Here is a 72,089-nt window from a genome sequence, read left to right as displayed (position 1 = left end):
AAGACCATGAGCGAAGTGCTCGGAGTAAAAAGGGTGTAAGAGAGGGAGGTAGTCTTTCGTCCCTACTATTCAATCTAAACATTGAAGAAACAATGACGGAAATAAAAGAAAGGTTCAAGAGTGAGACTGAAATCCAGGTTGAAAGGATATCAATGATATGATGCGCTGATGATTTGCTGCTCTCAGCGAAAGTGAAAGACAATTACAGGATCTGTTGAGTGGAATTAACAGTCCAATGAGTACAAAGTATGGACTGAGATTACATCGAAGAAAGACAAAAAGAATGAGCGGTAGGAAAAATGACAAACTTGATATCAAAATCAGGAATCTCGAAATAGCCGAAATTAAGGAATTTTGCCACCTAGGAAATAAAATAACCGAGGACGGACGGAGCAAGGAGCACACAAAAAGCAAACTAGCACTGGAGAAAAGGGCATTCCTAGCCAAGAGAAGTCTGCTTCATTTTAAGGAAGGAATTTTTGAGAATGTACATTTGGAGAACAGCACTGTATGGTAGTGAAACATGAATTGAGGGAAAATCGGAACGGAAGTGAACCGAAGTATCTGACATATAGTGCAACAGAAGAATTAGGCGGAGTTAAAAGGTAAGGAGTGGGGAGGTTATCCGCAGAATCGGCGATCATAGGAGTATGTGGACAAAACCGGTAAGAAGAAGGGCCAGCATGATAGGACATCTGTTGAGACATGAGGGAACTGTTTCCACAATGGAAGAGAGAACTATAGTGGATAAAAACTGTTGATGAAGAATAAGATTGGAACACATCCAGCAAATAACTGAGACGTACGGTGCTACTCTGAGACGAAAAGACTAATACAGGAGAGGATTTCGTGGTGTCGCATGAAACATCATACCAATCTGAAAAAAAAAAAAGAGAGAGATTGAACTAAATACATTGATTTTACCACTACGCACGAACTGAAATCACTTAGGAAATGTCATAGGAGAGATGAACCAAAGACTAATTACTTTAGAATATGCAACAGAATTACTAAGAAGACTGCACATACTACGCTTTTTCGTCCTTTTTTGTAGTATTGCTGCACATATATGATCCTTACCGGCTATGAACGGATAACGTGAGAAAAGTTCAAAGAAGGGCAGCTCGTTTTGTATTATCACGAAATAGAGGAGAGTTGTCACGGATATGAAACGCGAGTTGTCTCAATCATTAAAAGCCGGCCAGGGTGGCCGAGCGGTTCTAGGCACTACAGTCTGGAGCCGCGCGACCGTTACGGTCGCAGGTTCCAATCCTGCCTCGGGCTGGATGTGTGTGATGTCCTTAGTTTAGTTAGGTTTAAGTGGTTCTAAGTTCTAGGGTACTAATGACCTCAGAAGTTAAGTCCCATAGTGCTCAGAGCCATTTGAACCATTTGAACCAATCATTAAAAGATAGGCGTTCTTCGAAGTGGACACCGCTTAGAAAGATATCTGCGCTCCCTTAACATTAGGCGTGTTTTTATTTCTGTAGTTTCACTGGATAGATCAGGACGGCGTTCCATTTCTGATGCTTTCTCACACGCAGGAAAAATGTTGGTGGCATCTTTACCCTCTGCCATAGATGTGCAGAGTACAACACAGACACAACGTGAAGGTTCCCATTTCTGACCCAGGAAAACTAAGGATAAAATTGCATGTTTGCTTCCAGAAGTAAATGACTGATTTGTATCCCTTGTTATACGACGAACCAAACTTAGATAAACGACAGATTCCCCCTTGTAAAATTTGCTCAATGTTGTTTCCAATCAATATTGCGTAAAAGCCTTTCAGACGTTTGGTGAAAGAAACGGAGTAAGATATTTTAGCTGAAATTGACAACTTCGAAAATATTATCGAACATCTAAAATTATTTTCTTGGTTGAACTTCAAATAAACGTGAACTTTCCTGATCTGTAATGTTTAGACACTGTCCAGCATTATTTAATTCTTCTGTTCTATCGACTAATACAATTAATATGACCTTTAAATACACGGTAGTTGTGAAAAAAATGGAACCTGTTTATTGATTTGTTCCGCAAAATTCCAAAATTTATAAATTCGGGAGCAGGAAGTTATTTCTAGCACAGTTTCTGACACAAGATTTAGTGCAGTCTTGGTAGTATTGCTTCTGGTTGACGAAGAAATCGCTGTCGCTCACAAACGGAGCACAATAAAATTCATAAGATTTTGTGCCTGAATTTTTAGTACTGGTGGAAACGTTTCTTTGTAAATTGACTGGATAAATACTTTCTTCCGATATCTGCTATATAGTCTGTTATGATTATATTGGGCTCGTTCACATTTGTTATTTAAAAATAATTGCAGGTATTGTAAGGTCTGAGGATTAGACAGAGATAAAGCTGAGATGTGTGTCAGTGCCGTCGGGTTCAAACGAGACTGACTAATTAAGATTTTAGCCTTGCAGTCACCGTGATGAGGTAGAGAAGATAGTGATGCTGTTTACCGGGGTTTCCAGGTCTTTGTGAGATAAAGTGTTGCAATGTCCGTTGGCAGATGTTGAGACAGATTAAGCACTTCTACCGATGTAGGGAACAGATAGGAGGGTGTGCTGAAACTTAATCCCACCGAGTTTTTCATTCTGTTCTAAATATCGATTCACTTGTTACGTGTGATGCCTACTAGGCGGTCGACTTTGACGTCTCACTGACGCAAGTTGTAACCCTCTGCTGTCAGAAGGTTCAGAATTGAAGCGTCTAACACGGCGGGGAGTAACGTAACTATGTCGGTGAGTGTGAAACAGCACAGAAAACTGACGGCACGACTTCGTAGACTTCGTCCAAACTGGAGCTCCCTCTCCTTCAACATGAGAATAACAGATCACACGCGAGCGCAGCTACATCAGCAGAAGTCTGACGCCTTGGGTTCACTGTCACTCACGTTCCTCCATACAATCCCGACTTCAGCCCATCCGATTTTCCTGTTCCCAGAACTTAAAGGACACCATCAAGAGTTTAACTTTCATAGTGTTGAAGCGGTGCTAGCAGAGGTGAGGTTGGACTCCATCAACAAAGTCAAACATTCTGCAGTGACGATATGAACGAACTGGTGTGTCGTAGGGCGAAATGTGTTCGCCGCCAGGCTAACTGTTGAGAAATAAATATGTAGACATGAAGAATAAAAATGTAGAATATTAATTAAATTATTTAATTAAACTGCTTAGAGATTTTATATGAAAAATTAGGAGGCATTACTTTTTAGCATGCCCTCGTGTATTTGGAAACGATGGTATACTAAATTAAACTTGAACCTACTGCGTACGATCACATACAAACGTATATCGATAATCAGTGAGTACTTCGAGATGCGGTTCTCAGAAAGTCGCAGTGATCATTGTAATGACGTTTGTGACGTGCGCCGGCCATTTTTACGTTCCCAGCTGCCGCCTTGTGATATCGAATTGGTTTTAATGGAATTTTCGAGCTTTTTATGTAATTCTGAAGAGACAACTGGACCCAAACATGAAAACACGTTTGAATATTGATAATATGGTGACAGGATAACAACGTCACAAACCGCTGTTAGGACATGAACTTCCGCAAACGTCTACGCCACTATACGAAACGTGACCAAACACGTTTATTATGTTTATTATTGTGACTGCCAAGTGGTAGAAATTTTGGTATTGAGCTCTCATACATGTTCGCTGATGATGCATGTATATTTACGTTTGTGTGTGTGCGCGTGTGTGTGTGTGTGTGTGTGTGCGCGCGCGAGAAGAATGAAATTTTATAGTTTTACAACACGGGTTGCATACTTGGTGATTATCATCATTTACCAATCCACAGACTTTTGTCGCAGATTAGCTTCAGCGACTATAGCACAGATTTGCGTAGACTTTGTTCACGGAAATTCAGAAATCGTACGAAAGACAACCACAGAAGTGTCGTGTGTCATCTTCGAAGTCTTTTTCGTGCAGTATTACTATTGCCTAATGACGGACAGAGCAAGGAGAACATCAAAAGCAGATGAGCTCTGGCAAAAAGGGCAATGATGGCCAAGAGAAGTCTACTAGTATCAAACATAGGCCTAAACTGGAGGAAGAAATTTCTTGGAATGTACGTTTGGAGCACAGCATTGTATTGTAGTGAAAGATGGGCTGTGGGAAAACCGCTACAAAATAGAATGGAAGCATTTGATTTGTGTTGCACAGGAAAATGTTGAAAATTAGGTGGACTGATAAGGTAAAGAATGAGGAGGTTCTGCACAGAATCGGAGAGGAAATCACTGGCAAGGAGAAGGGACAGGATGACAAGACATCTATTAAGTTATCAGGGACTTACTTCCATGGTACTAGAGGGAGCTGTAGAGGGCAAAAATTGTAAAGGAAGACTGCTGTTGGAATACATCCGGCTGATAATTGAGAACGTAGGTTGCAAGCTCTACTCTGTGAGAAATTCGTGCTGGGCCGCATCAAACCAGTCAGAAGACTGATGACTCAAAAAAAAAAAAAAAAAAAATAGTAGTCTAAGGATTTTCTCGGTAATGTAGTGTGGATCGATCGCCATCCATTAACGACTCTCCCATACCACCTCTGATGCGCTTCTCATGCCGCTGACTGCGATGGAGAGAGTAATCCAGAAACATTTTGTACCATGTAGACCAGCGTGAAAAATGTCCTGTTTGAGACTTTGTTCGTAGCAGCTGCATATCGCAGATGCTCTCATAAAAATTGTTCAATATTCCAAATGGTTCAAATGGCTCTGAGCACTATGCGACTTAACTACTTAGGTCGCCTAGAACTTAGAACTAATTAAACCTAACTAACCTAAGGACATCACACACATCCATGCCCGAGGCAGGATTCGAACCTGTGACCGTAGCGGTCGCTCAGCTCCAGACTGTAGCTCCTAGACATTCCAACAAGGCTGCTGATAGTCATCTAGAAGTTCGACTGCCTCATTGAATTGTTGTGCAGTTTTTATGACAGAATTCGACACAATGGCCAATATTTTAAGCAACATGAAAAGTGTCTGCACAAGGATTCACGATGTTGATGTGGACGACCAGTTAATAGTCTCGCTAATGCATAGCGTCTCATCACAAAACACTGAAAAAGTGCAGTTATACCATTCCACGGATCTGTACATCATATACGGATTTGTGACTAATGCTGCTGCCTGGTATTGCGCAGTTGTTTCCACTCAAACTAATCGGATACATACCGACTCTACCTGGCTCAAAGGGGCTCCATGGCAGAATAGCTAATGGTAGCTTATTCATAATTTCAGTAGCAGCTTCCGTTACGCTACAAACAGAAGCCCGCTCAGTATTAAGGTGTGAGAGGATGCCTGATAATGGGCTGCTTGTTCATAGACAAAAATGTGTACAAACGGTTATCGACACACCTAGCTGACAGCGGCCCCAAGTAACAATGATTTATCTACGCAGCAACTTCTGACTGTACATTTCAGCATCCCAGGAATGAAACTGTCACTGCTGGTCGGAACCAGAATGATGAATATTTGAACATCAGTTGAGGAATCGGCACAACCTGTAATACACAGCTGGAAAACACTTGCACAAGCCGGCCGTTGTGGCCGAGCGGTTCTAGGCGCTGCAGTCCGGAACCGCGCTGCTGCCACGGTCGCTGGTTCGAATCCTGCCTCGGGCATGGATGTGTGTCATGTCCTTAGGTTATTTCGGTTTAAGTAGTTCTAAGTCTAGGGGACTGATGACCTCAGATGATAAGTCCCACAGTTCTCAGAACCATTTGACCCATTTTTTTTAACACTTGCACAACATGTTGGATTTTCTAGCCTTCTGCAACGAGATAGCTGAGATTTTGTTACTGGGCTTGTGACAGCTATAATGGCGGTCCATGGTTTTTTATAAATGCAGAAAAATACTGGAAACAACAGTTCCCTCTCTTATAACAGAGGATATCATTATTCTACTTCCGGTGGATTGTATACGATCACGTTCACAAGCGAAAAATTCGGATCACGTTCAATAGCTTCTTACAATTCAGTAAATGCGTTCAGCTTCTGCACGTTTGTCCCTTCTATCAGTACTCAGTGCAACATCTGTGATCAAAGGTGTTGATTGTCCTCCTGTGTCTGAAGATGGTAGTGAGGTAAGGGAAAGCGACTGCTTATGTTCATTACTTCTATTGCTTTTGCTCTCTCCTTGGAGAATTGTGAAGGGACTGGATAAGCATAAGCGAAGCAAAACATTTTTGCCACCTTTGTGCACATTCATGGTTGAAAATAAGCCATGACCAGAGTACCTTTAACCATATTGATCATGTACTTATTGGTGGCAGGCATTCCTCAAACTTTCTAGATGTATGTACTTACAGAGGAGTTCATGTAGATTCAGCTCTCTATCTTGTAATTGCATAAATAAGAGATGGAATATCCAATACAAGAAGAGGGACGCCGAATGTATGTGGTATCGAAGCTAAAAAACGAATACATCTCTGAAAATTGCTCTGAAAAGGTTGCTGAGAATCTTGGATTATACACCCCTAGTGTAAGTGACAATCTGCATCAGGAATTGGACACTTGCAGGGATTCAGTCATTAAGGCAGCTGAGAAACGCAAGAGAATAAGTGAGGAGAAAAATCTGGCATACATGAAAATGCTGGATAAATCATATACTCGTCTAGCGGTAAGAAATTATCAACACAAAAGGAAAGAAAAAAGAAACTGCATCAGAAGAAGAAACGGGAACGGGAAAGCAAGCAGATGGTAGAACTGGAGACAATTGGAAAAACAAACGATGTTAGAAAATTTTATGAGAAAATTTATAGTGAAAGAAGAGCATTTAAGACGGGCACCAACCTGAGTAAAAGTATAAATTGGACACTACTAACCAATGATCAAGAAGTATTGGAGCGTTAGGTAGAGTATTTCAGTGAACTGTTGGATGCTTCAGAGTCCCCTATCGAAGATATCCCAGTCCTTCCAGAAGACGATGACATAGTACCTCCCCCTTCCCAAGGAGAAGTGAACAAAGCAAAATGGGTCAAATGGCTCTGAGCACTATGGGACTTAACATCTATGGTCATCAGTCCCCTAGAACTTAGAACTACTTAAACCTAACTAGCCTAAGGACATCACACAACACCCTGTCATCACGAGGCAACTGTTCGATTGAAGAACAGTAAAGCATCAGGGACTGACAATAGAACATATGAACTATTGAAAGCTGGAAGAGTTGAGCTATATCTTAGAATCTACAAGACTGTGTGCCTCATCTGGGAAAAGGAAGAGTTTCCAGAAGAATGGAATGTAAAGACAGTGCGTCTGTTGCGTAAGAAAGGAGCTCTATTTGAATGCTGCCACTACAGAGGGATAACAGCCTTTATATATTATACGAGTAAAGTGCTATAAAATACCCTGTTTAGTGGATTTTCACCTGTAGCAGAGGACATTATTGAAAACTATCAATGCGGGTTCAGAGCAGAAAAGTCAACTGTAAATTAGATATTGGTTCTCCGACAAATAGTAGAAAAGACACATGAATTCAATGTTGGTGTCCACCATCTTTTCATTGAGGTTAAATCTCGTATGACACAACAAACCGGGCCAAACTTTATGCGGCAATGAGAGAATTTCTAGTGCCTGGAAAATTAGTGCCTTTAATATAGGTCACCCTAAAGTATCCCCAGTGTACCGTGCGAGTGCAGTCCAGGCTATCACCTCAGTTTTCCACTCTAACTGGGCTAAGGGAAGGAGATGGGCTTTGCTGCCAAATTTTCAACCTGGCACTTGAGATAGCAGTACGTGAATCGGGTATTCAGACAAGAGCTGCTATCTACTGCAACTCAGTACAATTACTGGCATATGTAGATGACTTGGATTTAATGAGCAGAACACTTAGAGATCTACAAAATACATTTTCAGCTCTTAAATTAAGTGCAGAGAAGATTGACCTGAGAATTAATGAAGTAAAGACGAACTGTGCATATAATGGCACTAACCAAACCTTACAGCTCACCATAACCCTTGATGGAATGATATTTGAGCGAGTGGAGTGTTTTACCTGGGCTCAAAGATGAAAGCAAATGGGACCACTTTTACTGAGATTATCGCTCGAATAAGTGCTTCTAACCGACGCTACCTTGGAATGTTGCGACATTTTAAATCTATCACGAGGGACTAAGTGCCGACTTTGCAAAACGCTGATACGCCCAGTACTCACTTATGGCTCAGAAAAATGGACAATTACAAAGCAGGGTGAAAAGAAACAGAGATAAAGTGAAACAAGTATACTGAGGAGGATTTTTGGACCTATGTATGAGAATGGGACCTGGAGAATGCGAAGGAATGACGAACTTCATGATTGCTATGATGATGTAAAGTTCATAAAAATGTTTGACTGCGATGGGATTGACATGTAATGCAACTAGATGAGACATATTCCGCAAGGAAGGCCTGCTGCAGTGAACCTGGAGGGAGAAGAGAAAGAGGACGACCTAGGTTGAGACGGAGCGATGAGGTTGATGCTGCCCGAGTCGGTTACCGTAACTGATGGCGGAGTCGAGTGAAGAATGGCAGAAAATTATTGAGGAGGCCAAGTCCTATCCCGGGATGTAGTGCCAGTTGAAGAAGAGGAAGAAAAAGAAGAAAGTTACCGTGTCATAACGTTTAAATGATTTTTCGAGGGATTAGAAGCAAAGTGAGGTGGTATGAGGTGATTGAATAGCAGAATTACTTCTCTGGATCGCCGTGTTATTGGGTTATAGAAAGCAACACCATTCAAACCTTTTTCAGCTATGAGTCGATTTTCATAAAATAAACCATCTCTTTGAGGCTTTCAAATTAGTAAAGTGGAAAAGTGCAGAGTCTGCAATACACTCAATGAACAGAAAGAGGAATGAAACACTGGACAGTCAAACGGAAAGAATCAGGTTAAGATGTGAGTGGAGTGATTGTGAATGTTCGCTGTGGATCACCTAAAACACTTCACCTCGTTACTAATACTCAGTATGTAGTAAAAATTGTAAATTTTGTAAATTTTGCAAGTGTCAGAATGTACGGTATGAGGGAAAGCATGAGTACCATTCTAGGTATGAGATGCATACAGACGTGTATCTCATTAAGGATATGATGAATACAGTTGTCCCCTTACTTAGGCAGTTTGGTCGAGGTGCGTGGCAGTGTGTGAGGCTGAAGGGCAAGATCCGCGAAACATAGAGCATCAGATACTCTTAAGTAAAGCTAAATAAACACAACTTACGAACTTTATCCTATATGTGTAAATGTTTTTAACGTTTCGTTCACGACGCAATGTAAAACGTAATGGAGATAAGAGTGTACAACGTGTTTTATCGATACTGTGGTTGGTGGAAGTGGGTGATTATGTTGGCAGATATCTCAATATAATGCCTGATACGGAACACTTAGTTCTCCTAGAAGAAGCTATATTCTCTTTGACTATTCAACATTACCGCACTAGCGAGTATACTCACTTACACAATCCTCACTCTGTTCCATCCGTATTGACATTAAGCTATGCAGACACATTTAATCTTTTAATCATTTTATATTTAACAGTTTTCTTTGAACCGTATTCACATGATAATGTGTGAACACAGTTTTACGCTTCGGTATCTTATCTGGAAACGGAATTATGAGTGAGTAATATTAAATAATCTGCATTGACTAATAAAAGTATGATAATGCTTATACTAACGAAGATTAATGCAAAAGAAGAATAAGCGAAGTGAATGACGAAAACTTGATAAATTATGAAAAGGATTATACTACCTAAGAATAAGTGAAACGTTTGTCCGAATGCACTGTAGTGTACTGTTCAATTATTCATTTGGTATAGCTCTCAATAAGAGTATTTATTGCTTCATATTTCGCGAAATTTGCTCGCCACGGTCACCCACCGCCTAGCACGGAGACCAAATTCCCTTACTAAGAGCATGAGATCAAGGGTTATGGACCACCACAACCACGTGTGGGTGGAAGTGGGTGGTCATGGAAAAAAGTTTGTCAGTTCGTACACGGACAAGCCTTTTATAGGTAGACATACATGAGTCAAACCACTGAGCATACCTATTGAGCAGCAATGTATCAGCGATGCATGATGGCATGGATTCGACAAGTCTTTGATAGCATTCTGAGGGTTTGTAGCACCAGATGTCTATGCACATGTCACGGAATTTCTGTAAATTTTTGGCTGGTGGGTTATATGCGCGGAGAACATACACAATGGAGTCCCAGACATATTCCATCGGTTCAGCTCTGGCAGATTTGATGGCCAAGGCATCAATGTGAGTTTACTAGCGTGCTGCACGACTGTAACCATTCCAGTACAATACTGGGCTTGCAGCATGGACAATTATCCAACAGGAAGATGGCACTGACGTTGGGGAAGGCATTAAGCATTTAGGGATCCAGCTGGTCCGCAGGAGTTTTAATGTACTCTACGTCTGTCATGGTGCCTTGGAACAACTCTACGTGGAGGACAAGGTAAATGACCGAGTGGGCATCCATTCGTTAGTATAACAGCGTATCCGAACAAGACCAATGACCAGCAGTAACAATAAACAAGATTCATCTGACCAGACGACACGTTTCCTTTGATGTACGGCGCAATTTAGATCCAACGGCCGATCAGCTTATTGTTGCCGAGGAGCCCTTTACCAGGTGTCAGGCGATAACAACAATCTGACACACGTCAGAGAAATGTTAGCTGATTTCCCCATTTGCTACCCGTATCCTCTCTAGAGTGATTCCCTAACACAAAGTCTTAGAGAACATTATTGGCTTATTTTTCCTAATATGTTATGGTGGGCTAAATTCTCAGGTGAACTTCTGTCTTAGAGTTATCCGTCATTTCACTTTACTTACGGCTGCCATTATGGATATCTTACGGTAATCTCCCATTCCTCTCTGCACCGCTTACAGCGTCTCGTGCCTTACATGCCACCAGGCAAACATGCAGTCTCGCGGTGGTCGTCTCGTCATTGTTTACGAAATTAATTTAATACAATGAAATGAAATGAGTAGATCAATGATGGTTAAATTGTTGGAGAATTAGTTACATGAAATGATGTCAGTGCAAACTGAACTTTCAGTGTAATGAATAAGTCGTGACTAATGAAAGTTACAGCCAGACTTACTCTAAGCAACGACTCGCTCAACACATACATCATAGCATTAGTGATGCTCTCGAACAAGTGTCATAGATCAGGTGAGCCGCCAATTTTCTATGTCTTCAGCATTACCTTTCGTTAATAGAGGTATGATTTTTACTTGTTTTAGAAACTCTTTAAAGTTGCATTAGTTGAAGGAATCCTTTGTTACGCATTCTTTGTGTGCATGGACTGGCACTAAGCCTTTGCCTGCTGTTTATTTCACATATTTGTACTGTTTTTCTAACTTCATAGTCTGTGACAGCTAATTCATTGTACTCAATCTATAACTTTTGCAGAAAATACATCTTTTCCCCGCAATAGTAAAAAAATAATCATTCAGTATTTTCCAATATCATTCGAAATGCAGACCATTATATATTAATTAAGCAAGTCGCGTTGTTTGAAGTAGACTGCGTTGGAGTAGTACTCCATCTACGTCACAGTTTGGTGTTCCTTACATTCCACTAGCAACGGCCTTGTCGCAGTGGATACACGTCAGATCACTGAAGTGCTGTTGGGCGTGGCCGCCACTTGGATGGGTGACTGTTCTGGCAGCCATCCGCTGTTGCCATTTTTCGGGGTGCACTCAGCCTCGTGATGCCAATTGAGCAGCTACTCGACCGAATAGTTGCGGCTCCGATCAAAGAAAACCGTCATAACGACCTGGAGGGCGGTATGGCATTTATTGGCAGGGGTATCCCCTTCGGGGTTCGGCCGATGTATTGCAAATCTTTTTAGTTACCGCCACTTCAGCGACTAGCGTGTCAACGATGATGAATATGATTATGAAGGACAGACAACACCCAGTCCCCTCCCGGGAATCGAACCTGGCCCCGCTTGAGTGGTAGGCGGTAACGCTACCGCTGAGCTACGGAGGCGGAGGGTGGTATGCTGACCAAACGCCCCTCCTATCCCCATCCTAAGCTGAGAATGACGCAACGGTAGGATGGTCCCAATGGGCCACTTGAGGTCTGAAGATGGAGTGATTTACATACCACTAGATGGAAACGGAATTGAAGTCCCATGCTTTTTGAGAAAGCGTAAGGGAACAATGTGGGAGACCCACACTACTGTACTAGGCAAGGTCCTAATGGAGGTCGTTTGCAGTTGCCCTCTTCCGACCGTAATGGAGATGAAATACGTGTGATGAAGAGAACGACACAACAACACTCAGTCATCTCGAGGCAGATGTAAATCCCTGACCCCGCCGGGAATCGATCCCGGCAGTCCGTGCTCAGGAAGCGAGAACGCTACTGCGAGACCACGAGCTGCAGACATACCACTAGTTAGGAATTTTAAATATTCAGAGGTTGTTTAACAACAAAAAACTTCTTCCTTCTGACTGATCTAGTATGACACTATAAACATTCCATAAGGAAGACTAATAAATTTTCAAATTAACCAACGCTCTCTCAATCATAAAAATTTTGACCTGACATATGTAAGGAGCAGTCAAGTGAAAACGAGACAGAGGGGGAAAAAAGTAAACTGATTGTTGTTTCTAAAGTAATCGCCGTAACTGTTAATACATTTATCCCACTGTGAGACGAGACGGTCAATTCCTTCATGGAAAATGTTTCCGGTTGCCTACGGAACCACAATTGCTCCCAGACGTGGATCTCTTCGCACGAAGCAAATAGACGGCCACGAATGTCTTCCTTCAAGACACTAAAATTATGGAAATCGCGTGGAGAGAGATCAGGGCTGGTTGGCGGATGTGTAAGAGCTTCACAGAAAAACCCTCTGCAGCATGGTCCAAAGAATTTTATCAACATGTGGGAACGCTCACATTTGTTTCGACTCCGCTGCAGCTGTTGTTCTGTGAAGCCCTCGCATATTCTCCATAAAGTCCTGATGACTCCCCTTGCGATTTCCATAGCTTTTGGAGCCCTGAAGGAAGACACCGCGGCCGTCAATTTCCTTCGTACAGAGACGTGCACACAGGGGAACAATCGTTTCGCACGCAACCGCAAACATTTTTCCTTGAAGGTAATGAGCATCTTATTTCAAAGTAGAATAAATATATATTAACAGTTACGGCGATTACATTTGAAATAATAAACCTGTTACTTACTTTTCTTCATCTGTCTCGTTTTACATTTGGCTGCCCCTCATAAATCATGCTTGAATTCCTTCCGGTTTCGAACTCATCAAGAAAAAAGAATTCATTTTAAAATTTAAAGATTCAGAGAAATGCGACTGGTCAGTCGATAATCGAATACTTCAATTCCTAGTTAAATACAGGCTATCCCCTCAGAGCCCCAAAGGCCTTCTAGAGTCGTATCTTTTGCGTCTGGCGAAGTATCGTCTACTGCCGCCAGTAGTCTACCTGGCTCGTAGATCTCCTTCACGTAATCCGAGATCATCCTTGTTTCCTCCAGCTTGTGTGACCCCATCAGTCGTCGGTTACCCTGAGTCAAGGCGAAGGATTTGCGAGGAGCCTCCACATTCTCTTCTTAATCCGCTCTTCTGTTGGTCTTAAGGTGCGTATTTCTCAAACGCTACCAACTATAAAATACCTAGATCCCCCAACATTATTATTATTTCAGGACTTTTTAAAAAAGATGGGTTACGTAACTCTTTTACGGATGAGTTATATTTGAGGAACACAAATAGCTGAAGGTTTCTGTTAAATATGGAGTTGTAAGGTGTCAGGCAAATCCAACACCTTCCATGAAAACCCTGACATGATAAGCAAATCCAGTAGTATGTCACATAGCTCCGAATAAATCGTGACATTAAATTAACCAAAGTAATACGAGTAACGAGTGAGCAAATGGAATACCACAGACTAACACAAGAATGCCTAAATGCATGTCATACCTTCCCACCGTGAGACAGACGCAGTTCCCAGGGGAGAAACGAGAACAGAAGCCGAGAGCACAACCGTGTTAAGCTGGAAGGCCCTACGATAAGGGACGGACGGACACCCACGTCGCCAGCTAACTGCTAGGACCACACCACCCGCAAGTTTTAGTGTGAGACTTTTTCGCGTCTCTGTTACGTGAAGACCACCCCCCCAGCCCATGTTAAAAGCTAGAGCCCTCCAGAAGAACTGTATAGATCTTACGATAACGCTAAAAGGACCACACCAGCTGCAAGTTTTAGCGTGAGACTTTTTCGCGTCTCTGTTACGTTGCAAACTTTAAAAAACATTGCCCCACCACGAAAAGTATAACATTTCTCATTGGATAGACAGAATTTTTGTAGGCGGAGCTTAATGTTAACATTGAGGGCCTGATTGGTCAGATGAAAACACAGCCAGATAGTTTTTTTAAACCAACTTCGGTAAATTGTAGTAAGGAGAAGTTAGGGGAGAGATGCTTTGGAGACGGCGAGGTGAGCGGAGCTGTGCTGTCCGCCGCCCCCTGACGAACACCGCCAAGGTAATGAACGCATGCGATGCCGCATTTTTGAGTGCATAAGGCTTCACTCAGAACTGCGGAAGTCTCATCTGTTACATCCCCTTTTTGCGTAATACTACTGTCGATCGTCAATTAAAGCTCATGGTGTTCACATTTGCCACTTGAAGTAAAAATCTGAAACGCGATGATTTTTCTGTTATATAGTTATTGAGAAGCCACATCAGCCACTGTAATTTACAACAAGTTAGATAAGTAATTAAAGATAATTGAGGGTCACTGTAGACCATTTTGATAGTTTTCTCTTTTGTGAAACTTAAATTAAACCTAGATTATATATGTGATATTGCATAGGTCATCCTTTGATCCATTTTAGAACTTGGAAACCAATTCAGGGAATATTCGTTCACATTTTTGTTGAACACAGTTGGTTTTCACCCTCCTGTATTAAAACATTTCCTTTTATCAATAGTGCAATTTATAAACAAAGTTCTGTGAGTAGAATAAAATTCCCAATAGTAAACTTAACTGCTTTTTCGACGTTATTTTGCCAGCTAATTAAAAATAGGAGAGCCTTGAACCCCTTCCACTAAATTTAGTTGGTATTAAGATCCTTTTACAGGGAGTGCAGTGGAGCTGACGCTGAAATCATTAAGTATTTGGTTATATAATCGCTAGTCTCTCTGAACTCTTCTGAATTCTACATGTCATGTGTGGTCTGGCGTCTCCTTACCAGTAACAGGTCCCAGGTTCAAACTAGTCAATTCCCTAAAAAACACGCTCAGAGCGTCGTTGCGCGAAAGTGGTAGGGAGACACGATATAGAACAAACAGACACCACGCTGAATGTTCAGAGAGTGTTTGACACTGAAGTTGGCTAGCTTAACAAATAGATTGCATACGTCAGAGCGTGCTCGTTGAACTGTTGATTCTGCGCTAATAATCCGCCATCTTCTCCTGTAATCGATCTGCTGATACTACTGAACTTAATTTCCTGGTTTTTAGCATTTCCACTTATGTGGTTGCCATATTAATTCGCAGTTCCCTGGAAATTTTTATTGCTTATAACGACTCGGTGGTTCATGGTGTGGGTTCCTGTAGTCACGTCCTAGTTCATGAACCACAGGCAACGTATGAGTGGCCAAGTAAGTGGTCCCGACAGTCGGGATACCAGTTACTTTGGAATAAGGCTGGGCATCTCGGACATATTCTGAGTCGTGGTCACCTTTGTACTCATACGGCAAAGACTACCAAATCCACCGGTTAGTCCCTCAGCCGTTAGGGGTAAAACCCAATGGGACTCGGGGCAAGTAAGGCTAGCAACCTGCTTCCCTGGTACTTTAAATATGATGCTGGCAACAATCAGAGCAAAATGCCTCGGACCTTTGGAGGTGATGGAGTCCCACCTCTAACTGACAAACCAGGGACTCCTAAGATACGACTTGGCAAACAAATGGTAATGAGATGGGGAGCTATTAATATCAATGGGGGCTACTCTTGGAAGAAGGTAGAGCTGGCAGAGGCTGCAAGTAAGATGGGGCTGGACGTTTTAGCTGTTAGTGACATTCGGGTAAGGGGTGAGAAAGAAGAAGAAGTGGGAGAATACAAGGTCTACTTGTCAGGAGTCAAAGCAGGAATAGCACAATGGGGTGTAGGGCTTTACATCAGGAAAGAAATGGAACCCAGCGTAGTTGCAATAAGGTATGTAAACGAACGACTGATGTGGATAGATTTGACAGTGTCTAGCAAGAAAATTAGGATTGTGTCAGTATATTCGCATTGTGAAGGGACTGATCAAGATAAGATGGATAGTTTTTATGAGGCACTCAGTGATGTAGTTGTTAGAGTAAAGGACAAGGACAGTGTTCTGCTCATGGGTGATTTTAACGCCAGGATTGGAAATCGAACAGAAGGGTATGAAAAGGTTATGGGTAAATTTGGAGAGGATATGGAGGCCGACAGGAACGGGCAGCAACTCTTGGATTTCTGTGCCAGTATGGGCTTAGTAATCACAAACTCCTTTTTTAAACATAAGAACATTCACCGGTATACTTGGGAAAGCAGGGGAACCAGATCTGTCATTGACTATATAATAACAGATCAGGAATTCAGGAAGGCTGTGAGGGACACACGTGTATTCAGGGGATTCTTTGATGACACTGATCATTATTTAATCTGCAGTGAAATTGGGATTGCGAGGCCGAAAGTGCAGGAGGTCAGGTCCATATGTAGGAGGATAAGAGTGGAGAAACTTCAGGATAAGGAAATCAGGCACAAGTACATAACAGCGATCTCAGAAAGGTACCAGTTAGTTGAATGTAGTCAATTACAGTCATTGGAAAAGGAATGGACAAGGTACAGGGACACAGTACTAGAAGTGGCTAAAGAATGTCTTGGAACAGTAGTGTGTAAAAGTAGGAGGAAGCAAACAGCTTGGTGGAATGACACAGTCAAGGCAGCCTGTAAAAGGAAAAAGAAGGCGTATAAAAAATGGCTACATACTAGAACTCAGGTAGACAGAGAAAGTTATGTTGAAGAAAGAAACAAAGCCAAACAGATAATTGCAGCATCCAAGAAGAAATCTTGGGAAGACTTTGGAAACAGGTTGGAGACATTGGGTCAAGCTGCTGGAAAACCATTCTGGAGTGTAATTAGCAGTCTTCGAAAGGGAGGTAAGAAGGAAATGACAAGTATTTTGGACAGGTCAGGAAAACTGCTGGTGAATCCTGTGGATGCCTTGGGCAGATGGAGGGAATATTTTGAAGAGCTGCTCAATGTAGGTGAAAATACGATCAGTAATGTTTCAGATTTCGAGGTAGAATGGGATAGGAATGATGATGGAAATAATATCACGTTTGAGGAAGTGGAGAAAATGGTCAATAGATTGCAGTGCAATAAAGCAGCTGGGGTGGATGAAATTAAGTCGGAACTCATCAAGTACAGTGGAATGTCAGGTCTTAAATGGCTACACAGGATAATTGAAATGGCCTGGGAGTCGGGACAGGTTCCATCAGACTGGACAAAAGCAGTAATCACACCAATCTTTAAACATGGAAACAGAAAAGATTGTAACAACTACAGAGGTATCTCTTTAATCAGCGTTGTGGGTAAAATCTTCTCAGGTATTGTTGAAAGGAAAGTGCGAGTATTAGTTGAGGAGCAATTGGATGAAAATCAGTGTGGGTTTAGGCCTCTTAGAGGTTGTCAGGACCAGATCTTTAGCTTACGACAAATAATGGAGAAGTGTTATGAGTGGAACAGGGAATTGTATCTATGCTTTATAGATCTAGAAAAGGCATATGACCGGGTTCCTAGGAGGAAGTTATTGTCTGTTCTACGAGATTATGGAATAGGAGGCAAACTTTTGCAAGCAATTAAAGGTCTTTACATGGATAGTCAGGCAGCAGTTAGAGTTGACGGTAAACTGAGTTTATGGTTCAGAGTAGTTTCAGGGGTAAGACAAGGCTGCAACCTGTCTCCACTGTTGTTCATATTATTTATGGATCATATGTTGAAAACAATAGACTGGCTGGGTGAGATTAAGATATGTGAACACAAAATAAGCAGTCTTGCATATGCGGATGACTTAGTTGTGATGGCAGATTCGATTGAAAGTTTGCAGAGTAATATTTCAGAGCTAGATCAGAAATGTAAGGACTATGGCATGAAGATTAGCATCTCCAAAACGAAAGTAATGTCAGTGGGAAAGAAATATAAACGGATTGAGTGCCAAATAGGAGGAACAAAGTTAGAACAGGTGGACGGTTTCAAGTACTTAGGATGCATATTATAACAGGATGGCAACATAGTGAAAGAACTGGAAGCGAGGTGTAGCAAGGCTAATGCAGTGAGCGCTCAGCTACGATCTACTCTCTTCTGCAAGAAGGAAGTCAGTACCAAGACTAAGTTATCTGTGCACCGTTCAATCTTTCGACCAACTTTGTTGTATGGGAGCGAAAGCTGGGTGGATTCAGATTACCTTATCAATAAGGTTGAGGTTACGGATATGAAAGTAGCTAGGATGATTGCAGGTACTAGTAGATGGGAACAATGGCAGGAGGGTGTCCACAATGAGGAAATCAAAGAAAAACTGGGAATGAACTCTATAGATGTAGCAGTCAGGGCGAACAGGCTTAGATGGTGGGGTCATGTTACACGCATGGGAGAAGCAAGGTTACCCAAGAGACTCATGGGTTCAGCAGTAGAGGGTAGGAGGAGTCGGGGCAGACCAAGGAGAAGGTACCTGGATTCGGTTAAGAATGATTTTGAAGTAATAGGTTTAACATCAGAAGAGGCACCAATGTTAGCACTGAATAGGGGATCATGGAGGAATTTTATAAGGGGGGCTTTGCTCCAGACTGATCGCTGAAAGGCATAATCAGTCTTAAATGATGATGATGATGATGATATAACGACTCGAAATTTTCTTAGCAAAAGAGTCTGTTTAATTTAGGACAAGAGGTAGCAGACATTCGTTTTTTACTTGTGAATCCATGTCAAGGGCTTCTGTTTCAAGATTTTTCATCTGATGTTTCATAAACCAATTTTCTAAGCACGATCAAAATCCATGAAGTTACGTTAAACTCTGAAAACTATTCCTTGATGATTTGTAGAATACTTATCTGGCTTATACTTGACGTATCTTTCCCGAATCCCGAATGGTATGAGGTAAGAACGTCGACTTACTTTTGAAACCTTTTCACAAGCATTTTCCACACGATTCTGCCAATAATATTTAAATTATACCTCTCTAGTTTCTGTAAGAACAAAGATCGTTTTTCTTCCAGAACTTTGACAGGATCTTCTAGTTGAGTGTTCATCAGAACTGTTGCATAGAAATACTTTATGAGCATGATACCGATGTAGTGAGTGCTTCCAGACTTCACTTTCTATACGATATAAGAAAATTATACCTCAGGTGTCAAATTGCAATTTTCAGCTTCAGTACATCGGTGCTTCCGGTTCTTCTCAGAGCACACTACTTGTGAGAAGTTCCATTTACAAACGACTGACGATTTTACGCCGTAAGGAGAACGTCCATCACTAGGACAATGAAGATAATCATACAGTCCTGGAAATTGAAATGAGAACACCGTGAATTCATTGTCCCAGGAAGGGTCAACTTTATTGACACGTTCCTGGGGTCAGATACATCACATGATCACACTGACAGAACCACAGGCACATAGACACAGGCAACAGAGCGTGCACAATGTCGGCACTAGTACAGTGTATATCCACCTTTCGCAGCAATGCAGGCTGCTATTCTCCCATGGAGACGATCGTAGAGATGCTGGATGTAGTCCTGTGGAACGGCTAGCCATGCCATTTCCACCTGGCGCCTCAGTTGGACCAGCGTTCGTGCTGGACGTGCAGACCGCGTGAGACGACGCTTCATCCAGTCCCAAACATGCTCAATGGGGGACAGATCCGGAGATCTTGCTGGCCAGGGTAGTTGACTTACACCTTCTAGAGCACGTTGGGTGGCACGGGATACATGCGGACGTGTATTGTCCTGTTGGAACAGCAAGTTCCCTTGCCGGTCTAGGAATGGTAGAACGATGGGTTCGATGACGGTTTGGATGTACCGTGCACTATTCAGTGTCCCCTCGACGATCACTAGTGGTGTACGGCCAGTGTAGGAGATCGCTCCCCACACCATGATGCTGGGTGTTGGCCCTGTGTGCCTCGGTCGTATGCAGTCCTGATTGTGGCGCTCACCTGCACGGCGCCAAACACGCATACGACCATCATTGGCACCAAGGCAGAAGCGACTCTCATCGCTGAAGACGACACGTCTCCATTCGTCCCTCCATTCACGCCTGTCGCGACACCACTGGAGGCGGGCTGCACGAAGTTGGGACGTGAGCGGAAGACGGCATAACGGTGTGCGGGACCGTAGCCCAGCTTCATGGAGACGGTTGCGAATGGTCCTCGCCGATACCCCAGGAGAAACAGTGTCCCAGGTCGACGGGCACGTGCACCTTCCGCCGACCACTGGCGACAACATCGATGTACTGTGGAGACCTCACACCCCACGTGTTGAGCAATTCGGCGGTACGTCCACCCGGCCTCCCGCATGCCCACTATACGCCCTCGCTCAAAGTCCATCAACTGCACATACGGTTCACGTCCACGCTGTCGCGGCATGCTACCAGTGTTAAAGACTGCGATGGAGCTCCGTATGCCACGGCAAACTGGCTGACACTGACGGCGGCGGTGCACAAATGCTGCGCAGCTAGCGCCATTCGACGGCCAACACCGCGGTTCCTGGTGTGTCGGCTGTGCCGTGCGTGTGATCATTGCTTGTACAGCCCTCTCGCAGTGTCCAGAGCAAGTATGGTGGGTCTGACACACCGGTGTCAATGTGTTCTTTTTTCCATTTCCAGGAGTGTATAACATTTCAGACTCAAAAACTCTGTGTAAATGTATTGTAGAGGTACACCATCAAAAGCCCGAGCAAGTTGCAGAGTCCTGTCCGTAACGCTCCACATGTTCTCATTTGGGAAGATAACCGACAATCTTGCTGGGCATGGCAGGGGATGCCAAGATCGGAAACAAGCAGTAGAAACTGTTACCGGGTGCGGGCAGGCATTATCCTGCTGAAATGTAAGCACAGGATGGCTTGCCATTAAATGTAACGAAATGATGCGTGGAATATCTTCTGCGTACCGCTGAGCTGTAATGCTGCTGTGGGTGACCGCCAAAGCAGTCCTGGTGTGAAAACAAAGGCACCCAGACACCACTCCCGGTTGTCGGGCCTTACGGCGGCAGACGGCTAAGTTAGTATCCCACCGCTGACCGTAGCGTCTCCCGACGCTTCGTCAGCCTGGAATATCACTGACTCTTCAGGTATCAGTGATGAGTCCAGTTTCGCACTGAGCCCCGATGGCGAGCGTAGACGTGTCTGGTGAAGCCCCAGACAGCAGTGGGATACCAACCTCACTGGCGTGTCCGACAACCAGCAGTGATGGTCCGGGATGCCATGTTATTTCATGCCAGGGCCTCTTTGATAGTCACCCGCGCCACCCTTCCAACACAGAAGTATGTAGACGATTTTCTGCGACCCTGTTTTATTGCCCTTCGTGGTGATCTATGCTGGGCTTATATTTCAACGGGGTTATGCCCGCCCGCACACAGTGAGAGCTTCTATTGTTGTCTCCGCACTTGCCAAACCCTACCTTGCCCCAATCTACAATGTTTGGAACATTATGGACCGGGCCCTTCTGCCATCTATGGATTTACACGAGCTAACGAACCAGTTGGACAATAGGAGGACATCCAACAACTCTGTTCATTAGCGCCACGCAGAAAAACTGTCTGCATAAGGCGGACTAACGCGTTACTGGCTTGCCCAATTTGTGAAGCTCTTTGTCTTAACCAACTCATTGGTTTTTTTCTGAAATTGTAATTATTTGTTTGTCTGTACATGTATATCACATTTACCGATTTCCGTCCCATTCGAGTAATTCCTTCGTGGTGCGTCGGTTTTTCTTTGTATTAGGGTGTATTATCGGTAATATTTCACTAGACTTTTCGATCCCAAGCTGTTGAATAAAAGCCTGCATGAAAGTGTCCTGCACATGCGTCAGTCTTGACAGTCTTAGATGTAAGGATATTCATATATTCAAGTTTCATTCACGTTGAATTCACAATGGTTTTGCTGTTTCGTAGCTGGTTTACGAAATATCTTTCCTTCAATATGACTGTCATTAGTTTCAGTTCACTTGTGAACATTGCCGCTATCAGAAGATATTTTGCATGATCCACTTGATTACCATGTATTTCAGAGACAATGCTTGAGTAATAAAGGTTCCCTTAGAATTCTTCTCTCAATTTTTCTATTTAAATAACCGGATGTAGATAACTGAACGGCCTTACGCCGATCCTTATCTTATATCAAAAAATTTGTATAACAAGTAAACGAAGTTTGGTACAGTGGTGAATGATATCGAACAGGACCTTTGCCCAGCCCTTCCTCGATTCCCCTGAGTGGCTTTCGGTAGTTACGGTAGAACGCCCGAATATGCCGTTACCGTCATCATAGCGGCAGTAATGTCGGTTTTATTTAGGACATGGTGTGTGTTCATCTGGTCTTGTATAGTTGGCGATGTTTCCATCTATGTGTGTACCATCTGTGCTGTTGCCAATTACTTACAAAACACGCCATTTTCTTAGCAGCGCTCGCAACATACGCTAGTTTGAAGAAACTAAACCTAAGGTAACTAGTCTGAATCCTAATGGCAGAAGACATTTTCAACATTCCACAACGAAATTTTCCCTCTGTTGCGGAGTGTGCGCTGATATGAAACTTCCTGACAGATTTAAACTGTATGCCGGACCGACACTCGAAGTCGGGACCTTAGCCTTTCACGTGCAATTGCTCCACCGGCTGAGCAACCGAAGCGCGACTAGCAACCCGTCGTCACTGCTTTACTTCCGCCAGTACCCCGTCTCCTACTTCCCCCACCTCCTGCCAGAAGAGCTTTTGTAAAGTTTGGGAGACGGAACGAGACGAAACAAAAATGACACCATAATTCAAGGTACGGTTCTTAATTCGGCGCGTAATCAACACGAACGGCAATGCTCCCACGTTCGTTCCATACCTGCACCTGCGCGGTTGACAACTGATAGGTGTCGATGGTCCATGTGGACGTGCTGCTGTACGTCTTCGCAACACGTCCAACACTTGATCGATGAGACTCAAGTCTAGCGGTAATGGGCAGACCAGTCCGTTCGCCGAATAATATCCTCTCGTTCCAAGTGTTACTCACCTGCGCTGTTAGATGCGGTCGCACTTTTTCATCCATAAAAATGAAATCGGGGTGGAGTGTACGCTCATGGAGAAGAAGTACAGAGCAGTAAAAACATTGAGAAGTGAGTGGTCAGCACACATACGCAACATTATGCCTCCCCTTATCGCAACACCAGGACTAATCTGATCATGACCGTGGGTGCAATACATATTCCCACCTTTCTGCGCCGATGACCTCTCATTTAATCCTAGCAGTGGGTCGCAGTACCCGTACATTAAAATCTACTCTGCTGCTGTGTTTGAGCTCATGGAGCAGACCAGGCTGTTGTTTCACCAATTGCTCTATACTGCTCTCACCACCAAAGCAAATGTGCTCAGTGAAGTGAGCACAAAGTCGTCCTTCCTATTCAGGCGTCCGAATCAAAAGGAGGCATCACACAAGATTGCTGAAATCTTACTGTGCTAGAAGAGATGGTCGGAAAAATACCCTCAGAATATAACAAAAAAGCCTGCACCCAGAGAGCAAAGACACGGAAAGCTGGAAACTGGTGAGGTGATGGAATGAAAAACGGCACTTGCAACCGTCGAACGCGTCCTAGTTAGCTATTTTACTCCACTGATCCTGTCTGCAACCGAGCATGGCATATCTAAAGTTAAAAACAGTTAGCTAACATTTCTGGGACAAATATGTTAATTACATTTATTATTTAAGTTTAAGGACAAAACCTGTAAGCAGGATTTTTTTTAAACTGATGACACCACAAAAATACGATGTCACATTTTAAATTAATTATGAGGTGCGTACAGGTTTCCAGTAATAAAATAACTCATACTGCCATGTAAGTAAGGTCGTTGCTGCAAGGCTGAGGTGTCACCTGTACCCATTTCATTCCCGCTTTTAACACAAAATAACATAATAAGACCCATTTTTGATACCCAACATTACAATTTTTTTATCATACATTTCGAGTAATAACTGGACTTCTTCAGTTGCAGTTTAAAAGTTGTATCGGATGATGTCTCTAACCCAAATTACGAGACCATTACTAATGCTAGTACTCTCGCAAGCAATGGCATGCGAGGAACTGATTCATTCGAGGCAGATTTTTGTCAACAGTAGTTACGTTACAAAGTTGCCCACCATTTACTTTGTCTTAACAAATAACAGCAGTTAGAATACAATGACCTTTAAGACGACTGAGCTGGAGAAAGCAGAGCAACAGGTATCTCAGACTGACTGGGTGGCAGAGATAGGCATGTGCTGCGCCACGCCTCAAACTCTTTTGCATTCCCAAAAACTGCCGATAGCGCGCGATACTACGTTACACGTAGAACTGTTCACCGTTTGCTAATTGTCACTGAACGTTTCACAGGGGAGATTTTGCATGATAGCTGCGTGATTTATGAGCTGCTCAGACATTTGCGAAGGACCGATTAGAAGTAAAAACATTTTCAGAAGGTAGTTAATAGGACAATTACGAGCTCTTATTTGACACAAAGCTGCTACTTACGTCAGCACCGCTTGTTTTTGCCCCACTTGCCCCTATCTTTCTTCCTGGAAAACGAATACACGATTTTAAGGTGAAAGTGAAGCACGTATAGAATTTAGCTTTAAAATGGTAAAATATTCTTGTCTAATTTTGTCGTAAATAATAGGGCAGAATTTGGAAAAAGCGCTGAGTGAGACTCCTGCATCACATTAAATTTACATTCACATCCATGTATGTAGATATTATGCATGTTTATTGCAACAGTTCGACAGATCATGAAATCTTGAGGCATCACAAGGATATTGATTTGCTTGGTTGGAGTTTACCGTGACATGTTCTGATGTAACATTCCTGTGAGGCTGGTGGAAACAAATCTCTTCAAATATCTTAATTCATGAGGATACTGCGGTAAAATTATGAATCGACTATGTTTCTATGCCACAGAATCTGTAACTGTATGCCTTAAACAAAACAGTTGGGACCTTATTGAACATCCCTAAATTATTGATCGCTTAGGCGTGGAATTAAGTCAAAGAAATGTGATCAGTCAAACCGTATATATGAGGTGTGGCTATAAAATAACGGGATTATTCTTCAGAAACGTACGTACTTAGTTACTGTCACCGTCAACATACTCCCCTCCTCTACACCAATAACGCTCCATACTAATTTTCCATTGATGATAGTAGTGCGGGAAAGGTCCCACTGTGAGGGCCTGAAAGCGCGTACCGCCTTTTCTTTCGATGTTTCAGAGGGCTGATCTATTGTTCCTTTTAATGCAGATTTGACCTTGGGGAATATACAATACACATGGTGCTAGGTCCGAAAAATAAAGTGGATCGTCCAAACCGAGGATGGTGTTCACCTTAACAACACTGCGGTGTTGGCCAGTGCGTTATCTTTATGCAGAACTCATGACCTGCTTTTCTGGAACCTCAAGATACTATTACTGATTGATAGTTTTGTCCTTCAGGAACCCAGAGAAGATAAAAGTTCCATTAATATCATTCCTTTAATTCTGATATGTTCATTCGAGCTTTTTTTGCTACCTAAAGTTTGGGGTTTTCGGTGCATGGATTGGCGCTTACTGTTTTATTCATAAATAACATATAAGGATTTGTCAAATTTTATCATGCTTTCCAAGATATTAGGATTATTTTTAGTTGTATTCGAAATGTGAGTACAAACATTTTCACTAACTTTCTTTCTGTTCGATCGCGAGAATTTTTGAGAACATTTTTCGTGTTAAATTGGTTACGCAAAATATCGTTACATATACTTTGTAAATTCCTAGAGTTTCCGCGATCGGTCGAATTCTCAACCCATGGTTATATCGAATCAGCTTACCTAATTTTTCGATATTTTCATGCGTTGCTGATATTGAAGGACGTCTCGGACGTGAGTCGTCTTCAGCGTCTTCTAGGTTGTTTTGGAGACTCTTGAACCACTCAAAATCTCGCGTACAAGATATACAGTCACCATCGTACAGTTGTTATAGCAGGAGATAGGCTACAGCAGCAGTTTTCCACGCTACGTGTGAAACATCACTTAAGTTCGTGCCTCTATTATTTCTCTTACCATTATTATTGAAAAAAAAGTAACGGACCTTACACAAACGAAGGCCACGGTCGCACTGGCCTGTCTACAGACACCACAGATGCAGAAATCGACTGAAAAGCCCTCACGCTTCACAGATATTGATCGTTCATCTTTGTCACACACCTACATACTCCGTGACAATATGAACCATGTTATTTTATAGCCGCTCATCACACAACGTAATTTGTTGATTCTTGATGAACAAATTATTCTTGACGAAGGTCGTGAGAATAAAGCGTACATGACGATATAAGAAAAAGAAGAAAGTTCAACTCTCATAATCGGACTTAAGCAGGAGATAAGCCTGCTCTCCCGCAGATACTGCAGTGCGCTGTAGAAAGCAAAGAGGGCGAATGAGGCTAGTTATAGCTAGATGGAGGTAAGTGTGTCTAGGCTGTGAGCGAACAACACATAGCTCACGAAAAATAACTTCCAATAAAATGAAGCTAAGAGGAACCAATAAAATTCAGTAGTGATTACTTTTGATAAGAGAAATGTAACACAAAGGTGTAGTGAAATTTCTGCTGTAAATGGTAATGAAAAGTCACAGAGAAGATAGGAGGTACCAGATCAACTTCCCTCTGCTAAGCGAATGTCTAGGGTTCAGTGTACAGAACATGGAGGCAACCTGTGCCAAGTGAAACCATAACGGTAAAATGTTACATGTCAACACCTCCGTCAATATCCATACTCTGTAAGGCACCTTACGTTTCGTATGGTACTTTGTGTACCATATTTTTGTTTCAGTCGCGAATTGTCTGTGGAATGAACAATTGTTACTGAGCTTCTGTGTGAGCTCGAATCTCATTTTAATTTAATCGTCTCTTAGTGTGATATATGTTTGGGGAAACAATGGAAAAATGTTCAGGTTGCACGATCAGCCTTAAACAGGAATAACACTGTTGTACTGTATATGTCGTATTGGGTAGAAACAAAAAAATCAATTCAAATGGGAAATCTTCTCCCGCACTTTCCGTATAAGGCCAGTTGAGTCCTGATAGGGTTACCACTTTTTTCTCAGTCTTCCAGGATCTCTCCCTTTTGGTGTAAAGTTCTTTATCTCACCTAGCCTCTCTGGATCCATTCATTGTAGACGTTCATTGCATTTCATTTTGTTTTCGTCCAGCTTTTCATTCTCACACCAAATTTTCAACTCCAGTCTAATATCTCCTTTGCGTATTTTGTCTGTTCCTTTACATCCCTTCACTGCTCTAAGGAATCTTATTCAGCTGAGCAAATGTTTTGTGGAATTTGTTGCGCCAGAATCAGTGATGTATGGCCACGCTTCATGATTTGCATTTGCTGTGAATCTCAGAATTGTCGCAAAGTTGGTACTCATTTGGTACCACGTCAGGTAGCAAACAGAGATACTACCTTTCGGACGTGTCGAATTCCTATTTAAAGCACTTTGAGGACGAAGGGAAATATTTAACATTCCCATAGTACGTGTTGCTGGCACGTGGATACATTACTATGAACCATCGAAATGGAAGGATATGCTCTGCAAACTTTCATCAGAAGTTCCAAAAATTTCAGACACCAGCCATCTGCAGGAAAGGCTGTCATAACAGTGCCTTCGGATACGGAAGGTCCAGTACTGGTTCACTGCACTATGAGGTGTCGAACGGCGAACAGTGACAGCTACAGTGAGTTACTGCGAGACGTAAAACCTGACTCAGACTGAAAAGGAAAGTGGAGCGTTCGAAGTTACTTCAGGATGATACCCTCTTTTACGCATCTGGTGAAGTACTACAGAGCATTAAAAATTTTACTTATGAGCTGACTTACACCCGTCCTACAGTCGTGACGTCCTACACGTAATTTTCAATTGTTGGATCCGATGAAGGATCAACTCTTTCAGAAAGTTGTGAAGACGTTGAACGAGCAGATATGAAAGATGCTGCAATGCTTCCTTGAGATTGGAACTACGTTGTCAAGAGATGATAAAGTTGCATAGGGATTGACAGCGACGATATAGAGATGATGTTATTGCAGTGTTATTTCCCGATTAAAAGTTTCTCTATAGACATAATCTTATTTTTTTGCTTTTCCCACTTAAGGTGCACAACAGTTTCGAGACATATACGTAGCGTATGTAGCAAAGATTAAAATGAAATTACCTTATATCAAAATATATGTGGGTTGGAGTTTTTTTACAAGAACGTAAGCCAGTCTATAAGACACGGCGGTCGGTGTGTTTACCCTGAAGTTGTTTTAATTGCAGTTTCCTGTTTGCTCCGGGAATTCAGAATTCATATTCATGATTTACTGTGTTGGAGTGGTGTAGAACAGTAATTCAAGTTACCGGGCCCAGCGTCAAAGTTGCTTCACTGAGATTGTTACCTTGAAAATCAGTGATCAATGTGGGTGTTGTTATTTTACCCTCTCTCAGTACTGACAATTTCTCTGTGTACTGCCGATCTGGATACTGTCTTTGAACCAGATATATAATGCCTATATGGCAGATTTATAATTGGATACTTAGTGAACTAGTTTCATGGAATTTTTGATGTAGTTTTGACCTGAGCATTTCAATAATTTTTTGTTTAAATGATTTGTCTGTAGCCTCCTATCTGTTTCTAATTTATATTTTGAACACTCAATTGAAATTGTGTCAGCGCATAGGGGTTCAATGGGATGTTGTGAGATTAGCCGTGTTAAATTGGTTTGGTGTGCGGGCAGCTGGGGTGTTCATAACTGAATATTTACTAGTGGATGGTTTGTACTGTAAGTATCTGCGCTAAATTTGGCTTCTTAAGGACCTTGTAATGCTTGAGTTTTCGAGCCTGGTTGGGGCTTGTGATCCTTAATTCCCACCTCCGCAGTCTGTCAGTACACTTCTTGTCCGTACAGCGTCTGGCGAGCCGACGCGATAGCGAGGCTTTAGCTGTGGCTACTGTTGTGTGCGACGGTATCATCGGGATCCTCTCCATGAACGGAGCTTACACAAAAGATTAGTTGAATTCCTTCTGTACCACCTGGAAAAGTCTTTGACATAAGTTGAGAGTGTTTTCTTTAGTAGCTTGTACTCTCCAAGCAGACACCAAATTCTATTTTAGGGAAAAGAGTTCTAATTTGTATATTAACATAACTTGAAATTCTCTAGTGAGATTGGCATGTTTCTTACTATTGTATTTTTATATGTCTAAAAGAAAAAAATATTCCCATGTTAATGTGTTCCTAAAAATGTTATTGGACATGAATTTCGCCCTCCAGCCCTTTGGGTTTCTTATGTGTTGTAAATAAATTCTGGGATTTGACATTATTCATTTGGAACTTGGTTTTTAATTGGTTCATCTGAAATTAGGTATTACTTATTGACCTGTTGCTCAATAAGAGGTTGTTATTGCAGTCATTCAAACAAATTTTGAAGTTCCTTTAAATTAAATTATTGTTTTTATATCTAAAAGCTTTATATTTCCGTATTGTTGCTTTAAAATTGTAAACTTTGAGTTTCGGTATCTTTGTATTTCCACGTAAAAGTTATTGTTTTAATTCTAAAACTTTTCATGAAGAAATTGTTTTGTATGCAATGAATGATGAATGACGAATCAGAGGTCTGTGGTCCAGTCCTTCCATTAACATTGACGTTGGCGATTGTAGCCCCATAACACTGTTGTACAGAATGACCAAATTACTCAGCTCAGAATAAGAATTAAAAGTAAATGAAACCAAAGTGGTTGCAACAATTTACAGCTGAAGTTACACTAGCAATATACCTAACATCAATCCTGCTGACCAAATAGCACTCGAAGTGAAGAAATTCTGATGCCGTAGCGGCATATTGGCTCTCGATGGATGAAGTAAGGAGGCTGTAAGGAGAACACTAACACAGGCAAACAGGCAAAGTATGTCTACTAGCATAAACCGTAGGTCTTAAATTGAAGACGAAATTCCTGAGAAAGTACGTCTGGACCACAGCAGTGTATGAAATTATCGTATGGCATTTATTGGTCGGGATATTCCCTTCGGGGTTCGGCCGCCGTATTTCAAATCTCTTTAGCTGACGCCGTTTCAGCGACTTGCGTGTCGATGAATTCTGTCTCCATAAGCTATATCAAGCAGTAGTTACAAGTAGCTAAGCTGTTTCTCTGCTGCTAATACCTTGGATATCTGGTTATCTATGTCAGCTGGATCTTCGTTGGACACTGGTGGTGCTAGGATGTTGGGTTTCAAAAAGAATACAATGAGCATAAGCACTTATATTTACTAGTGGAATAACACTTTAAAACAGGAGAAAACCGCAAAATGTTTACAAAACCAAAGTTTTTCGCTGTGTTATTATCACTAATCATGTAGATGACGTCTGCAAAATTCTTCACTTACGCTAAGTAAGATTCCTTTGACGACAAAAGTCACTGCTCTTGTTGTTCTGCCGAAGAGCTATTTCATGTCACGAGAAGAAGTTGTAAGGAATCCTTTAGGTACACATGAACTATAGGATGGTATCATGTCTGGAAACATGGACATCAAGAACATGGAGCAGTGTGTCACTGAGGAATTGCCGCTCGTTGTTGCGCCAGTGAAGTGAGACTCCTTGTTGTTTGCATATGAAATCACTAGTGTCTTCTTGAATTAGTTGAAAAACCTACGGCTGTGGCACTCCATGACTATCTTTCCAGTTTCTGTGTATGTCCTCAAAAAGAATATATGGTACACCTTGTCATAAAAAATTACACAAAACACTTTCACTTATGGCTAGTCTCTTTTATGCTGAACGATTGACTTCTGGTTCTTCTACATCTACATCTACATTTCTACTCCGCAAGCCACCCAACGCTGTGTGCCGGAGAACACTTTACGTGCCACTGTCATTACCTCCCTTTCCTGTTCCACTCGCTTATGGTTCGCGGGAAGAACGACTGCCGGAAAGCCTCCGTGCGCGCTCTTATCTCTCTAATTTTATATTCGTGATCTCCTCCTGAGGTATAAGTAGGGGGAAGCAACATATTCGATACCTCATCCAGAAACGCACTCTCTCGAAACCTGGACAGCAAGCTACACGGCGATGCAGAGCGCCTCTCTTGAAGAGTCTGCCACTTGAGTTTGCTAAACATTTCCGTAACGCTATCACGGTTACCAAATAACCCTGTGACGAAACGAGCCGCTATTCTTTGAATATTCTCGATCTCCTCTGTCAACCCAACCCGGTACGGATCCCACACTGATGAGCAATACTCAAGTATAGGTCGAACGAGTGTTTAGTAAGACACCTCCTTTGTTGATGGACTACATTTTCTAAGGACCCTTCCAATGAATCTCAACCTGGCATCCGCCTTACCAACAATCAATTTTATATGATCATTGCACTTCAAATCGTTCCGTACGCATACTCCCAGATATTTTACAGATGTAACTGCTACCAGTGTTTGTTCCGCTATCATATAATCATACAATAAAGGATCCTCCTTTCTATGTATTCGCAATTCATTACATTTGTCTATGTTAAGGGTCAGTTGCCACGCCCTGCACCAAGTTCCTATCCGCTGCAGATCTTCCTGCATTTCGCTGCAATTTTCTAATGCTGCAACTTCTCTGTATACTATAGCATCATCGGCGAAAAACCGCACGGAACTTCCGACACTATCTAGTAGGTCATTTATATATATTGTGAAAAGCAATGGTCCCATAACACACCCCTGTGGTCCGCCAGAGGTTACTTTAATGTCTGTAGACGTCTCTCCATTGAGAACAACATGCTGTGTTCTGTTTGCTAAAAACTCTTCAATCCAGCCACACAGCTGGTCTCATATTCCGTAGGTTCTTACTTTGTTTATCAGGCGACAGTGTGGAACTGTATCGAACGCCTTCAGGAAGTCAAGGAAAATGGCATCTACCTGGGAGCCTGTATCTAATATTTTCTGTGTCTCATGAACAAATAAAGCGAGTTGGGTCTCACACGATCGCTGTTTCCGGAATCCATGTCGATTCCTACAGAGTAGATTCTGGGTTTCCGGAAATGACATGATACGCGAGCAAAAAACATGTTCTAAAATTCTACAACATATCGATGTCAGAGATATAGGCCTATAGTTTTGCGCATCTGCTCGGCGACCCTTCTTGAAAACTGGAGCTACCTGTGCTCTTTTCCAATCATTTGGAACCTTCCGTTCCTCTAGAGACTTGCGGTACGCGCCTGTTAGAATGGGGGCAAGTTCTTTCCGAACTCTGTGTAGATTCGAATTGATATCCAGTCAGGTTCAGTGGATGTTCCTCTGTTGAGTGATTTCAGTAGCTTTTCTATTCCTTGGACACTTATTTCGATGTCAGCCATTTTTTCGTTCGTGCGAGCATTTAGAGAAGGAACTGCAGTGCGGTCTTCCACTGTGAAACAGCTTTGGGAAAAGGTGTTTAGTATTTCAGCTTTACGCGTGTCATCGTCTGTTTCAATGCCATCATCATCCCAGAGCGTCTCGATATACTGTTTCGATCCACTTACTTATTTAACGTAAGACCAGAATTTCCTAGGAGTTTCTGTCAAGTCGGTACATAGAATTTTACTTTCGAATTCACTGAACGCTTCACGCATAGCCCTCCTTACGCTAATTTTTACATCGTTTATCTTCTGTTTGTCTGAGAGGTTTTGGCTGCGTTTAAACTTGCAGTGAAGCTCTCTTTGCTTTCGCAGTAGTTTCCTAACTTTGTTGTTGAACCACGGTGGATTTCTCCCGTGCCTCACAGTTGTACTCGGTACGTACCTGTCTAAAACGTATTTTACGATTGGCTTGAACTTTTTCCGTAGACATTCAACATTGTCAGTTTTGATTCTTGAGACCCATAAGTGCAAATGACGCTGATTTTAAAATGAAATGTTGCTTCATCACTGAGGTGAAAGCAGATCGTTCCTGTGTTCACAGAACAAACGAGTTTAGGAGCTCCATGTATTTCCGTGTTTGTGGGTATGTCGAAATGGTCTTTTACATTATAGGTTAGGTGATAGATTTATTGAATATAAGAGTTACAAGGGATTAGAGGCGGATGCCGTGCTCGGCCCAGGACTTGGCGTACTTCTTCCTGTATTCTCCAGATGGGTCGTACTTGTCCAGCAACTTCTTCATGAGGTCTGGGTGGCGGTGCGAAATCTCTCCGAAGAAACCTCCGATCTTCTTGTGCTGTGTCTCAGTGCACTTGGCGCAGTCTGTACGCACTATTTCGGGCAGCACCTCTGCAAAAGAAAATACTGTTAAAATCATCGAATTTTGTTGTGCTTCGGGATGGAGGCCGGTTTTGAATTTGTAGATTGGGGTGAGCAGTGCGTAAATTGTTGACATAGTCGCTAGGGTCCTCAGGCGTCAAAACACAACTACTCCTTAATTTTTCTGGAAATACTACTGCGTCGTCTCAACCGTTCTGCCACATAATCACATTCCCAGAATCATAACTTGTCGTTTGACATCAGGCCTGCAGTATCAAGGCTGTAGCCAACGACAAAAGATGAATGACAGATCCCAGGCGTTTTAAAACATAGCCATTTGGCTAATTGAGTATACTGGAGAAGAAACTGCGCCATTAAACAAAAACTTAGGTACCAATCAAGCTGCTACGTCTTCTAATGGGGAAACATCAAGTCAAGAACTTAATGGAACATTGGTGAAGTAAATAGTGGGCCATGTTTTACAGGTTAACTTTGTTACGAGGTCGTGTAAATGTCTGACAACAACAGGATTACGGAGAGAATTATAAGATGTACTACATTAAGTATTAAGTGAAGAACTTAGGTTGTTTTAATTACACATATATTTAGTAGTACCGTATCTACTAGCAGAATTAAAGGTTTTAATTTCTATCTTTTATTTCCTTTCAAAACGCGTAAAGTACGTATCGCACATACACGATCTTAGTCCTAATTTTTCGGGTATACAAGTTTTGATTTATAACGTTAATTTAACTGTATTACTTTACTATATTAATATTATACATGTTTATTAGTGTTCCACATAACTTTAGTGGCTTTTGTGATCTGTAGTTAATAGAATATTATTGTTATTGCCTAAATAAATTTTGTTAAAAATATTTAAACAACCATGAGCAAGAAGTGTTCGAGCTGCCGTACGAGAGTCAGTTCTGGGGTTCTGTGCAGCTGTTGTGGCAGATGTTTACATTGGGGTGACGATAGTGCCATGGGAATCGGAGAAGTGAATGGGTCTCTTTCATGGTATTGCAGATTATCTTCAAGGCATAGGAAAATAGCGGAACGGGAAGGGAACATAAGAGCCCATCAGGCTGAACTGGATAGTGCTAGGGAGGAACTGATGAGGTTAAGGGCGGAGGAGGGTGAAGACAGGTGGGAAGTGGTAGCAAGGATCAGGGGCCACTGAAAGAGAACAGTATCAGACAGTTTCATCATTGGCACAAACAATAGATTTGCCTTGTTACCTCAGTCAGCTAAGGAAGAGTCTGAACTAGATGAAAGTGTATTCAGCACTCAACAGACTTTCACTAGGAAACCAACTGTGGCAAAAAACCTAGAAAGTAGGAGGAAAGTTCTGTTGTCAGGTAGTAGCCATGAAAGAGGTGTAGGCCAGAATTTGCAGAAAAAATTAGGTGACAGGTACAAAGTCACAAGTATTTTCAAGCCCAGTGCATGTCTTAGCCAAGTGATAGAGGATGTAGGATGATTGTGCAAAGGTTTTACAAAGCAGGATCATGTTGTGGTAGTGGGTGGAGCGGGAAACAGTATTGATGGGGACCAGGGCTACAATATTAAGTGTGACCTAGTGAAAACGGCATCTGCAACGAACCATACAAATGTTGGCTTGGTTCCTGCTCTCATGCGGTATGACTGGCCCCAATTGAACAGCTTTGTCAGGAAGGTCAATATGGAGCTAGATCAGCTGCTTTGGTCTGCTACTTTTTCAAGCATAGGTTTTTTTCCAACTGATGGTATTGGTAGGTGGGACTTCACAAGACAGGGCCTGCATCTCAGTAGGAAAGGGAAGGGTAAACTGGCTGGGATGATAGCAAAATCTTTAAGTGGGGGCACTGGAACTCATGGGATTACTTTTTTAGGCTAAGATCATTATCCAATCATCCTACATTGGTTGGAATCAAACTTCATGAAAAGTTCAGACAGGCAGGTACTAGGGATATGAAAATTTCACAAGATTCTCATAACAGTACAGTGGAAATAATGTTAGTATGTCACAAGATTCACATAAAAGTACAGTAAAAATAATGTTAATATATCGCATCAGAATATCAGGGGATTAAAAAACAAAGTAGATAAGCTTCTTGTTTGTACAGAAGATTTAGAAACTGAGGATGGAATAGATTTACTATGCCCGTCTGAACATCATGTAGTCACAGGTATGGAAATGGTAAATGTAGGTGGATATAAGCTTTCAGCACATGTAAGTAGAGTCACTATGGAAAGAGGATGTATGTTAAAATCAGTCATAGTGTGAAAAATTTGGAAACTAAAAAATTTTGCGCAGACCAACACATAGAATCATGTGCATATGGGCTGAAACTAAATAAAGGCACTTTTATAATTGTAGCTGTTTCCCCATTGGGAAATTTTCAACTATTGTAGAAAAACGTGGATTATTTGTTGTGCATCCTGTCAGAAAAAGGAAACAAATTATTGTTTGTGGGGATTTCAACGTAGATTTTCTGAAAGAGTCAGATAGAAAGCTTGACCTAGAAGTATTACTTGGTTCTTTCAATTTGACATCAGTTATTGATTTTCCTACTCGGGTGGTACAGGAAATCAGCACACTGATAGATAACGTTTTCATAGACGAAGATAAATTTAATTAAATAAAAATTTTTCCAGTTAAGCGTGGTCTGTCTGATCACGATGCAAAGCTAGTTACAGTATATGATATAGCTCTATACAGTAATGCAAAACAGCCCTCCAAAATAGTGTGTCCCATTAACGATTTAACACTTCAAAATTTTAGGGGAACCTTGCAACAGACTGGGATGAGGTGTACAGGGAACATGATGCTAATTTAAAATTTAACCTATTTCATGATCCCTTTGAGAGTATATTTGAAAACAGTTTCCTAAGAAAACAGTGAAATATAATTGTAAAAGCCATGGCTTACTAAAGGGATAAAAATATTTTACAAATAGAAAAGGGAAATGTATATTATAGCTAGGAGGAGTCATGACCTCAAAACAATGAAACATTATAAAAACTACTGCACTGTATTAAGAAAAGTTTTTAAAAAGTTCAGAAGTATGTCCTTATGTCTGAGATTAGCACATCTGATAATAAAATTAAAACAATTTGGAATACTGTGTAAAGGGAAACAGGGCAACTGAGAGCACAGGAAGACACGTTCCACATCATTACGAAATGTCGTATTCATGATCTATGAAAAAAGGATTAATTTAGTTATGTACAGAAAATTTATCATAAAGTATATCACGACAAATATGCGCACTTCCGCAGCATATGTAACTCCTAAAAAGGCTGTACGCAGGGATGTCTAAATATGTAGCAATTGCTTTTCCAGTTTAGGCCTACAGATAACTACCTTACGATCGTACTGCTTGTGGATAAAGATACAGGTAAAAGAACACTTGCTGGAAAGACAGGCAGAGAAGACGATTTTTCGTCAAAACCCATCCTTGTTCCAAAAAAGTTAACATTTCGATGCTGTTTACATTTTTTGGTATATACAGACGTTTAAGAATAGACCCGAAGAAAGGAATCTTATAATTATTGAGCAAATAAGACACTCTGTAGTGAAAACCGTCACTAAAACATAGGGTCGAGATTTAGCTTCTTTTCATACGAGTTGAAATTTTCATAAGGTTTTGCCACTCCCTTAGTTCTCAATGTCATCAGAAACTCAAGAAATGGGGTCAAATGTTTACGCACGCATCTATCAGCAACCTTTAGTAGATACGCTTAGGACATGACACTGACACTTCAGGACGGAATGATAGTTACGAAAACTTTTCCAAACAGGTGGCTCAATAACCTTATACCTTAGTGGCAAAAGGAGGGGGCGGTCTTCCACTCGACAATTCTCAACTTCCTGGGAGAATAAAATGTGCTTAGGGCCGGGAGAAGAATTTCTCGCGAAACTAAAGCTGTGAGATCGAGTCGTGGGTCACTCTTCGATAGCTTGGTCGGTGTAACACTTTAGACGTTCTTGGATATTCCAGTCGGTAGATCACTTGTCCGCGAAAGGCAAAAGTTGGAGTCTGGAGTTCCGGTATCGCAGTTTCATTCTGCCAAGGAGTTTCAGTATCAAAACTGTTCGGGAAGCACATAGAATTCAGAGGCAGTGGGATTTGGTACTAATATTTTCGTTCGTGTACTGCTCAGGTTTTAATGAAATACGGGAAGACATTACATCTGTCTCAACCTGAAACTTTCGCTCCATAAAAATATAAACACCAAGAGTAATAAGCCACCGCTTACGAACGCCAAATTCTATGGGGAGTATGCCAGTAGATTATTAGATATAGAGGCCTACTGGGTGGAAACTAGTGCATTAATTTTATGTTGAAAGGTAATAACAAGATTTCCAATAAAACCATTTACGTAAAGTAATTCCAAACATTGAATACATGTGTAAAATTGGGTAATTCACGCTTGTAGAAACAAGCTATTGCGCTAATAGAATTGAAGAAATATTAGGGTTCAAGTGCCTTTAGAATAAGTTAACTAAAGTCAAAACACAAGCATCGACTGGCTGAAGAAGGACCAGGAAGTGTGGTTCTGACATTAACTAGGGAGTCATCCCGCCCTCGTATAGCTGTCCGTAGCGAACTGTCATAAAGTGAGTCGAATAGCGTAGACAGAATGCCATCTTCCACTGTACGAGCCTTGAGGCTAGGAAAGGAACAGATCAATTAGCGGAGAATGATAGTGGTAATTAGGCATTTACTTGTGATTAACTGAGTACCAGAAGTTAGAGCGACGTAATGTCTCTTGCTGGAAGCATTGCGAAAGTAAGTTCGCTGCGTATCCTACGACATGGAGAAGTCCAATGATATAAGCCACTCTGTCGAAGGGCAGATTGTTATAGTTCGACGCCGCGGAAACAGCATTTATGAAACGGTGAATATGGTCGGCTTTTCACGTGATTAGGTCGTGAACCGGTACGGGAACTGTTTGAAGGTTGTGAAAAAATAATAGTTGAAAAGGCTCTGATCATTATGCGACTTAACTTCTGAGCTCATCAGTCGCCTAGAACTTAGAACTAATTAAACCTAACTAATCTATGGACATCACACGCATCCATGCCCGAGGCAGGATTCCAACCTGCGACCGTAGCGACTTTCACTTGGATTTCCATAGGATCTGTGGTAACAATTGACGGCACCATCACAGCTGTGGACCACAGTAACATTATTGCGGACCGCCTGTATCCCTTTGCGTTTGATATCTTTCCCGATAGTAATGGCATCTTCCAGCAGTATAACTGCCCGTATCACAAGACCAGAATCATTCTACATCAGTTTTAGCAGCAAGACGGTGATCTCAAATTGGTATTTTGGTCACCAAATACGTATGAAAAGACACCAAATAAACGCATCTGTGACTCTTCAGGGTGCCAGCTCCGCCACTACATATCTGCAGCCCGTGATTTACAGAAAATTCGTAGGCAGTGCGTAGAGGTTTGGTGTCATAAACCTTCACAGACCCAACTAGGACTTTGAAAAATCTTTCCAAGCACACTTCCTTATTACGTACCAACAGTGTACGAAAAGAATACTAATCAGCTGGTGACAAAATTTTGGCTCGTTAGGGTGTCTACTTGTGAGATTTGCAATTTTTAACGGTAATAACAATGAACAACTGGACGATAGAGTAGGCATGTGACTAGCTGAATGGACTGTTATACCGCCATCACTACAGTCATTAGGCGAACTTGAAGATGTAATAGAATTGAAGCTGAGTTACCACCATGAGTAGTGTTTTAGTGTCATGTGTTATGCTTTGGTCAACCAATTAATATTCCTTCTTTCATTTAGAGACAGTGTGTGTAGTATTTTGAGCTGATTTTTGTTCCCAGACAGCTTTGTTGATGGTACACAGGGTGGTGAGGAATAAACTGAAAAGCTTGCAAGGGAGTTGCAGATTACGTTATGCTAATAAATAATTGTTCAGCTGATAACTCGATAAGTTGCGCTGTTCCGGAGTTAATTAGCATTGTAATTAGCTAATCAGGCGCAGATTATAGCGCAGGCTTTGCCTCGAGTTCGATACTTACTACCGTCCCATGTTCAACTTTTGTATCGCTCTCTTCTCCGGTTTTAGGAAATCAAACGAGGAACACGTTTGGCGACACCTTCTCTGGCTCGCGCAACGCCCTGATTGACCAATTTCAATGCTAAGTAAGTCGGAAACGGCGCAACGTTTGGAATTTCATTCTTAACTGTTGTTTCTCAGCACAAGCTACCCTGTAACACTTTAACTAGCTTTTCAGACTGTTTCTGACCGCCCTCTATAATTGAGAACTACAGAGCAATTCATCACATGCCTTAAGGAAGAATTAATGCTTGTGATCGGTAAACAATGTTCCATTTTAATCGATCTATTTGTTCTGTTTTTACTAGTCCACTGGTGATAAAAGTGTATAGTGTGACAACGGTGGTTTCTTCAGTGGGTATATCTGTGTGCATCCTGTGGAGTGTAATAGAACATTATTATGTGAAGGAGAATCCACAGCCTCCCAAGATATGAGGTGATGTATAAAATTGTAACCCCTATGTCAACTTTTCGTTGTGCTTTTGATTTAAAGCATTTGCTGCAATTAGTTCAGTTTCTTGTAGAACTTATTTCTTGGCCTCTCTACCGTCAATACAAAAGCAGAAGGTCATATTGATAATCCTCCTACAACATAGGTTAATATGCTCCAAAGCTATACTACTTTTGTTCGGTATTACTAATATTCTCTGTTTTAAATCGTTTTCCTGGATTTTAACGAGTAACTCCAAATGGATTTGAGTGTTGCTAATAAGGCGTAGCTATTGATCGGCATGCATATGCTGCAGCCTTAAATAGATGATGCATGATCTATAATGGAATCGGTGTCTACTGAACATTCGTTTTAAGGAGTTAGATCTTTTTAAAAGAAGTATTCTTAACCAACGCAAATTCTGGTGTTGATATGCGTTTATTTCTTTCCATGGCCAGACATCACTTTGTTAGTGACGGAAAAACAGTCATCGACTGTGCCGGATTTTATCGCCACTCCCGCTATCTTCTTGTTAACCACGTAAAACAAATAATATTAGATTATTCACAAAGGAAGAACATATATAGGTGGCCTGGCGTTGCGTTACAGCGTAAGGAGATAAGCTGCACAGCTAATCAAATGTGCGTGCCTCGCACAAGCTTACTGGTACCGCAGTAAACCATGATTTCTCCAATTTTATGCTGGGGACCAATAAGCACTATGTATTATGGGAGAAGAATTAATTTCCTGTATGGAATTGGAGTATGGTCTCGGAGGTTGTTCACTGTGCACAACATAGTTCTTGCAGTATCAACCACAGTAGACAGGAATTTCAGACTGACTTAAACCTTTATCCCAACCCACATTTTTATTTGTAATCAAACTTATTTAAATTTGGGGAACACTCATATTCCAATCGCCATTACTCCAGTGGGGTTCCGTTACTGCAATCTGCAGCTACGTGGTTACTGAATACAGACTCACTGCATCCACGGCACGGGCCTCATTTTAAGTGTGTGAGCTTGTCGTGTGGGCTATACCGTCCTACTGGGTAGCGGAGTGTAGACTACGATGGGGCTCACCCTTAAGCGCCTTCCCGGCGGGTCTGCACGCTGCGTCTCCTTCTTCCAGCAGGCAGCGCATCGCATCCTGGACTCGAGTTTCATCCGACAGCAGCTCCTTCAGGTCCAGGCTGTCGAACGTGGCCGGGTACTTCTCCTGCAACACAGCACACCACTCGCTGTAACCAGAGGACTCATTGCATGCACACTAATTCGTATTTCCGAAAAAAACTGTCGATATTGCCCGTACCCTTCAAATTACCATCCTGGCAATCGCTTTAAATTGTAACTCGGGAGCCTGTTGGGGAACTGGAGCCACCTTCTTCCCGAAAATGTTTCTAGCACCTTGCCAATGATCCACCTCACAGAGTACATTTCTGAAGTCTTCCTTAATGAGTTGTTGAAGGCATATATACTAAATTTAGCATTGGTATGTGTGTATGCAATAAATGTTTGCTAAGTGTGTACACAAATTACACGATTAATTTTATATGCACAAAAGGTGAAAATGTCGTTAACGACCACATCCCAAAACTTTGTCACCTAACTCGGGTACAGCACCAGAAGATGATGAAGTAGAGGAAACTTAAAAAACGACAGCGGAAATTGATCGTTGATACTGTCACTTATATTTCAAACTAGAACTCCGTTACTTTACATATACACATGCTGTGCAGGCACTTACTGTAACTCTGTTTGAAATAGAAATATAGACCCATCGCAAACAGTTACTAAATTTTAAGTTCCTCTTATATTATTATTTACGACGTAATTTGGAGGCTTTGCTCCTTCAACAGCTGCTGGTTCGCAGGTTTAGTTCTAGTTACATTGTTCTTGGAAAATCATTGATGTAGAATTGTGTAGGTTTTAAATTTATCGCTTTTTGTTCAGAATTCTTTTGGTGGATTCATAAGACGAAATATTCCCTTAATATTTTTTGCTTACCTTTCTCGAGGGCGCTGCATTCGGACTTAAAACATTCAGAGTTTACAGACATCACTACAAATGTTACACGCACCTAGCGTTTCCTCGTTAAGACAGGTATTACATAGTTTTTCTATTTATGAAGATATTAATTTTTTACAGTTTTTTACGTTAAAGTGTTATGAGTAATGCCTGTTTCTCAAATATGTCATCCATTTAATTAAAAACTCTAAAGCGTATCACAGAATTTGAATTCTGAGTGATATTGGATAAACTTCCTCGGTTTGTAATTTGATATGTTTGCAAAAATAACATTTTCTACAAAAAGAGGATCTACAGTAAATAAAACTAAGTGGAATCTGTTGAATATGATGTGGTTCGAGAGAAGAGGCAAGTTTCGCTAGGGTCCTTATTACTTTTGTGTGTTCGTTGTCAATAGTTTCGTTCAGAATGACAGCTGACTGTCGTTTTTGGTTTCTGTGTACGTCTGAGCTTTCCGTAATCCTTTACTTTATGCCTTTTGATTGTGCATTCGAAATGGTCAGTCAGGTATTCATGTTTGTCGTTGTGTGTTCTGCCTGGTGCAGAAGGATTCCAACAGTTCACTTACTGTAATTATTTGGTGGAAGGCCTCCATACGTTCTAATACTCACTCCCTGTGTCTAATATACAAGTTGTGACAACTGTGCTGAAATTTATACACTCAAGCCTTAATTGAGTTTACGTTATTTGCTAATTGGGTATGATGGATTAATGAGTTACTTTTGAACGACAAACTGATGTTGACCTCACATTTGTTCAGGATCCTAGTTATTCGGTAGCAGATGGGACCAATAAATGTAATACTATCGCGTGGTATGGGACTAATAAATGGTTTACTATCGCGTGGTATGCTGCTATTAAAGGTTATTCAGTTGCAGATGCATCTATTCTGGCGTGACGCCTGTGTGCCAGTCGGTGAAACCGCGACCTGCGGTAATGGTGAGCAACAGCCGACTGGACCGCTCTCCCTCCCGACCCACAACGCACGTACGTCTGTGTGTGTGTGTGTGTGTGTGTGTGTGTGTGTGTGTGTGTGTGTGTGTATGGGTACCGCTGACCCACACTGACTTATTGCTTTCCAAAGCCAAGTACGGTTATCTGGTTTGCATACAGCGTATCTTTGCAGCCAGTCTACTTCTGCTAGCCGGTAATCACTTCTTCGCGTAGGGATATAATTAATCTTCCCTGTAGCGCTATTTGTTTCTCCCGTTTCTCTACCAAGCAACCATATTTTACTTACTTTTGTGATCGTATACATTATTTTTTAAGTCAACATCCCTTTTCCTCAACACACTCTGATCGTACAGAAACGAATGCGATTTGGTCAGAAAGGTTTTTTAACCAGTTTCTGACATTATACAACAATATTGCGCTAAAGTTCACTGTTTGTGGAAAATTTTAACATAAAAGAGATTTTCAACTACCATAGGCAAAAAGGCATCATTGATGCGCAGCTGCAGACCTCTATTTCACAAATGTAACATATTAATAACGAATTAGAGACTCCCTTTTCATTTTGCCTTATCACAAATACATTTTATTTGTTTGAAAGTATTTATTAACTGTATAATATGTATACAGCATAACCATAAATAATAACCGTGGCCAGTGCGGTAGTCCATTATCTCTGTCTGTCGTACGAGCCGATTTTTCTAAATTAATTTATTTTCCTGGACGACAAACATATTTGTCATTGTCGCCTTGAGTTGTGATTTGCCTATTGGATGTATGGATAAAATAAAAGTTACCTATTGCTACTACGACCTAACGTGCTTACTGTAATTGAAAATGTTAGTCGAGTTGCAATTACAGGTTATGTGGCCCTACTGAAACTCGCTGATCTCTGCACGTTGTACAAGCCAGAAGAAAAATTCTGAATCCAAAACATAGTTTTAGACACATAGTCATGTGTATACAAGGACGTATCATAAATTCATGATTACTATTTTACGTCGTACGATACGTTTTTAAAGAGTTTTCTCTCATTTCCACAACCACCCTCATCCCAACGAATGCATTCATTTCACATACTGCTATTGTTGAAGACTATAAAAGTAAGAAGGTTATGCACAGGTCCCTTGGTTGACGTTTATAGTGAATATTTAGCTGTCAGTAGTGGCGACGGGATCATTTCAATACATTTCATAAGTGTTTGGTAGTATCCTTACATTAGACATTCGCTGCCATTCTTAAGGTAAAAGTGAGCTTCATGATAACAATGCCACCCCTCACGTACCACGCACCTAACCATTAAAGGGGGCGGGAGGCGGGGGAGTGGAGTGGTCAGTCGTGTTTGTGCTCCTCTACGATTCAGCCACCGTACGGTTCGTGCAACCACAACACATACATATCCGTAGAGAGGCCAGACTAGCATAGGGTTCCGGAAGTAGTACAGCAACGTTTCCATGTAGTTGCAGGAGCAACAGTCTGAATGACTTATGCTGCAATCTTACATAAGCCAACAAGGAGTTGGTGTGTTGGTACTGTGATTGGCTGAAAAGGACGGGAGTTTACAGCTATTATATTTTCCGAGAACATGCCGTTTTAATCCTACGTTTATTGATGATGGTAGCCCCTTTGATAAAATATTGTGGAGGTAAAATAGTTACCCCAGGAATTCCGGATGAGGACTACTGAACTGGTCGTTGTCATTAAGAAAAACAAATCCCTTGATCTGTAGGTCGAAACATGGAGTATCACATATTTTAAACGTAGAGGCGTCTGCAGGAGAGAAGACGAGAACAGCTACATCAGTCTTCGCACTGAATACCATAACAACAAATTATGTCTTAGCTTACGTCACTATTGTCGGTAACTACTCCTTACGGCGGAAGGGCAAGTATACATAATAGAACAGCAAAACAAGTGCGTTCACAGGTATCTCAAAAACTACGTGCTACTGCGCATTCTCAAATCAGAATGCCTATCAGTGAATGTGACAGAACCACAGTTGGAAACATGGAAGCAAAAATCGAAGAAAAATCAAAGGACAAGTCTTTAATGAAATTCAGGTCAACATAGAAATCTACCTGAATATGGAAGCAATTTTGGGTACCATGATGGAAACGACGCTGGCAGATTCACTGACTGAATAAAAATAAGTTGTCGTACGACATATTCAACTGCTGGGTGGTTATGATTAAAGTGAAACTACTCACCGTTCTGTGTGAGCTGTAATTATTGTATGGCTACGAGATGTGGTAATTATGCTAGTGCATTAATGTGGATCCTATTTATGCTGAAAAAAATAGTTTCGAATTTGCCCACAAGGTGCAACTCTATCCCTGTAAAATATCTCTCCGACGTTTCCGGCGCACACACTGAACAATTTGTGCAAATCAACATTATTCCTATCTCATTGGTTTAACATTTTCTGCCCACGTCCTGTTCCTAATCCATTACATATGGTAACATTTCTATACTTCTTGCATTCACAGCGCCAGATTTGCACCTGGTGGCCAAAATTAGAACTAATTCTTTTTCCAGTGTAAGTGGGTTCCAATTTAAAGCAATAGGATATGTACGAGGGCAGTTCAATAAGTAATGGAACACATTTTTTTTCTCGGCCAATTTTGGTTGAAAAAACCGGAAATTTCTTGTGGAATATTTTCGAACATTCCCGCTTCGTCTCGTATAGTTTCATTGACTTCCGACAGGTGGCAGCGCTGTACGGAGCTGTTAAAATGGCGTCTGTAACGGATGTACGTTGCAAACAACGGGCAGTGATCCAGTTTCTTTTGGAGGGAAACCAGGGCATCTCAGATATTCATAGGCGCATGAAGAATGTCTACGGTGATCTGGCAGTGGACAAAAGGACGGTGAGTCGTTGGGCAAAGCGTGTGTCATCATCGCCGCAAGGTCAAGCAAGACTGTCTGATCTCCCGCGTGCGGGCCGGCCGAGCACAGCTGTGACTCCTGCAATGGCGGAGCGTGCGAACACACTCGTTCGAGATGATCGACGGATCACCATCAAACAACTCAGTGCTCAACTTGACATCTCTGTTGGTAGTGCTGTCACAATTGTTCACCAGTTCTGATATATAAGGTTTGTTCCCGCAGGGTCCCTCGTTGTCTAACCGAACACCATAAAGAGCAAAGGAGAACCATCTGTGCGGAATTGCTTGCTCGTCATGTGGCTGAGGGTGACAATTTCTTGTCAAAGATTGTTACAGGCGATGAAACATGGGTTCATCACTTCGAACCTGAAACAAAACGGCAATCAATGGAGTGGCGCCACACTCACTCCCCTACCAAGAAAAAGTTTAAAGCCATACCCTCAGCCGGTAAAGTCATGGTTACAGTCTTCTGGGACGCTGAAGGGGTTATTCTGTTCGATGTCCTTCCCCATGGTCAAACGATCAACTCTGAAGTGTCGTAGGCACAAAAATCTGAACGAACTTCTCCTTCTTCATGACAACGCAAGACCTCACACAAGTCTTCGCACCCGAGAGGAGCTCACAAAACTTCGTTCTTCCTCATGCACCCTACAGCCCCGATCTCGCACCGTCGGATTTCCATATGTTTGGCCCAATGAAGGACGCAATCCGTGGGAGGCACTACGCGGATGATGAAGAAGTTATTGATGCAGTACGACGTTTGCTCCGACATCGACCAGTGGAATGGTACCGTGCAGGCATACAGGCCCTCATTTCAAGGTGGCGTAAGGCCGTAGCATTGACGTTGAAAAATAGTGTTGTGTAGCTAAAAGATTGGGGAATAACCTGGTGTATTTCAATGCTGAATAAAACAACCCTTGTTTCAGAAAAAAAAAGTGTTACATTACTTATTGAACTGCCCTCGTACAATTGTCGGTGCCGTATGATTATCACATACGACACTGGGCCTCTGTGAGTAGCTGAACTTTAATAATAACAATCTGGTAGGTTATTAAGAAGACAGCTGAAGTTAGGAATGCTTACAAACTTGAAGTCATATATTCCCTATTGAAACTACAGCAGTCTAAGAAAGTGTAAAATGAGATATCTCAAATATTTGGGTACCCACGCACAGAACATCATTGTAGGAGAATGGCAGCATGGGGCCATAGCCACCAGGCTACTTATAAACTTACTAGAAAACAACGGTCCTATAGCAGTTCCTTAGTGGTGCGCCTGAAGTACGTTTGCTACCTGAAAGCATTGTGGGCAACTGTGTATCAAGAATTGTGGGTGCTTATGGAAGACTGTGTCTAATTGAAGACTTTGCACTAGAAACGCGGAGTGGCCCTTGGCGACGAGAGGTGATGCTTACCTCGGCGGCCGCGACGAGCGCCAATGAGGCACAGAGGAGCAGAGCTACGTGACGGTTCATGCTGGTGGTGTCGGCGCTGTGAGCTACCTGTTGTCGACTGTGCCGCAGTGACGGCAGGCGCGGCTTATATGCTGGCCTGGCGTGGCCTGGAGTGGCGGCGTATCGCTCTGTGGTTGCCGTAGGAGGGAGCGGGGGTCGATCACCCGACACCTCAGCCCCACTGGTTCACAGCGGGCCACGTCCGGTTACCACCTCCACCACCACGGCCGGTGTTCCACATTGATTACAAGCCACGACCTAGTCTCCTCAAACACTCTCCACCGCCTCACACAAATGCAGAAGACACATCAAGGTTCAGGTATCATCGTTGACTAAAGCTTTCTTATTAAATTTTGTGAGTTGCAAAGTAACTTTCGTTTTTTCTAGGCGAATTCTCAGTCTGTGTTGTTCCAGTTATTAGTGTTCCACACCTCAGTCGGTAGAAGAGAAATCCTTATAGCATCACTTTGTTGCATCTGTCCCTCTGGGTGCCTGTCTGTCACACTTTTCTCAAGGAAAGAATGGTTAAAAATATCAAGGTTAAATTTATATCATATTTTAATCTGTAAGGTCTCTGACGGTGAAAGAATTTAAGCTTCTAGGTTAACAAGGTCAAAAAGATAAGGCCACTTATGTCACATATTTCGATACTCGTTAACTAACTCATCAAAACCTATGCAGTATTTCATGTTGACCTAGAAATATGAAATTTGACAAGAATCAAAATTTCACATTACAACTAAAGAAAAAAATCCGAAAATTATTAAATCGGAAGTATAACACACTAAAAAAATTCTTTTGGGTTGTTTATTAAATAACTGTCTGTCTATTCATCCATCTTTTAAGACCTCTTTTCATTAGCAACAGGTAGACGTATAAATTTGAAATTTGTGACGTATTCTAAGGTCTGCAGTCCTTGGCGGTGTAATTAACGTAAGCTTCAAACTCAATGGAATCAAAAGGTATTGCTATTTATGTCACAAATTTTCGTGCTCCCAAACTGGCTCATCAAAACTATAGAGTATCTGCAAGGAAGCAAGGTCTCACTCTACATGCAAAGGAAAAAAGTCCATAATTGGTCATTTTTAATTAAATCATATCACTTCTTTCTCATTTGTTATCCGAATGCCTGCCTGTCCTGTTAAGATCCCCTTTTCTCAGGAATGGGTAAGTGTATATCTTGCCTGCATCGATATCGGTAAAAAGCCAGAAATGTCTAGATTCTCAATTCCTGGTATCAATGAAATGTCTGTATAAATAATAAAGTTTGTACCAAACCCTCGGTACGTGAGTCCTACTCGCACTTCTCCGGATGTTTATTTGTTTATTTTTCTTTCGCAATGCACGAAATGACTCTGTTGACTCATAGCCAGCACCGATTCAGAAAATGTCGCTCTTGTGAAAGACAACTGGCTGTTTATTCTCAACAAATAATGAGTGCTAACGACAAGTGATCTCAAGATGATTATTTCCAGATTTCCAAAGGGCGACTGACAATTTTCATCACAGATGTCTTCTATTCAGTCTGACAACCTCGTAGTTGTCCGACTGGATTCGTGACTTCCTGTTAAAACTATCACAGTGAGTAGTATCATGGGACGTCATCTACTCAAACAGAAATGGTATCTGAGGTTCTCAAATGTAACGTTATAGGCCTTCTGCTGTTCGTAATTATTTAAAGAATTTAACAGACTTTCTCAGTCGCCCTATCAGTTTGTCTGGTCTATGTGAACGAACTGCAGAATAATTTCGACAAGATATCTGCACAGTTGGCCCCAAAGAAGAAATAGTGTGAAGGCCTTCTCACGACTACTAATAAATTTCATAAAATGTCGGTTATATGTTAAATAACACAGATTTAATGGTTGTAGATTTAAGAATGGGAAAAGAAATTTCGGAATTGCTAGATGACGATCATTTCAGCTTTAATAAAGGTGAAAGCACTAGAGAGGCAGTTCTGACGTTGCAATTGATAGTGGAAACAAGACTTAAAAAACATCATCCACGTTCATAGAATTTGTCGACCGGGAATAAGCGTTCCTGAATGTCGAAATGTGCAAAATGTTCGAAATTCTGAGGCGAACAGGGGTAAGATGTAGGGCAAAACGAGTAATATACAATATGTACAAGCGCCAACATGGAAAAATGAGAGTGGAAGACCATGAGCGATGTGCTCGGAGTAAAAAGGGTGTAAGAGAGGGAGGTAGTCTTTCGTCCCTACTATTCAATCTAAACATTGAAGAAACAATGACGGAAATAAAAGAAAGGTTCAAGAGTGAGACTGAAATCCAGGTTGAAAGGATATCAATGATACGATGCGCTGATGATTTGCTGCTCTCAGTGAAAGTGAAAGAGAATTACAGGATGTGTTGAGTGGAATTAACAGTCCAATGAGTACAAAGTATGGACTGAGATTACATCGAAGAAAGACAAAAAGATGAGCGGTAGGAAAAATGACAAACTTGATATCAAAATCAGGAATCTCGAAATAGCCGAAATTAAGGAATTTTGCCACCTAGGAAATAAAATAACCGAGGACGGACGGAGCAAGGAGCACACAAAAAGCAAACTAGCACTGGAGAAAAGGGCATTCCTAGCCAAGAGAAGTCTGCTTCATTTTAAGGAAGAAATTTTCGAGAATGTACATTTGGAGAACAGCACTGTATGGTAGTGAAACATGAATTGAGGGAAAATCGGAACGGAAGTGAACCGAAGTATCTGACATATAGTGCAACAGAAGAATTAGGCGGAGTGAAAAGGTAAGGAGTGGGGAGGTTATCCGCAGAATCGGCGTTTATAGGAGTATGTGGACAAAACCGGTAAGAAGAAGGGCCAGCATGATAGGACATCTGTTGAGACATGAGGGAACTGTTTCCACGATGGAAGAGAGAACTATAGTGGATAAAAACTGTTGATGAAGAATGAGATTGGAACACATCCAGCAAATAACTGAGACGTACGATGCTAGTCTGAGACGAAAAGACTAATACAGGAGAGGATTTCGTGGTGTCGCATGAAACATCATACGAATCTGAAAAAAATAAAAAGAGAGAGATTGAACTAAATACATTGATTTTACCACTACGCACGAACTGAAAGGACTTAGGAAATGTCATAGAAGAGATGAAACAAAGACTAATTCCTTTAGAATATGCAACCGAATTACTAAGAAGACTGCACATACTACGCTTTTTCGTCCTTTTTTGTAGTATTGCTGCATATATATGATCCTTACCGGCTATGAACGGATAACGTGAGAAAAGTTCAAAGAAGGGCAGCTCGTTTTGTATTATCACGAAATAGGGGAGAGTTGTCACGGATATGAAACGCGAATTGTCTCAATCATTAAAAGCCGGCCAGGGTGGCCGAGCGGTTCTAGGCACTACAGTCTGGAACCGCGCGACCGTAACGGTCGCAGGTTCGAATCCTGCCTCGGGCTGGATGTGTGTGATGTCCTTAGGTTAGTTAGGTTTAAGTAGTTCTAAGTTCTAGGGGACTAATGACCTCAGAAGTTAAGTCCCATAGTGCTCAGAGCCATTTGAACCAATCATTAAAAGATAGGCGTTCTTCGAAGTGGACACCGCTTAGAAAGATATCTGCGCTCCCTTAACATTAGGCGTGTTTTTATTTCTGTAGTTTCACTGGACAGATCAGGACGGCGTTCCATTTCTGATGCTTTCTCACACGCAGGAAAAATGTTGGTGGCATCTTTACCCTCTGCCATAGATGTGCAGAGTATAACACAGACACAACGTGAAGGTTGCCATTTCTGACCCAGGAAAACTAAGGATAAAATTGCATGTTTGCACAGAAGTAAATGACTGATTTGTATCCCACGTTAAACGACGAACCCAACTTAGATAAACGACAGATTCCCAGTACTAAAATTTGCCCTGTGTTGTTTCCAATCAATGTTGCGCAAAAGTCTTTCTAACTTTTGGTGAAGGAAACGGGGTAAAATATTTTAGTTGAAATCGACAACTTCGGAAATATTCTCAAAGAATTAAAACTTCAAATAAGCGTGAAGTTTCCTGGCCTGTAATGTTTAGACACTGTTTAGCATTATTTTATTCTTCTGTTCTGTCGGCTAATACCATTATTATGACCTTCAAATGACACTGTTGCTGTGAAAATAATGGATCCTGTATATTGATCGGTTTTGCAAAATTACAAAATATATAAATTCTGGAGCAAGAAGTCATTCCTAGCACCGTTTCTGTCACAAAATTTAGTGCAGTCTTCGTAGTATTGCTTCTGGTTGACGAAGAAATCGCAGTCGCTCTCAAACTAAGCACAATAAAATTCATAAGATTTCGTGCCTGAATTTTTAGTACTGATGGAAACGTTTCTTTCCAAATTGGATAGATAAATACTTTTTTCCGATATCTGCTATGTAGTCTGTTATGATTATGTTGGGCTCGTTCACATTTGTTATTTAAAAATAATTGCAGGTATTGTAAGGTCTGAGGATGAGACAGAGATAAAGCTGAGATGTGTGTCAGTGCCGTCGGGTTCAAACGAGACTGACTAATTGAGATTTTAGCCTTGCAGTCACCGTGATGAGGTAGAGAAGATGGTGGTGTAAGAACGAAACGGAGGCCTGGTGCTGTTAACCGGGGTTTCGACGTCTTTGTGAGATAGTGTTGCAATGTCCGCTGGCAGACGTGGAGGCAGATTAAGCACTTCTACCGAAGTAGGGAACAGTTACGAGGGTATGCTGAAACGTAATGCCACCAAGTTTTTCATTCTGTTCTAAATATCGGTTGACTTGTTACCTGTCATGCTTATTAGACGGTCGACTTTGTCGCATCACTAACGCATGTTGTAACCCTCTGCCGTCAGAGGGTACAGAATTGAAGCGTCTAACACGGCATTGGTAACGTAACTATGTCAGTGAGTGTGAAACAGCACAGAAACCTGACGGCACGATTTTGAAGACTTCGTCCACACATAAGCTCCCTCTCCTTGAACATGAGAATAAAAGATCACACATGAGCGCAGCTACATCCGCAAAAGTCTGACGCCTTGGGTTCACTGTCACTCATTTTCCTCCATACAATCCTGATTTCAACCCATCCGATTTTAATGCTTTCAGAACTTAAACAACACCTTCAAGAGTTTAACTTTCATAGTGATGAAGCGGTGCAAGCAGAGGTGAGGTTGGACTCCATCAAAAAAGCCAAACATTCTGCAGTGACGATATGAAAAAACTGGTGTCTCGTAGAGAGAAATGTGTTCATCGCCAGGCTGACTGTTGAGAAATAAATATTTAGGCATGAGGACTGAAGATGTAGAGTATTAATAAAGTCATTTAATTAAAAAAACTGTTTAGAGTCTTTACATGAAAAATTCAGAGGCATTACTTTTTAGAATGCTAGATTTTATTTGGAAACGATGGTATACTAAATATAACTTGAATCTACCTGATACGATCATAAACAAACGTATTCTCTAATCAGTGAGTACTTCGAGATGCGGTTCCCAGAAAGTCGCAGCGATCATTGGGATGAATTTTGTGACGTACACAAGTTATTTTTACGTTCATAGCTGCCGCATTGTGATACCGAATTGTTTTTAATGGAACTGTCAAGCTTTTTATGTAATTCTGGAGAGACAAGTGGACTTAAATATGAAAACACGTTTGGATATTGATAATATGGTGACAGGATAAACCACTGTCACAAACCATTGTTAGGACAACAGATTCCACAAACGTCTACGCCACACTACGAAACGTGACCAAACTCGATTATTATGTTTATTATTGTGACAGCCAAGAGCTAGAAATTTTGATACTGAGCTTTGACAGATGTTCGCTGATGATGCATGTATATTTATGTTTGTGTGTGTGTGTGTGTGTGTATGTGTGTATGTGTGTGTGTGTGTGTGTGTGCATGTCTGTGTCTGTGGTGCGAGATGAATGAAATTTTATTCTTGTACAACACGGGTCGCACACTTGGTGATTATTATCATTTACCAATCCACAGACTTGTGGCAGAATAGCTTCAGTCATTATAGCAGATATTTGCAAACACTTTGTTCGCTGGAATACAAAATCGTACGAGAGACAACCACAGAAGTGTCGTGTGTCATCTTCGAAGTCTTTTTCGTGCAGTAGTACTATTGCCTAATGACGGACAGAGCAAGGAGAACATCAAAAGCAGACGAGCACTCCCAAAAAGGGCAATGATGGCCAAGAGAAGTCTACTAGTATCAAACATAGGCCTAAACTGGAGAAAAAAATTTCTTGGAATATACGTTTGGAGCACAGCATTGTATGGTAGTGAAAGATGGGCTGTGGGAAAACCGGAACAAAAGAGAATGGAAGCATTTTATTTGTGTTGCTACAAGAAAATGTTGAAAATTAGGTGGACTGGTGAGGTAAGGAATGAGGTGCTGCGCAGAATCGGAGAGGAAATCACTGACAAGGAGAAGGGACAGGATGAGAGGACATCTATTATGTTATTAGGGACTGACTTCCATGGTACTAGAGGGGGCTGTAGAGGGCAAAAACTGTAGAGGAAGACTGCTCTTGGAATACATGCGGCTGATAATTGAGAACGTAGGTTGCAAGCGCTACTCTGAGAAAATTCGTGCTGGGCTGCATCAAACCAGTCAGATGACCGTTGACTCAAAAAAATAAATGAATAAATAAATAAATAAAATAAACGTAGTCAAAGGATTTTCTCGGTAATGTAGTGTGGATCGATGGCCGTCCACTAATGACTCTCCCATACCACCTCTGATGCGCATCTCATGCCTCTGACTGCGATGGAGAGAGTAACCCAGAAACATTTTGTACCATATAGACCAGCGTGATAAATGTCCTGTTTGAGACTCTTTGGTCGTAGCAGCTGCATATGGCATATGCTGTCATAGAATTTGTGCAACATTCCAACAAGGCTGCTGCTCGTCATCTATATGTTCGACTGACTCATTGAATTGTTGTCCAGTTTTTATGACACAATTCGACACAATGCTAATAATATTTTAAGCAACACGAAAACTGTCTGCACAAGGATTCACGATGTTGATGTGGACGTCCACTTAATAGTCTCGCTAATGCATAGCTTCTCATCATTAAACACTGAGTGAGTGCAGTTATACCATTCCACGGATCTGCACATTATATACGGATTTGTGACTAATGCTGCTGCCTGGTATTGCCCAGTTGTTTCCACTCACACTAAAAATCAAATGGCTCTGAGCACAATGGGACTTAACATCTGAGGTCATCAGTCGACTAGATCTTAGAACTACTTAAACCTAACTAACCTAAGGGCACCACACACATCGATGCCCGAGGCAGGATTCGAATCTGCCACTGTAGCGGTCTCGCGGCTCCAGACTGAAGCGCCTAAAACCGCTCGGCCACACTGGCCCGACCACACACACTGATCGGATATATACCGCCTCTACCTAGCTGAAAGGGGCTCCATGGCATAATAGCTAATGGTAGCTGATTCATAGCTCCAGTGGCAGCTTTCGTTACGCTACAAACGGAAGCCCGATCAGTATTAAGGTGTGAGAGGATGCCTGGTACGAGGCTGCTTGTTCATAGGCCAAAATGTGTGCAAACGGTTATCGATACTCCTAGCTGACAGCGGCCCCAAGTAACAATGATCTACCTACGCAGCAGCTTCTGACTGTACATTTCAGCTTCCCAGGAATGAAACGAAGTGTCACTAGTGACCGGAACCGGAATGATGGACATTTGAACATCAGTTGAGGAATCGGCACAACCTGTAATACACAGCTGTAAAACACTTACACAGCTTGTTGGATTTTCCAGCCTTCTGCAATGAGCTATCTGAGATTTAGATACTGGACTCGTGACAGCTATAATGGCGGCCCATAATTTTTTATAAAGCAGAAAAATACTGGAAACAACAGTTCCCTCTCTTAGCGGATCAAAGACAGTCGTTATAGAACACATTTCAGTACAAAAGAACTCCTAAATAACATAGGAGTCAGTCACAATTTTCTCGCGGTTTTTTTTTATCACCAAAGAAGTTATGTAACTGAGAGCGTCATTATGCTACTTCCGGTGGATTGTATACGGTCACGTTCACAAGCGAAAAATACGGGTAACGTTCAATAGCTTATTAGAATTCAGTAAATGCGTCCAGCTTCGTGCGCGTTTGTCCCTTTTATCGGCCCTCAGTGCAACATCTGTGATCAGAGGTGCTGACTGTCCACTTGTCTCTGAAGATTGTGGTGGAGTAAGGGAAAGCGAGAAAAACCTGGCATACAGGAAAATGCTTGAGTAATCATATACTCGTCTAGCGGTAAGAAATTATCAAGATAAAAGGAAAGAAGACGAGAAACTTCACCGGTGGAAGAAAAGGGAACGTGAAAGAAAGAAGATGGTAGAACTGGAGACAACAGGAAAGACAAATGATGTTAGAAAATTTTATCAGTAAATTAATTGGGAAAGAAGAGCATTTAAGACGGCACCAACCTGAGTAAATGTAAAATAGGACACTACTAACCGATGATCAAGAGGTATTGGAGCGTTGAGTAGAGTATTTCAGTGAACTATTGGATGCTTCAGAGTCCCTATCGAAGATATCCCAGTCCTTCCAGAAGATGATGACATAGTACCTCACCCCTTCCCAAGGGGAAATGAACAAAGAAATTGTTACATCCAAGAACAATAAAGCATGAGGGACTGCCAATAGAACATCTGAACTATTGAAAGCTGGAAGAGTTGAGCTAAATCGTAGGATCTGCAAGACTGTGTGCCTCATCTGGGAAAAGGAAGAGTTTCCAGAAGAATGGAATGTAGGGACAGTGCGTCTGGTGCGTAAGAAAGGAGCTCTATTTGAATGCAGCCACTACAGAGGGATAACAGCCTTTAAATATTGTACGAGTAAAGTACTATAAAATACCCTGTATAGTGGATTTTCACCTGTAGCAGAAGACATTATTGAAAACTATCAATGCGGGTTCAGAGCAGAAAACTCAACTGCAAATTAGATATTGGTTCTCCGACAAATAGTAGAAAAGACACATGAATTCAATGTTGGTGTCCACCATCTTTTCATTGACTTTAAATATGCGTATGACACAATAAACCTGGCCAAACTTTATGAGGCAATGAGAGAATTTCTAGTGCCTGAAAAATTATTATTGGTCACCCTAAAGCATCCCCCGTGTACCTTGCGGGTGCAGCCAAGGCTATCACCTCAGTTTCCCACTCGAACTGGGCTAAGACAAGGAGATGGGCTTTCCTACCAACTTTTCATCTTGGCACTTGAAAAAGAAGTAAGTGAAACGGGAATTCAGACAAGAGGTAAAATCCACTATAAGTCTGTACAGTTGCTGGGATATGCAGATGACTTGTATTTAATGAGCAAAACACTTAGAGATCTACAAAATACATTTTCAGCTTTGAAATTGAGTGCAGAGAAGATAGGCCTAAGAATTAATGAAGAAAATACGAAGTATATGTGTAATTGCACTAACCATCCCTTACAGCCCACGATAACCCTTGATGGAATGACATTTGAGCGAGTGGAATGTTTTACCTATGTGGGGTTAAAGATAAAAGCAAAAGGGACCATCTTTACTGAAATTACCGCTCGTATAAGTACTTCTAACCGTCGCTACTTTGGAATGTTGCGACATTTTAAATCTATCACGAGGGACAAAGTGCCGACTTAGCAAAACGCTGATACACCCAGTACTTACTTATGGCTCAGAAATATGGACAATCACAAAGCAGGGTGAAAAGAAACTGAGATCACGTGAAAGAAGTATACTGAGGAGGATTTTTGGACCTGGGGAAGGCGAAGGAACAACGAATTTTATAAGGCGGATGATGTGGTAAAGTTCATAAAGATGTGTAGACTGAGATGGGCTGGACATGTAATGCGACTCGATGAGACAGATCCCGCAAGGAAATCCTGCTGCAGTGAACGTGGAGGAAGGAGAGCAAGAGTAAGTCATAGGTTGAGACGGAACGACGAGGTTGGGGAGGACGCTGCCCGAGTCGGTTGCCGTAACTGAGGTCGAAGTCCAGAGAAGAATGGCAGAAAATTATTGAGGAGGCCAAGTCCCACCCCGGGATGTAGTGCCAATTGAAGAAGAAGAAGAACAAAGTTACCGTGTCATAACGTTTAAAATTTGTAAATGCCTTTTCGAAGGATTAGAATTCGATTCCCGGCGGGGTCAGGGATTTTCTCTGCCTCGCGATGGCTGGGTGTTGTGTGATGTCCTTAGGTTAGTTAGGTTTAAGTAGTTCTAAGTTCTAGGGGACTGATGACCATAGATGTTAAGTCCCATAGTGCTCAGAGCCATTTGAACCATTTTTTTGAAGGATTAGAAGCAAAGTGACGTGGTATGAGGTAATTGAATAGCAAAATTGCTTCTCTGGATCGCCGTGTTATTGGTCTATAAAAAGCAACAGCATTCAAACCTTTTTCAGCTAGGAGTCGATTTTCATCAAATAAACCATCTCTTTGAGGCTCGCAAATTAGTAAAGTGGAAAAGTACAGAATTTGAAATACACTCAATGAACAGAAAGAGGAATGAAACACTGGACAGTAAAAGGGAAAGAATAGGGTTTAGATGTGAGTGGAGTGATTGTGAATGTTCACTGTGGATCACTTAAAACTGAAAGATCCAAATAGTTCAAAACAAAATGGCTCTGAGCACTATGGGACTCAACTTCTGAGGTCATCAGTCCCCTAGAACTTAGAACTACTTAAACCTAACTAACCTAGAGGCATCACACACATCCATGCCCGAGGCAGGATTCGAACCTGTGACCGTAGTGCTCTCGCGGCTCTAGAGTGTAGCGCCTAGAACCGCACGGCAACTCAGGCCGTCTAATAGTTCCGAGTGGACAGCCGATAACAGAATACTCTAATTCGTAGTTAAATACAGGCTATCCTCGCAGAGCCCCAAAGGCTATCTAGAGTCGTATCTTTTGCGTCTTGTTAAGTACCCGGCCCGCAGATCTCCTTCACGTAATCCGAGGTCGTCCTAGTTTCCTCCAGCTTGTGTGACCCCATCAGTCGACGGTTGCCCTGAGACAAGGTGAAGGATTTGAAAGGAGCCTCCACATTCTCTTCTTAATTCGCTCTTCTGTTGGTCTCTATGTGAGTACTTCTCAAACGTTACTAACTATAGAAGACATAGATCCACCTACAGTAGCATTATTTCAGGAATCCTTTAAAAAGGTGGGATACGTAACTCTTTCAGGGATGAGTTATATTTGAAGAACACATATACTTGAAGGTTTCTGTTAAATATTGGGTGTTTGATATTGAATTTGGCTAGCTTCACAAATAGATTGCATATGTCAGAGCGTACTCCTTGAACTGATGATTTGGCGCTAATAATCCGCCATCTTCTCTTGTCATCAATCTGCTGGTATTAGTGAACTTAATTTCTTACTCTATAGCGTTTCCACTTACGTGGATGCCATATTGATTCGCAGTTCGCTGGAAATTTCTATTACTAATAATGACTCGAAATTTTCTTAGTAAAAGGGTCTGTTTAATTTAGGACAAGAGGTAGCAGACATTTGTGTCTTGCTTGTGAATCCACGTCAAGGGTTCTTGTTTCAATATTTTTCATCTGATGTTTCATAAATCAGTTTCCTAAGCACGATCAAAATCCAAGAAGTTACGTTAGACAGTGAAACCATTGCTTGATGATTTGTAGAGTACTGATCTGACTTATACTTGTCGTACCTTTCCCGAATCCCGACTGGTATGAGGTAAGAACGTCGACCTACTTCTGTAACCTTTTCATAAGTATTTTCCTCATGATGCTTAGAATAATAGTTAAATTATACCTCTCTAGTTTCTGTAAGCTAAAAGATCGTTTTTCCTCAAGAACTTTGACGCGATATTCTAGATGAGTCTTTATCAGAACTGTTGCATAGCAGTACTTTATGAGCATGATACCGATGTAGTGACTTCACTTTCTGTACGATATAAAAAAAATTATACCTTAGGTGCCAAACTGCAATTTTGAGCTACAGTACATCGGTGCATCTCAGAGCACACTATTTGTGAGCAGTATTCATTTACAAACGACAGACGATTTTATGCCGTAAGGAGAACGTCCATCACAAGGACAAGGAAGATTATCATATAACATATCAGACTCAGAAACTCTTTGTAAATATACTCTAAGACAAACAAAAACCGACGCACCACGAGGGAATTATTCGGTAGACGTGATGAACATGTTCAGACAAACAATTGGTTACAGTTTCAGATAAATTGGTTGGTGTATTCTGGATAAAGAGCTTCACAAATTCAGCATCTCTGACCCTTATGCAGCCAGTTATTCGACTGGGCACCGATTGATAGAGCCGTCGCCTGCCCCTTAGGGACATTCTGCCAAATTCTGTTCAACGGGTGCGGTAGACCAGGAAAATCAGAGCTAGTTGTACGGGCCTGCCCGTAGAGCTCCAAATGTTCTCATTTCGGAAGATAACCGACAATCTTGCTGGCCTAAGCAGGTGTTGCCAAGCACGAAAACAAGCAGTAGAAAGTGTTGCTGTGTGCGGGTAGACATTACCTTGCTGAAATGTCAGCACAGGATGGCTTGCCATGAAATGCAACGAAACGGTGCGTGGAATATCGTCGACGTACCACTGTGCTGTAATGTTGCTGCAGATGACAACTAAAGAAATCTTGTGTGAAAGAAACGCACCCAGACATCACTCCGGGTTGTCAGACCTTACGGTGGGAGACGGCTAGGTTAGTATCCCACCGCTGACCAGGACGTCTCCCGACACTTCGTCAGCCTAGAATCTCACTGATTCTTCAGTCATCAGTCATGAGTCCCGTTTCGCACTGAGCCCCGATGACGAGAGTAGACGTGTCTGGTGAAGCCCCAGACCTCACTGGAGTGTTCGACAACCAGGAGTGATGGTCTGGGATGCCACGTTATTTCATACCAGGTTCTCTTTGGTAGTCACCCGCGGCACCCTTCCAACACAGAGGTATGTCGATGATTTTCTACTACCCTGTTTTATTGTCATTCGTGGCGAGCTATCATGGACTTACATTTCAACCAGGTTATGCCTGTCCGCACACATCGAGAGCTTCTATTGTTGTCTCCGTGCTTGCCAAACCCTACCTTTCCTCAACCTGCAATCTTTGGAACATTATGGGCGGGTCCCTTCTACCATGTATGGATTTTGACGATCTAACGCCACAGTTTGACAATAGAAGGACGTACAACAACTCTGTCAATTAGTGCCAAGAAGAATAACTGTCTGCATAAAGCGGACTAACGCGATTTTGGCTTGCCCAATTTGTGAAGCTCTTTCGCTTGACCAACTCATTGGTTTCTTCTGAAATTATAAATATTTGCTTTTCTGTAAATCACATGTACCGATTTCCGTTCCATTCGAGTAATTCCTTCGTGGTGCACCGGTTTTTCTTTCTTTTAGGGTGTATTATCGGTAATATTTACTAGGCTTTGCGGTCCGAAGTTGTTGAATAAAAGCCTGCATAAAAGTGTCCTGCACATGCATCAGTCCTTATAGTCTTGGATGAAAGGATATTCTTATAGCCGGCCATGGTGGCCAAGCGGTTGTTAGGCGCTACAGTCTGGAACCGCGCCACCGTTACTGTCGCAGGTTCGAATCCTGCCTGGGGGATCGATGTGTGTGATGTCCTTAGGTTAGTTAGGTTTAAGTAGTTCTAAGTTCTAGGGGACTGATGATCTCAGAAGTTAAGTCCCATAGCGCTCAGTGCCATTTGAACCGTTCAGCACATTTTGATAGTGACTGTGGGAAAACCGGAACATAATAGAATCGCAGCATTTGAACTATTTGATATTCTTATATTCACCTTTCATTCCCCTTGAATTCACAATGGTTTTGCTGTTCCGTCGATGGTTTAGAAGTATCTTTCCTTCCATTTGACTGTCATTAGTATCACTTCACTTGTGAAAATTGCAGCTATCGGAAGATCTCTTTCATGATCCATTTGATTACCATGTATTTCAGACGGAATGCTTGAGTAATAAAGGTTCCCTTAGAATTCATCTCTCAGTTTATCTATTTAAATAACCGGCGGATGTAGATAACTGAAAAGCCTTAAGCTGATCCGTATCTTATACCAAAAAAATTGTTGAACAAGTTAATGAAATTTGCTACTGTGGTGAATATCTAACAGAGCCTTTGCCGAGCCCTTATTCGCTTTCCCTCAGTGGCATTCCGCAGTTACGGTAGAACGCCCGGGTATGCCGTTCCCGTTACCATGGCGGCAGTAATGACGGTTTTATTTACGACATGGTGTGTATTCATCTGGCTTGTATAGCTGGCGATGTTTCCATTTATGTGTGTACTGTTTGTGCTGTTGCCAATTACTTACAAAACACGTCATTTTCTTAGCAGCCCTCGTAACATTCGCTATTTTGAAGACACTTAACCTGAGATAACTAGTCTGAATCCTAATGACAGAAGACATTTTGAGCATCCCAGAATGAAATTTTCACTCTTTAGCGGTGTGTGCGCTGATATGAAACTTCCTGACAGATTAAAACTGTGGGTCGGACCTATACTCGAAGTCGGGACCTTCGCCTTTCGCGTGCAAATGCTCTATCGACTGAGCTCCCCAAGCATGACTCACAACCCGTCGTCACAGCTTTACTTCCGCCAGTACCTCGTCTGCTTCCCCTACCTCCTGCCAGGAGAGCTTCTGTGAAGTTCAGACGAAACGAGACGAACAGGAATGACTCATTAATTCAACGTACGGTGAGTAATCACCACGGACGTCAATACTCCCATGCTGGCCACATTCCTTCCGTACCTCCACCTGCTCGGGTTGACAACTGTTGGGACCGTTGGTGCATATGGACGTGCTGCTGTACGTCTTCGAAACACATCCAACACTTGATCGATGGGACTCAAGTCGAGCGAGAATTGGCAGACCAGTCCATTCGCCGAGTAATATCCTCTCGTTCCAAGAGTTACTCACCTGCGCTGTTAGATGCGATCGCACTTTTTCATCCATAAAAATGAGATCAGGGTGGAGTGTACGCTCATGGGGGAGACGTACAGTGCAGTAAAAACGTTGACTGGTGACTAGTCAGCACACACACGCAACATTACGCCTCCACTTACCATGTCACCTGGGCTGCTAAAACGATCATGTTCGTGGTCGCAATACATTTTCCCACCTTTCGCCTTAAGAGTACGTCTGCGCCGATGACCTCTCATTGAATCCTAGCAGTGGGCCGCAGTACCCGGACATTAAAATCTTCTCTGCTGCTGTGTTTCAGCCCGTGGAGCACCTCTTGCTGTTGCGTTACCCAATGCTCTCACCGCCAAAGTAAATGTGCTCAGTGAAGAGAGCGCACAGACGCCCTTCCTATTCAGGCGTCCGAATTAAATTAAAAGGAGGCATCACGCATGATTCCTGAAATCTTATTGTACTACAAGGGATGGACGGAAAAGTACCCTCACAATATAATATAAAGCCTGCACCCAGAGAGCAAAGACACGGAAAGCTGGAAACTGGTGAGGTGATGGAATGAAGAAACTGAGATACTTGAAGACACAGAGAAAGACACTTGCAACCGTCGAACGCGTCGTAGTTATCTATTTTAGTCCATTGGTTCTGTCTGTAACCAAGCATATCATACCTAAAGTTACGATCGGTTAGCTAACATTCCCGGGACAAATATATTAATTTCAAGGAGAAAAACTAAAAGCAGGGTTTTATTGAAACTGATAATATCACAAAAATACGAAGTCATATTTCAAATTAATTATGAGGTGCGTACAGGTTTCCAATAAAAAATTCGGTCATGATTTAACACTAAATCACATAATAAGTGCCATTTTTGATATTCAACAATAGAATTTTCATTTATCATACATTTAGAGTAATAACTGGACTTCTTCAGTTGCGATTTAAAAGTTGTATCGGATGATGTCTCTAACCCAAATTATGAGGCCGTTATTAATGGTAGTATTCACGCAAGCAATGGCATGCGCTTGCTATAATTTTCCACTCTACGAAGATAGAGTTGCCCACCATTTACTCTGTCTTAACAAACAACAGAAAACAGCAGTTAGGATACAACTATCATTGAAACGACTGAGCTGTAGAAAGCAGAACGGTAGTGGCAGCTCGAGCAACGGGTATCACAGACTGCCTGTGTGGCAGAGATAGGCGTGTGCTGTGCCACGCCCCAAACTCTTTTGCATTCCCTAAAACTGCCGATAGTGCGCGATACTTCGTTACACGTAGAACTGGGCACCGTTTGCTGACTGTCACTGAACGTTTCACAGGGGAGATTTTGCATATAGCTGCGTGATTTATGAGCTGTCCAGACATTTGCAAAGGACAGATTAGAAGTAAAATATTTTCAGGAGGTATTTAATAGGGCAATTACCAATTCCTGTTTGACGCAAAGCTGCTACTCACCTCATCACCGCTTTTTTCTGCCCTACTTGCCGCTATCTTTGTTCCTGGAAAACGAATAGACGACTTTACGGTGAAAGTGAAGTACATATAGGATTTAGCTTTAAAGTGGCAAAATATTCTTGTCCAATTTTGTCGTAAATAATAGGGCTGAATTTCAAAAAGCGCTGAAATGAGACTCCTGCATCATATTAAATTTACACCCGCGTCCATTTATGCAGATATTAAGCAAGTTGATGTAGAACAGTTGGACAGATCATGAAATCTTGAGGCATCACAAGGAATTTATTTGCTTGGTTGGAGTTTACCGCGACATGTTATGATGTAACGTTCCTTTGAGGCTAGTGGAAACAAACACTCTTCATGTAACTTTATTCTTGAGTACACTGCAGTAAAATTATAATCGACTATGTTTCTCTGCCATATAATCTGTAACTGTATGCCTTAAACATAACAGTTGAACCCTACCAAACATCCCTAAATAATTTATCGCTAAGGCGTGGAACTACGTCAGAGAAGTGTGTCCATTGAATGAGGTGTGGTTATAAAATAACGGGATTATTGCTGTTAAACATTTTACTTCAGGAACGTACGTACTTAGTCCCTCCTCTATGCCTACAACGCTCCATACAAATTTTCCATTGATGATAGTAGCGCTGGAAAGGTTCCACTGTGGGGACCTGATAGCACGTGCTGCCTTTTCTTTCGATGCTTCAGCGCGCTGATGTCTTGTTTCTTTTAATGCAGATTTGAACTTGGGGAATACATAATAAACATGCCGCTAGATCCAAGAATAAAGTGGATCGTCCAAACCGAGGATGCTGTTCACCTTAACAGGCATTGCGGTGTTGGCCAGTGCGTACTCTTTATGCAGAACCCATGAACTGCTTCTCCGTAACCTCAAGATACTAATACTGATTAATAGTTAGACATTCAGGAACCCAGTGAAGATAATAGTTCTATTATTATCGAAAACAACAATCGTCATCGCTTTAATCCTGATATGTCCATTCGAGTTTCTTTCGCTCCCTAAAGTTAGGGGCTTCCGGTGTATGGATTGGCGCTTACTGTTTAATTCATAAATAAAATATAAAGATGCGTCAAATTTGTTGTCCCTTCCAAGATATTAGGATCATTTTTAGTGGTATTCCAAATGTGAGTACAAACATTTTCACGAACTTCTTGTTGATCGATCGTGAGAATTTGCGATAACTTTTTTCATGTTAAATAGGTTCTTTGTAAATTCCTAGAGTTTCCGCGATCGGTCGAATACTCAGCCGATTGTTATATCGAATCAGCTTACCTACTTTTCGATATTTTCATGTGTTGTTGATGTTGAAGGGCATCTCGTGCGTGAGTCGTCTTCAGTGTCTTCTAGGTCACTTCGGAGATGCTTGAACCACTCAAAGCCTCGTGTACTAGATATACAGTATCCACCATACAGTTGTTTCAGCAGGAGACAGGTTTTAACAGCAGTTTCTCCAAGTTACGTGCGAAACTTCACTACAGTTCGTGGATCTATTATTACATTACCATTATTCCTGCAAAAAAAGTAACGGGCCTTACACAAACGGAGGCCACGGTCGCACTGACTTGTCTACATACACCAGAGATGCAGAAATCGACTGAAAAGTCCTCAAGATTCACAGATATTGATCGTTCATCTTTGTCACATACCTACTTACTCTGTGAGAATAGCAACCATGTTATTTTATAGCCACTCATACAACATAATTTGTTGATTCTTGATGAACAAATTATTCTTGCCGAAGTTCGTGAGAATAAAGCGTACAAGACGATATAAGAAAAAGAAGGAAGTTCAACTCCCATGTTCGGGCTTAAGCACGAGATAAGCCTGCTCTCCCGCAGATACTACAGTGCGCTGTAGAAAGCAAAGAGGGTCAATGAGGCGGGGAAATCATGAAGCCAGTTATTGCTACATCCAGGTATCCGTGTAAGTGTATCTACGCTGTGAACCAACACCACATAGCTCACGAAAAAGAACTTCCAATAAAATGAAGCTAAAAGAAACCAATAAAATTCAGTAGCGATTACTTTTGATAAGAGAAATGTAACACAAAGGTGTAGTAAAATTTCTGCTGTAAGTGGTAACGAAAAGTCACAGAAGTTCAGGAGGTACCAGGTCAACTTCCCTCTGCTGAGCGAATGTCTAGGACTCGGTTTACAGCCTGTGGAGACAACCAGTGTCAACTAAAACCACTAAAACCATAACGGTAAAATTTTACATGTCTACATCTCCGTCAATATCTGTACTCAGTAAGGCACCGTACTGTTCCTAATGTACTTTGTTGCCACTATTACTTCCCTGTAATCTTGTTTCAGTCGCGAATTGTCTGTGGAATCAACAATTGTTACTGAGCTTCTGTGTGAGCTCGAATCTCTCTCATTTTACTTTGATCGTCTCTTAGTGAGCTATATGTAGGAGGAAACAAAGGAAATAAGTCCAGGTTGCTTGTCCAGCCGTAAACAGGAACATTGTTGTACTGTATATGTCGTACTGGGTAGTAAAAAAAAAATCAATTGAAAAGGGAAATCTTCTTCTCACGCACTTTCCGTACAAGGCCAGTTATGTCCTGATACGGTTACCAACATTTTGTCAGTCTTCCAGGATCCCTCCCTTTTGGTTTAAAGTTCTTTATCTCACCTAGCCTCTCTGGATCCATTCATTGTAGATGTTCGTTGCATTTCATTTTGTTTCGTCCAGCTTTTCATTCACAATCTAGATTTTTACCTCCTGTCGAATATCTTCTTATCGTATTTTGTCTGTTCTTTTACATTCCTTCTCTGGTCTAAGATATCTTATTCAGCTGAGCCAATGACTTGAAGAATTTGTCGTGCCAGACTCAGTGATATTGGGTATGAGTTGAACTTTGGCCACGCTTAAGGTTTTGCATTTGCCTATGAATATCTGAACTGTCGCAAAGTTGGTACTCATTTGGTACCACGTGAAGTAGCAAACAGAAACCTTTGGGAGACGTGGAATTTCGATTTAAAGGATTTTCAAGACGAAGAAAAATAATTAACAGTCTCCCAGTAAGTGTTGGGGCGTGGGTCCATTACTGTGAACCATCGAAATGGACGGATATGCTGTGCAAACCTTCACCTTAGCCCGCAGCAAAAGTTTCAGACACCAATCTTCCGCAGGAGAGGCTGTCATAACAGTGCCTTCGGATATGGAAGGTCCAGTGCTGGTTCACTGCACTATGAGGTGTCGAACGGTGAACAGTGACAGCTACAGTGAGTTACTGCGAGACGTAAAACCTGACTCAAACCGAAAAGGAAAGTGGAGCTTTCAAAGTTGTGGTTTTGATTCGGGATTGTACACGCACTCATACCTCTGGTGAAGCACGTTTTTTGCTAAAGTCTAATTTCCTTGTCCTGTTCCAGACCTCACGCCAGCCTGCGTGAGCTAAAACGCGTGCCTTTCGGCTTCCTCTCATACCGATGTTGGCTCTGCTGCCAACCCACAACAATTTTCACAATTAAAAGTTTCTCTGTAGACATAATCATATTTCTTTGCTTTCCCACTTAAGTTGCCACAACAGTTTCGAGAGATATACGAAGCGTAAGTACCAAAAATTAAAATGAAATTACCTTATATCAAAACATATGTGGGCTGGATTTCTTTTACATATTCGACAGTCTACAAGACACGGCGGTCGGTTTTCAGCATAGCATGTCAAGAACTGAAACATAAAATAAACCTCTAATTAATACAATAAAATTAGCAAATGAGTTCAGCAGCCGTGACAATTCATTCGAACCCTGATCGTGGAAGTAATTTTCATAATTAGTATACAGTTGGTAAATGAAATCACGTAGTGACGTACAGTTCATGACACCAAAACTTGTTCCACTGTATTTGAATTCCATACTTATTCAATGTTTGTAGCGGAATGACAGCATTGGGTGTTGGTAATGCTGATCCATGTTAGATAATAATGTTAAGAGAGGCGGAAATATCGATACTATTGAAGAGGAATTGGTTTTGTTCCTGCATTTCATTTCAACCTGCCTTACAATTCCAGTCGTTACTATTCAATACAAAAACACCCTAGAGGAGTCGTAACGAGATACAGTCATCCACGATTATCCATTCGCAGGTCAGACCAGAGGCGCTGTCAAACCACCTCCATAAAGATATTATTAAGATAGCTCTTTGACATTCGTATTGTCTTCAGATTTAGATGATTAAAAAACAAATAGATTGCATTGTATAACAGTGTAACCTCTTGTACCTTGTTTTAAAGCATTAAGGACCAACAAATCCCATGAACACACACGGATGAGCAGAAAATTTGTGACAACCGCCCACCGCATGACTGAATGAAGGACAGGAGGTGCTGCTGCATCGTGACGCGGTAAGGAAAACACACTACTGGGCATTAAAATTGCTACACCAAGAAGAATTGAAGATGGTAAACGGGTATTCATTGGACAAATATACTAGAACTGACATGTGATTACATTTTCACGCAGTTTGGGTGGATAGATCCTGAGAAATCTGTACCCAGAACAACGACCTCTGGCCGTAATAACGGCCTTGATACGCCTGGGCATTAAGTCAAACAGAGCTCGAATGGCGTGTACGGGCACAGCTGCCCATGCAGCATCAACACCATACCACAGTTCATCAAGAGAATGGACTGGCGTATTGTGACGAGCCAGTTGCTCAGCCACCATTCACCAGACGTTTCCAGTTGGTGAGAGATCTGTTGAATCTGCTGGCCAGGGCAGCAGTCGAACATTTTCTGTATCCAGAAAGGCCCATACAGGATCTGCAACATGCGATCGTGCATCATCCTGCTGAAATGTAGGGTTTCGCAATGATCGAATGAAGGGTAGAGGCATGGGTCGTGACACATCTGAAATGTAATGTCTACTGTTCAAAGCGCCGTCAGTGCGAACATGAGGTGACCGAGACGTGTAACGAATGGCACCCCATGCCATCTCGCCGGGTGATACGCCAGAATGGCGATGACGAATACATGCTTCCAATGTGCGTTCACCGCGATGTCGCCAAACACGGATGCGACCATCATGATGCTGTAAACAGAACCTGGATTCATCCGAAAAAATGACGTTTTGCCATTCGTTCACACAGGTTCGTCGTTGAGTACACCATCGCAGGCGCTCCTGTCTGTGATGCAGCGTCAAGGGTAACCCCAACCCCATGGTGTCCGAGCTGATAGTGCATGCTGCTGCAAACGTCGTCGAACTGGTCGTGCAGATGGTTATTGTTTTGCAAACATCCACATCTGTTCACTCAGGGATCGAGACGTGGCTGCACGATCCGTTACAGCCATGCGGATAAGATGCCTGTCATCTCGCCTGCTAGGGATACGAGGCGGTTGGGATCCAGCACGGCGTTCCGTATTACTCTTCTGAACACACCTATTCCATATTCTGCTAACAGTCATTGGATCTTGACCAACGCGAGCACCAATGTCACGATAGGATGAACCGAAATCGCGATAGGCTACAATCCGACCTTGATCAAAGTCGGAAACGTGATGGTATGCATTTCGCCTCCTTACACGAGGCATCACAACAACGTTTCACCAGGCAACGCCAGTCAACTGCTGTTGTGTATGAGAAATCGGTTGAAAACTTTCCTCATGTCACAAAGTTGAAGGTGTCACCACCGGTGTCAACCTTGTGTGAAGCTCTGAAGAGCTAATCATTTGCATGTCACAGCATCTTCTTCCTGTCGGTTAAATTTCACGTCTGTAGCAAATCATCTTCGTGATGTAGGAATTTTGATGGCCAGTAGTGTATGTAAGGCCGGCCGCGGTGGCCGTGCGGTTCTGGCGCCGCGGTCCGGAACCGCGGGACTGCTACGGTCGCAGGTGCGAATCCTGCCTCGGGCATGGGTGTATGTGATGTCCTTAGGTTAGTTCGGTTTAAGTAGATCTAAGTTCTAGGGGACTTATGACCTAAGATGTTGAGTCCAATAGTGCTCAGAGCCATTTGAACCATTTTTTGAGTGTATGTAAGAGGAACGGAGACAAATAATTCTGGCAATAATTCGCAAATGAGAAAATCCACAGACACGAGCGACAGAGAAGAGGTGGATGTTTATGATCTGACGTTTGGAAATGAGCATTTGGTCTGATGTCATGCATCTCAATGGAAAGTGGTTGAAGGACGGTGTAATCACGAGTAGGCGAAAAGCAGTTGGAAGTCCACGTCCAGAGCGTAGAGGTCGGACAATTACCCACCCCATAAAGCGGGGTAGGAGACAATCTGTCCAGATTTGCCTGCAGAGCACACTTCTCCCGGATGCAAAAGAGTTTAGAAGCACCGCCTTCGGTTCAAATTGTCGAATATTGGGCTTCGCAGCAGGTGCCTCCGTCGAGCTCCCATGCTGAAACAATGACAGCATCAGCTGCTACTGCAGCTGACACGCTATCGTCCAGACTGGACAGCGGATGAGCTGTGATTCAGGGGAAAGGCTGCTAAAACATGCACCGCTCCTTGCACACAGGATGGTGGGGGCAGTGTTCTACATCTACATCTACATCTACATCCATACTCCGCAAGCCACCATCATTACTAAATGATCCTGTAACGAAGCGCGCTGCTCTCCGTTGGATCTTCTCTATCTCTTCTATCAACCCTACCTGGTACGGATCCCACACTACTGAGCAGTATCCAAGCAGTGGGCGAACTAGCGTACTGTAACCTACTTCCTTTGTTTTCGGATTGCATTTCCTTAGGATTCTTCCAATGAATCTCAGTCTGGCATCTGCTTTACCGACGATCAACTTTATATGATCATTCCATTTTAAATCACTCCTAATGCGTACTCCCAGATAATTTATGGAATTAACTGCTTCCAATTGCTGACCTGCTGTTTTGTAGCTAAATGATAAGGTATCTATCTTTCTGTGTATTCGCAGCACATTAAACTTGTCTACATTGAGATTCAATTGCCATTCCCTGCACCATGCGTCAATTCGCTGCAGATCCTCCTGCATTTCAGTACAATTTTCCATTGTTACAACCTCCCGATACACCACAGCATCATCTGCAAAAAGCCTCAGTGAACTTCCGATGTCATCCACCAGGTCATTTATGTATATTGGAATAATAACGGTCCTATGACACTCCCCTGCGGCACACTTGAAATCACTCTTTCGGAAGACTTCTCTCCATTGAGAATGACATGCTGCGTTCTGTTATCTAGGAACTCCTCAATCCAATCACACAATTGGTCTGATAGTCCATATGCTCTTACTTTGTTCATGAAATGACTGTGGGGAACTGTATCGAACGCCTTGCGGATGTCAAGAAACACGGCATCTACCTGTGAACCCGTGTCTATGGCCCACAGAGTCTCGTGGACGAATAGCGCGAGCTGGGTTTCACACGACCGTCTTTTTCGAAACCCATGCTGATACCTACAGAGTAGATTTCTAGTCTCCAGAAAAGTCATTATACTCGAACATAATACGTGTTCCAAAATTCTACAACTGATCGACGTTAGAGATATAGGTCTATAGTTCTGCACATCTGTTCGACGTCCCCTCTTGAAAACGGGGATGACCTGTGCCCTTTTCCAATCCTTTGGAACGCTACGCTCTTCTAGAGACCTACGGTACACCGCTGCAAGAAGGGGGGCAAGTTCCTTCGCGTACTCTGTGTAAAATCGAACTGGTATCCGATCAGGTTCAGCGGCGATTTTAATTGTTTCTCTATCCCTCTGTCCTATTTCGACAACACTGCAGTCTTCCTCTGTGAAACAGCTTTGGAAAAAGACATTTAGTATTTCGGCCTTTAGTCTGTCATCCTCTGTTTCAGTAATATGTTGGTCACAGAGTGTCTGGACATTTTGTTTTGATCCACCTACCGCTTTGACATAAGACCAAAATTTCTTAGGATTTTCTGCCAAGTCAGTACATAGAACTTTACTTTCGAATTCATTGAAAGCCTCTCGCATAGCCCTCCTCACACTACATTTCGCTTCGCGTAATTTTTGTTTGTCTGCAAGGCTTTGGCTATGTTTATGTTTGCTGTGAAGTTCCCTTTGCATCCGCAGCAGTTTCCTAACTCGGTTGTTGTACCACGGTGGCTGCTTTCCATCTCTTATGATCTTGCTTGGCACATCCTCATCTAACGCATATTGTACGATGGTTTTGAACTTTGTCCACTGATCCTCAACACTATCTGTACTTGAGACAAAACTTTTGTGTTGAGCCGTCAGGTGCTCTGTAATCTGCTTTTTGTCACTTTTGCCAAACAGAAAAATCCTCCTACCTTTCTTAATATTTCTATTTACGGCTACGGGCTTGGTATTTATGCTGCGGGAGATGTCACTTGGACTTCCGTGGGACTTGTAGTTATAGAAGCCATAATGAAAAATGTGTAATACTAGAGCA

General features: G+C 42.0%; 1 protein-coding gene across 1 annotated transcript; it reads right to left on the bottom strand.

The window, feature by feature from the left end:
- Nucleotides 1-33,287: 33,287 nt before the first annotated feature.
- On the bottom strand, nt 33,288-63,695 carry LOC124798923 (ejaculatory bulb-specific protein 3-like). Its single transcript, XM_047262456.1, has 4 exons — nt 63,691-63,695; nt 47,243-47,462; nt 41,048-41,183; nt 33,288-33,484 (listed from the first exon to the last, which is right to left on the bottom strand). The coding sequence occupies exons 1-4, from the start codon at nt 63,693-63,695 to the stop codon at nt 33,288-33,290; spliced, it is 558 nt and encodes a 185-aa protein (XP_047118412.1).
- Nucleotides 63,696-72,089: the final 8,394 nt, after the last annotated feature.

This window comes from Schistocerca piceifrons, chromosome 5 (genome assembly GCF_021461385.2).
Source record: "Schistocerca piceifrons isolate TAMUIC-IGC-003096 chromosome 5, iqSchPice1.1, whole genome shotgun sequence".
In the NCBI taxonomy this organism is placed as follows: domain Eukaryota; kingdom Metazoa; phylum Arthropoda; class Insecta; order Orthoptera; family Acrididae; genus Schistocerca; species Schistocerca piceifrons.
The sequence above is the reverse complement of the archived record's forward strand: the minus strand, read 5'-3'. Positions and strand labels throughout refer to the sequence as shown.

Coding starts and splice junctions, on each gene's coding strand:
- LOC124798923 (XM_047262456.1), bottom strand. Junction 41,184..47,242: donor CGCTCGTCGCGGCCGCCGAG/GTAAGCATCACC, acceptor GCTGTGTTGCAG/GAGAAGTACCCGGCCACGTT. Junction 33,485..41,047: donor CGCCGGGAAGGCGCTTAAGG/GTGAGCCCCATC, acceptor TTTCTTTTGCAG/AGGTGCTGCCCGAAATAGTG.